Source organism: Hordeum vulgare, chromosome 6H (genome assembly GCF_904849725.1).
Source record: "Hordeum vulgare subsp. vulgare chromosome 6H, MorexV3_pseudomolecules_assembly, whole genome shotgun sequence".
Lineage (NCBI taxonomy): Eukaryota > Viridiplantae > Streptophyta > Magnoliopsida > Poales > Poaceae > Hordeum > Hordeum vulgare.
In genome coordinates this window covers 25,353,977-25,426,065 of record NC_058523.1, presented here as the reverse complement: position 1 = coordinate 25,426,065, position 72,089 = coordinate 25,353,977, and the positions used below count along the sequence as shown (strand labels likewise).

General features: G+C 43.4%; 2 protein-coding genes and 1 non-coding gene across 4 annotated transcripts; 1 reads left to right on the top strand and 2 right to left on the bottom strand.

Moving 5' to 3' along the window:
• Positions 1 to 32,566: 32,566 nt before the first annotated feature.
• LOC123403120 (subtilisin-chymotrypsin inhibitor-2A-like) lies at positions 32,567 to 33,074 on the bottom strand. Its single transcript, XM_045097084.1, has one exon. It carries the CDS (start codon positions 32,942 to 32,944, stop codon positions 32,741 to 32,743), a length of 204 nt encoding a protein of 67 aa, XP_044953019.1. The 5' UTR covers positions 32,945 to 33,074; the 3' UTR covers positions 32,567 to 32,740.
• Positions 33,075 to 59,502: 26,428 nt separating this feature from the next.
• Positions 59,503 to 59,584, top strand: TRNAS-GCU. The gene has a single exon. It is a non-coding gene; the product is annotated as a tRNA-Ser (tRNA).
• A 1,347-nt stretch (positions 59,585 to 60,931) lies between these two features.
• On the bottom strand, positions 60,932 to 64,722 carry LOC123402167 (rac-like GTP-binding protein 6). Of its 2 annotated transcripts, none has more exons than XM_045096044.1 (7): positions 64,295 to 64,722; positions 63,007 to 63,094; positions 62,781 to 62,890; positions 62,175 to 62,238; positions 61,730 to 61,794; positions 61,537 to 61,602; positions 60,932 to 61,445 (listed from the first exon to the last, which is right to left on the bottom strand). In XM_045096044.1, the coding sequence occupies exons 1-7, from the start codon at positions 64,391 to 64,393 to the stop codon at positions 61,344 to 61,346; spliced, it is 594 nt and encodes a 197-aa protein (XP_044951979.1). In that variant the 5' UTR covers positions 64,394 to 64,722; the 3' UTR covers positions 60,932 to 61,343. The 2 variants fall into 2 exon arrangements, with proteins under 2 accessions (XP_044951979.1, XP_044951980.1); XM_045096045.1 differs by lacking the exon at positions 64,295 to 64,722 and adding an exon at positions 63,318 to 64,026.
• Between the last annotated feature and the right edge of the window lie 7,367 nt (positions 64,723 to 72,089).

The window sequence follows — 72,089 nt, the reverse complement described above, 5'->3', positions numbered from 1 at the left end:
TACCCAAAGCATCACCGGAATCCCGATGCACAAGATATTTCGTCAAAGGTAAAACTAATCCAGCAAGGCCGCCCGACGTGTCGACGATCCTGATAGGAGTCGCGTACCTCGTTCTCAGGACACGGCGGATGAGCTAGACGTCGGGATCGCTAAACTTCCGGGTGACCAGAGGGGCGCCGGACATCGCTCAGGTGGGGCCAACACTCATGAGGAGCACTGGCCCGGGGGTTGATTAAATTTCCTCGGGTTAATTACTCCCTATGCAGTTCATTAGTTTTTAGGCAAATGTAGTACCAAAGTATGGCCCTGCCAGACCAGCTTTAATCTAAAATGAATTATCAAGGGGGTCCCCATAACAACCCCGATCGTGTTAGGAGCGCTCATTTATGGAACATAACACCGGTAGCCGGAAACTAAGGGGGCAAAGGTGGAACAAAACACCAGGCTAGAAAGGCCGAGCCTTCCACCTTTTACCAAGTATATAGGTGCATTAAATTAGATAGCATTAAATAGGGTGATATGACAAGGAACCCATGTTATCACATGGAAGCATTTGCACCTGCAACTAGCAACGCTAACAACAGGGTTAAGCAAGCAGTAACATGGCCAAACAGTGGTTTGCTAGGTTGAACAGGTTGAAGTTAATCATGGCATTGTTGAGAGGATGATTTTTTTAACATGTGGTAGGCCACGAGACATAAACGGTAGCAACAGTAAATCTAGCATGGTAATGATAGTAATGGTATCTGGGGAAATGATCATCTTGCCTGAGATCCCGCTTGGAAGAAGAACAACTCCGTGAAGCAGATGAACCGACGTAGTCGAACGGGTCCTCACATCCGACACGCTTGCGGACTCTAGCGAGACGGGGAAAACCGGAAACAATAATCAACACACGATATTCACCACACGATGCATGACACAAATGATGCATGAGAAGCTGAAAACATGCAAGGCACGGCATGACAATTCACGCAATCAAACACTACACATTAAGTGAAGTTCAATAAGCAAAGAGTTGCATATTGACGATACTCCACGTCTATTTATTTAGTGCTATCCCGATTAGGTACACGGCAATATTAAATGTGATTAAGCATGGCAAGAGGTGAAGCGTAATTAAACTACTTATCTAGGCATTTTAAGTGAGGTCGGAAATGACATATAGCACCTCCGAAATGACCCCACGTATTAATTTACAATTCTGTCCAGATCTGCACTAATGCATTTAATTGGTTGTTAAACAGCAAAACAAATAGGTTCACGTAATTCTACGCGTCATGGCAAGCAATCTACACATAAGGAACATCTCCAACGGAGCTACGGATGAAAAGATACGGACACCGCAAGATATGATGGCATGAATGCAAAATGTGTGCAACTGCGGCTACGAGCACTTCATCACATGCAACCAGCAAGAGAAAATGAAACTTCACGAGATTCTAAGCAAGTTTCATGTAGGACACGATCAAATCGGAGGTACGGTTCAAGATCTACGAGCAAACCAAGAAATCACTACAATCTGCCAAAAAACAGCCACCTAGCATATTCTACGCCCCACAACTACGGCTACACAACTCCATAAGCTCAAGCAAGGCATGGCACGGAAGAGCGCAAGAAGCACTACTACGATCAACTAACAACAACTAGCATGGCAACAAGGAGCACCAGGAGAAGAAGGCACAAAATGGCATCTCACACACTATTTCAGACTTAGTGAAAATAACACCTCATGAAAGTGCAGTTTTCAGCCTGAAGGCATATTGACAGCAGCAAAAACCTAAGCTACAGGTCTCCAAATGGCATGAAACTTAACAACATGCTAGAGAAACATAAGGGATACAACTAACTCCATTGGACCAACCCCAAAAGAGCTACAGATCACAAGATGCAAGCAAGACAAGACAGGAACAAAATAATAACAGATTTCAGACTTAGAAATATTTCAGCTCCTCTAAAACAGCACTATTTCTAGCAACTTGAGAGCAGTCGAACAACACCTAAACATGCATTTGTATTGCAACCAAAAATACCAGGGGCTAGACTAAACACCCAAGATCAAGTCTCTAATTGACAACTCCATCAAACAACGCACGGAATAAATCCGACGAATTAAACAAAAGGGCGCCACGGCAAAATATCTCGCGAACTAACTTCCTCAAAAGCTAAAACTAATTGCACAGAAAAATCCATGGGATTTTTCTACCCCGGAAACATATAAAATATGTGGGGTTTGCAACACAAAATAAAGCCACACGTTAATGCGGGAAAATAACCTATATACGGGAAAATAAACTAGAGGCAATTCCCTACAAGTAAAAATACAATTGACCGCTCTAAAATGCGTGGACTAAAGGTCCCTAAAACATGGGCATTTATCTAAGGCATTCGGGCTGTCCGAACACGCACGAAAAATAAATACCGGACGTTCCCCTATTGGGACAGCACGCTAAACAAAGTATTTGGCACGTTAAACTACGTCAAATAAATATGCAAGTTGTAAAATCGCGTTCTACTCGCAAAACTACCCCAAAACGATATAAAGATCACCTCGATCCGACTAACGGATTAAAAGATACGGCGTTTAAAATATACGAAAATTTACTGCAATTCATTTATTCCAAAAAAAAAACATAATGAACCTACTGGGCCGAACAGGTGGGCGCAAGATAGAAAAAGGGTGCACGGGGCGAGGGGCAGAAGTCGGCTCACTTTGGGCCTCCAATTGGGCCGGCCTGGAGCTGCTGGCTTGGGGAAGTCGACTGGGCTGGGGGGCGCCCAAGCCGGCCTGGGGCGAGAGGCCCAGGCGCGCTGGAAGGGGCGGTCGCCCACGTGGGCCGCGGGGAGCGAGGCGGGCCTCTGGCGAGGCCCAGCTGGGGCACTCGTCGTGCTCCTCGAGCGCTGCTGGCTCCCGAGCGCCACAGGGGACGCTGGCGGCAGCGAGACCCAACGGGGCCGGCGACCCCCAGCGAGGCGAGGGGCGTCGCGGATGGCCGTATCTGGCCGGATCCGGGGCGGCGGCGGGGCTACAGCCGGCCGGCGGCGAGAGGCGGCGGCGCTGGGGCGAAGAAACCCATGGCGCCCGGTCCCTTGGCGGCGAGAGACAAGGGGCAGGGGGGGCTCAGGCTGCCGACGGCACCACAAGGAGGAGCGGGGCGGCGGCCGGCTCGGGTCCTGCGGCGAACTCAGACGGGGAGGCGACCGGGGACGGCGGCGCGCAGGCGAGGTCGCGAGGGGGCGCGGCCATGAGAGCAGGGAGCTCGGGGGAGCTTGCGGGGGCGGCGGATCTGGGCCGGGACGGGCCGCGCGCGGGCCTGGCGGGCCGGCGGCTGGAGGAGGGAGACAGGGAGCAGGTGGGGGCGGCTAGGGTTTCGGGACGGCGCGGATTCCGAGGTGGAGAGGGGTTGGTTCCCTAAAATTAAGGAGGAGGCCTATTTATAACAAATGGGGGGGCTAGGTTTAGCGGTTTTCCGCCCCGGATTCAACGGCGCGGACGGATTCGGCTAATTCCGAACGCGTGAACGGGTACGTGGCCGTGTAGAGGGGATATCCGGAGACGAGAGGGAGGACAGGCGGCGCGGCACGAATTTTTAAACACCGACAGACGTCCGACCGTAGACCGAATACGGTGCCGCTACGGTCGACCGTTCGGGTACCAGAAGGTCTCCGATCGCGACGAAATTCGACAGGCGGCCTCACTATAACTAATCACGACCGCACGTCAAATCTCAACCCGATCAGAGAAAGTTTTAAACGCGCTTTAAAAACAGGGTTTCGACGGTGCCGCGGGCGTGTGCATGTGCGGTCGGGCTCAGAACGGACGACGACGCGAACCGGCAACTAACAACGGATGCAAGTTTTGAAAACGGGCGGCAACAGAGACGCCGATGCAATGCAGATGATGCGCATGATGCAATGATGATGCGGCAACTGAAAATACCCACACGACGAAAACAGAAAGAAAAGGGGAACCTTCTGGAACGTCGGCATCGGGCTGTCACAATCTGCTTGGGACCTTCCTTTTGGAAGGAACATGAGAAAGTGACTTTGGAAGAAAATGAGATTCTTCAAAAAACTTTACTGAAGAAGAGATTAACAAGGCCATCTTCAGTTCTTATGCCCATGGGGCCCCAGGCCGTGATGGTCTTTCTTTTATGTTTTACCAACCTTTTTGGGATTTGATTAAAACTGACTTGATGCCCTTGGTCAAAGACTTTGAGGAGGGGAAACTTGATATATATAAGCTAAACTTTGCCATTATTGTCCTCATCCCTAAAGAAGTTGATGCCAAGGATATGAAAAAATTCAGGCCTATTAGTCTTGGCAACTGTGCAGTTAATATCATTACTAAAGCTATGACTTCTAGATTATCCCCCATTGGGGATAGACTAATTTCCCCTAACCAAACTGCCTTTATCAAAGGGAGATATATCCTGGAGAGTGTGGTGTTGGCTCATGAGATTATACATGAAGTCAAACGATCCAAAACTCAGGGGCTTGTGCTCAAATTAGACTATGAAAAAGCTTATGATAGAGTTAGTTGGGATTTCTTATTTGAAATGTTAGAATCAAGGGGTTTTGGTTCTAAATGGATCTCATGGATCAAGAATGTGCTGGTTAAGAGTACTTTTAGTGTGCATATTAATGATGTAACTGGCCCATACTTTGTGGGGGGGAAGGGCTTAAGCAAGGAGACCCTCTCTCTCCCATCCTTTTTAATCTAGTGGCTGATGTTTTTACTAAAATGCTGGCTAAAGCAGCTGATCAGAGTCTAATTTCTGGGCTTCTGCCTCATGTGATTAAGGGGGTATTACTACCTTACAATATGCTGATGATACTCTCCTTTTCCTTGAAAATTCTTGTGAAAAGGCAAAAAAATTTAACTGGATCTTGTCTTGCTTTGAGAACCTTTCTGGTATGAAAATCAATTTCCATAAGAGTGATCTGCTTACTATTAACATTGGGGAGGAAGAAACAAAGCTCTTTGCCCAGATTTTTAGTTGCAAAGTAGGATCTTTCCCTATTAAATGCCTGGGAGTGCTTGTGCACTATAACAAATTATCTAGGGAGGATTTCCAACCTATTATTGATAGGATCATTAGATGCATCTCTGGATGGTTAGGCAAGCATCTCACCTACAAAGGGAAATTAATTCTTGTGTGTGCTTGCATTATCAGCATACCTGCCTACTTAATGGTTGTGATTAAATTTCCAAAGTGGGCCATTGAGGCCATTAACACTCAGATGGCTCATTTTGGGGGGGGGATGTGGGAGACCAACACAAGTACCATCTTGCTAGCTGGGGTTTGATTACTAGGAAGAAAGCTTTTGGGGGCTTGGGGTGCCTAACCTTAAGGAGTTCAATATGGCTCTACTGGCTTCTTGGGGGAAAAGATTTTTTGACAGTCAAAACAAGGACTGGAAAGATATCATTTCCTTCAAATATAATACTGAATCTCCTAATATCTTGTGGTCCAAACCTGAAAATGGTTCTTCCTTTTGGAAGGGTGTAACTTGGGCACTTAATGCCTCCAAGACATTTTATAGATGGAAGATTGGTAATGGTAGAAAAGTTAAATTCTGGACTGATATTTGGGTTGGGGAATGTTCCCTGATGGTTCAATTTTGGGACTTATTTCACATTTGCAACCAGCCTGACCGTACCATTTCTCAGGTATGGGATGGGAGTGAGCTTAAAATGTCTTTTAGAAGATGTGTTGACAGTAGATGGTTGGATAGGTGGAATCTGTTGATTGAGACTATTAAAAATCCCCCTTTCTAATTCACGTGATACCCCCATTTGGATGTTGGAACCAAAAGGGGTGTATTCTGTTAAATCCTTTTATAGTGGAGTTGATCACAGTGTTGGGGACAAACTTTGGAAAGTTCTGTGCCCCCAAAATATCCATGTTTTCCTTTGGCTTTGTATGAACAACAAAGTTCTTACCAGGGACAACTTAGCTAAAAGGAGAAATGTGGAAGACACATCTTGCTTGTTCTGTTCTGACTTGGAATCAGTTCAACATCTTTTCTTTGATTGTACTGTAGCTAGTTGTGTTTGGAAGTTATTTGAGGAGGTCTTTCACATTACAATTTCCTGCTTTAGTGATATTTATGCCTTGTGGCTGGTTTGCAAAAATAAACCTGTACATAACATGGTTGTCGCTGCCTCCTTATGGAGTATCTGGCGACTGAGAAATGAATTTTGCTTCCAGGGTCGAACGTGGAAAAGTTTGGACTGCGTGCTCATGAAGCTAAGGCACTTCCTGCGGCAATGGGCTGTTCTCTGCGACGTCACACGGGAGCTGGTGCTGCGTCAATTCATCTCTGAGCTGGACAAAAAAGAGGGGAATTGTTACGTATTGCATGGTAAAACTGTTGGAGAAGGCTATGTTTGGATATGTGTTTTTGTTTTAGCTGTAAAACTGTTGGGTTTTATGTTCTTTCGACCTTTGTTTGGGTCTGTTTTTACTTTTCTCGCTGGGTGTGTAAGATCTTACTGGCTATGTTGCTTCATTAATAAAAATGGAGCAGGGGGGAACCCCTTTCTTTCAAAAAAAGAAACACAAATAGTCCATGTTTGCTAGTTGTCAGTTGATTAAGGACATGTACAGTGATTGATAAGACAACTTTTTCCTATCTTAAGGCTTGCATGTGTAAATTAGAGATGATGTCTATGTTATCTTTTAGAATTATCGACAATAACAAGGGGTTCCTAAAAATGTGGTGAGACATATTGTGTTAAGAGATGATCTCTTAAGTAAAAGAAGACAAGCCTTTTTCTTATGAATTCTCTTTCCTTCACCTCAGCATCTATCATACATATCACTCCTAAGATAGCATCATTACACATGCTCTAAAATTATTGTTCGTGTCAGCAAATTTTGTGGAAGAATACAACCGCAATCTCCTCCGAGAGGGCTAGCCATGACCTCGTTAAAGACTAGGAGTCTGGGACGACCTGGATGACATCATCATCACCGACAAGGACGTAGCAAAAGATTCAAAAGATAGCTGTCAATGCAGGAGGGTGAGGGGGATTAGGAATGTCGATGGCGATGGCGATGACGGTTAGGGGAAGGACCCGGCTCATGCAGGTCAGCCTGATGGGGTGTTGGGGGTGAGGGGGTGTAGAAGGAGTTTTAGGCAACCAACTAATAACTGGTCCCAAAATAGTCGCATGGACACAATTACAATATAATAAAAGGGGATAGAAACCTAGAACATTTTTGCTTCGGTAGACCCCTCCTAAACACATTGGTGGCTTAGATCTCTCTATACCTCTTCATCATAAAGGATAGGATTGTTATTTCACCCGTGCCGATACGCGACCTGCGTACATATACGGGGCGCCCCTTTTTTCGCGACATCTTTTGTTTTGCACAACACCGTTAGCGTTTTTTCACTTTCTTTTTACAAAAAAAAGTGCAAGTAACGTGATTTGAACTCAATACCTCTTTGTATAAGGACTACAATAACAACCTTGGACATCCTAATGCTTGTCAATATTTATTTCTTGTTTTGTTTTCTTCTATTTTAGTTCGCGGCTGGGCCGACCCATTGTTGACCCGGTCCTTTTATGACTATCTTATTTTTGTTTTTTCTATTCGTTCTTTTGTACTTATTTTGTTTTTCAAAAATGCTCACGCTTATTACATTTTGTTCAAAAATTTAAAAAAATGTTTGCCTTTTAATTTATTGTTCATAAAGTATAAATATTTGCTTTTTAAAAGATTGTATAGACACTAGTGGGGACAGGGCCTATAGCCCCGGCCCGTAAGGGGCTTTAGTCCCGGTTCACCAACCGGGACTAAAGGCCTAACCTTTTCGTCCCGACCCTGTTACACGCCGGGACTAAAGGTGCTCCACGTGGGCGCCTCGTAGCGCCCCAGGGGCAGGCCCTTTAGTCCCGGTTCGTTATACGGACCGGGACTAAAGATTTTCAGATTTTGCTGGTTTTTGGGTTTTTTTTTGAATGAAATTATTTTTGGGTTTTAGGGTTTTAGGGTTTAGGTGTTCGGGAGATTAACGTGATGCCTCGTTTGATGTTCGGGAATTAGTTTTCATATAATTTGAATAGAAATAATTATGCATATATATATATATATATATATATATATATATATATATATATATATATATATATATATATATATATATATATATATAAGATTAACTTATCTTACAAGCGATCATATATATACAATTATATGGAGATCTGAATTATCGGGACTAGAGCCCGTCTATTCGATTACATGGACGAACATCAGTAATGGCCCTTAGCTACACTAAATCGTCCTTTGTCTTCTATAGCTTCCGTCCTCAGAAATCCCGCAAGCTCCTCTGCAACAGCAATCGCGCGTTGCTGTGGTAGGACCTTCGTCCTCATGGCCGTGTGCTATATAAGAAGAGGAGATGAATATGAATATCAATCATGATAACAAAGAATGACGGGTAAAAATAGAGGTGTGAATGTTCATTGCTTACGTCGAATCTGTGATCCTTGAACTCAGAGGTAAACGTGCGAATGGTCTCGCAAACATAGTATCCGCATAGATGCGTTCCCCGTGGCTGCTGGTCACACTTTACGAGAATAGAATATATATAATCAAAATAATAATCTAGCATCATAAATGTATTGAAAATAGAAGTATATCATACTACTACTTACCTGGGCCGCTCTAAAGGTCAGCTTCTCAGGAAAGTTACCGGGAGTCACGCACTTGAACCGCTTCCAAACCCTGCCCGACAAGGATAATGATTTGCTAAGTTTTTCATTAATTGATATATCAGAAAATCATCAAAAGAGACCGATAGAGTGCAAGAATGATTAAAATTACCCTTGGAGCATGTCCTGCAGGCTTTGGAACTGTTCCAAGGGTCTCGATAATGGGTCGAAGGCATCAACTCTTCCCTTATCAATTTGAATGTCCAACAGAATCCAATGAAAGCTGCACATGTATATATATATATGTGTGTGTGTGTGTGTGTGTGTGTGTCAGTAACTTATCAATTACACTTATAAGTGAATGGACACAACAGAGTAAAGACCCTCACCTGAAGTTGTATGGAAACAGTATGTGGTCATAGAAATTTTGATCTGTTAGAAACCTTAGAAGGTTTTCCTCCGTCTCCTTGGGTTTGTTAGTTAACGTCGCTATATGTATTTTATCTGGGTCAATAAACCCAATATTTAGGATGCTCTTACTTTTACACTCCAGACTCTTCATTCTGCATAATAGAGTACAAGTTATATATAGACAATGAATTGAAATAACTAAACAAGTTATATATAGACAACGAATTAAAAAACTTACAGACAATAGCAACTCATAAGCAATTTGTCGAGGGCGTCGCCATTGTACATCTGGAAGAGTTCATCAAAGTCGATATGGATTTCTTCGGAGCGGCCGTAGTACTCCCGTGGGACACTCAACACGATCATCGTTCTCCCATTCTTTGATTCACTTAAGTACCATTTATGCAAGTAACGCATATTTGTTGGGAGATCATCTTTGCTGACCAAAGGCTCTCCCATGACAAACTGTGGCTTAGGGGCTACCACAGCCTTGGGTATCCTGTCGTCTTGGGAAGCGAGCAAATCTTCAACCGAGATACCACATTCATCCGCCAACTCCTTTGCTCTTTCAAAAGCTTGCCCCTACACCGGAGGGGGAACATTCTCGGTTAACACCTTGAGGGGTGGGATCGACTGTCCGACGGCCACCTTCATGGATATGTTCTTGAATTTCTGATGGAGTTCACATGATGTTGACTCCTTGATTCCATCCATGGGGTAGCCGGGACCGCCCTCTATCATTCTTCGTTCATCATCGGGCGGGGCCTCAGATTCAGCCACGCTGCTTTTCCGCTTAGATGGGGCGCCGGTAATATCAAGTGCAGGATCTTCCTGGCGCGGTACTCCTCTAAGCTCATCAATCTGCTTCTGTTGCTCGTTAATCCTGGCAAGCAACTGGTTGAACTTGTCATTCTCCTCATCCTGCTGCTGCTTCTTTGCTCTCTCTCGGCTTCTGTAAGTGTCTTGGTCTCTGGCAAACCCAAGCCACCACGGGTAAGAAGGACCGAAGCCTCGCGTTCGTCCTCCATGTTCGTCATTGCCGAGGACCAGTGTGAGCAAATCTTTATCTCTATCTGCAGTGAACTTTCTTTGTCCCTCCTTAATTTCTTTCACTATCCTTTTCCAATTCTCCCTGGGTATCCTAAGCTCGTCATTGCAGATGAGGTCCCCTGTTGTTTCGTCGTACGACCCACCATGCCCAAGGAACCAATTTCTTGCTCTCAATTCCCACTCATCACGGAGTGGTTCAGGTACGATGCCTTTATCTATCAGATCTTGATCTTTCTTATCCCACTTTGGGATGGCAGTCTCATAGCCCCCTGGCCCCAGCTTGTGGTGATATTTCTTCTTGTCGGCATTTATCTTGTTCTTTTCTGATAATGCCTGGGCATCTTCTGACTCCTTGTACTCTTGAAATGCCTTCCAGTGATTCGCCTGCTTGGCTAGATACCCGTCGAATACTGGCACTTTCTGTGTCTTCAGATAGTTTTTCCATAGCTTCTTCTTCCAGCTACGGAACAGTTCAGCCATCTTCTTCAGAGTCCACTGCTTGACTTTGGCCCTCAGTTTGTCTGCGGCGTCTTCATTCTCACATTCTGGCAGGTTGAAATGTGATATGAGATCATTCCAAAGATTATCTTTGTACCTTTCGGCGACATAGTCACTATCGGCTGCCCCTTTGCGCTTGTTCCACTCCCGAACGCTGATCGGGACGTGATCCCTAACGAGAACTCCGCATGGCTTCTTGAATGTGTCAGCAGCATTCTTAGGAAGCTTGGGTTCGCCCGTAGGAAATATCACCTCAAATGTGTAATGCGTCCGTGCATCCAAGTTTCTAGTCGGGCCTCGTTTCGTAGTTTTGCTCGATGTGGAGGCCTAAGAGGGAGAAACATTCGTCAAATGAATGTATATGTATACAATATAGAGCTATCTCCAATATTTTTCACATATTACAAGTGATTGTCGAACTTCATATGTATACCTCGCCGGACTTCTCCTCTTCACCGGCTTCTCCATCAGTGGAGCTATCACCTTCTCCGTCATTGGACCTATCTCCTGCCCCATCGGCTTCATCTTCGTGTCGCTCGACCTCCATTCCAACGTCCTGGTTTAGATATGACGACGGAGATTCAGCTGGTTCAACGTCGGGGCCGTCTTTGATTATATCTTCGAGAAGTTCTTCCTCTTCGAGGTTCCTGATATGTGGATCCATAGTTCTGCAAAAAACGGATTCTCTTAACCTTTGTACCAAAAAAGAATTATTCTATCAGGAACTCCGTTCCAAAACAACTTAAGTCCCGGGTCGTGGCTCCACCCGGGACTCCTAAATTTCTGCATAGTATTCAAAGTAGGAGTACTTTTCCAATTTGAGCATTCAATAAGCAAAACCAAATCGTAAAATAAAGCAGTATTCAAATTAGCATGCATTCAATTATAAGCTAATACATCATCACTTTTGTCCGTACATCGTTGAATATTATCACTAATACTCCTCGAATACTATCATACATATAGCATCACTAATACATCTAGAACCGTAGCGCCCGACGGGTATCGGCGCGGGAGGTGGACACCCAAAGAGAAGGAACCATCACAGGATCATAGCTCCAGTGAGATCCCCGAAGAACCTGCCAGGTATGCTCGAACCTGCCCTCCAACGCAACCATGTAGCGACGGACGTGCTCATCCTCCTCGCTGACACGGTGACGTACCACCTCCGCGGTGTCCGGAAGCCTCGGCACCCTCACTGGCCCACGCGACCGCCACCAAACAAGGATCGGGTCAACGACGGGCTGGCTCCTCACCAACCTACGCCCCCCGGAAGGTAGCACCTCCCAATACCAGCCGGGCGGAGCCCAGTCCCGGACAGGGCCCCTCTGATCAAGCAGGTGTCCTCCGCCGAGTCGACGACGAGGATGCGGGATAGGCATCGTAAAATGAACTAAAAAATAAACTAGTTCTATTAATTTTCTTGCTGAAAATAAACTATTAACACTTAAGCATATACAATAGCAAAATTAAACTATCAACACTTAAGCATATATAATAGCAAAAGTAAGCAATAATCTAAGAAACACTATTAACACTTAAGCATATACACTATACAATAGCAAAATTCCTCCTCTTCTTATTTTCATTTTTCTTCTCCTCTTCTTCTTTTCTTCTCTTCTCCTCCTCTTCTTTTCTTCTTTTCTTATACACTATACACTATATACACTATAGCAAAATTTCTCCTCTCCTTATACACTATACACTATATACACTATACACTTAAGCATATACACTATACAATATACATTTTTTCTTCTTTTCTTCTCCTCCTCTTCTTATTTTCATTTTTCCTAATCTTATTTCTTATTTTTGTTCATATTTCTTCTTCTTGTAACCCTAACCTAATTCTAAATATTACTAACCCTAATAATCTAGCACAAACCTAATAACAATAGGAATTAAATGACAAAAAAATCTTTTTCTTTTTCTTCTTTTCTTCTCCTTTTTCTTCTTTTCTTCTCCTTTTTCTTCCTTTCTTCTCCTTTTTCTTCTTCTCTTCTCCTTTTTCTTCTTTTCTTCTATACTGGCCGGAGTGTTGGGGAGGAGTGGGGCGGGGGGCTTACCGGTCGGAGGTGTCGACGGCGCGCGGCGAGGAGGATGGCGCGGAGGACGGCGCGACGGCGAGGAGCACGGTGCGACGTCGAGGAGGACGGCATGACGGCGAGGAGGACGGCGCGGCGGCGAGGAGGACGGCCGACGGCGAGGAGGACGGCAGGCGGCGGCGGGCAGCCTGACGGCGTCGGTTAGTTCGTCGCTGTGCCGCGCCGAGCAGGAGAACGAGAGGAAGAAGAAGAGAAATGGACGAATTGGGTTGGAAATTTTCGAAGTCCCACTTATATAGGTGGATCTATAATCCCGGTGCGTGGCTTGGGCCGGGACTAAAGACCCCCTTTAGTCCCGGGTGGAGCCACGACCCGGGACTAAAGGCCTCCTTTCGGGCAGACCAAGAGGCGGGAAGCAGGGGGTCTTTAGTCTCGGTGCGTGGCTCCAGCCGGGACTAAAGTGTGTCTTTAGTCCTGGGCGTGGCTCCACCCGGGACTAAAGCCCCTCCTCGGCTGCACGATAAGTTTAGTCCCACCTCGCCCACCGAGGGGGACTAACACTTGTTTATAAGCCCCGTCGTAGCTTGTCCATCGAGCTCCTCTCTAAAGCAGGCTTACGGGCCTAAACTTACTGAAAATTGAAACTATATTCGAAATTGTGGAGAAAATTCAATCTGAATTCAAAGTGAATTCAGGTTGAATTTTGTCCATGATTTCTCATATAGTTTCAATTTTTTCCTATGATAATGAAATTTGAGAATTATTTTTGCATATTTGAGAATTTGACAAAACTATGATAATGAAAAGTGTTTCAAATTGAATAAATAATGCAAAACTATTTTCTATTTTCATAATTAATAATTTTGACTATCCAAACTATTATCTATTTTGTTATTTTCAATTAAAAACTATGTTTATTAAAAATTCTTTTTGCATATTTGAGAATTTGACAAAACTATGATAATGAAAAGTGTTTGAAGTTGAATAAATAATGCAAAACTATTTTCTATTTTCATAATTAATAATTTTGACTATCCAAACTATTATCTATTTTGTTATTTTCAATTAAAAACTATGTTTATTAAAAATTCTTTTTGCATATTTGAGAATTTGACAAAACTATGATAATGAAAAGTGTTTCAAATTGAACAAATAATGCAAAACTATTTTTATTTTCATAATTAATAATTTTGACTATCCAAACTATTATCTATTTTGTTATTTTCAATTAAAAACTATGTTTATTAAAAATTCTTTTTGCATATTTGACAATTTGACAAAACTATGATAATGAAAAGTGTTTCAAATTGAATAAATAATGCAAAACTATTTTTTATTTTCATAATTAATAATTTTGACTATCCAAACTATTATCTCTCGAAGTAGCAAGGTTTCGAACGAGAACTCATCTCTTACAAAGGGATTTCATTTTTTTTGAACTTATTTGAACTCCATACTTTTTGTGTGTTAAAAATGCACCATTCAAAGGCACATCATAAAATTTCAACAATTTCTAACTTCATTTGGTATATTTCGTGCATTTACTTTTTTTTTGAGCTAGTTGACCCTGAAATTGAAAAGCACTACGAATGAACTCTGAAAATGTTGAAAGTTGGCATGCTATCATCATTTCACCCACATAGCATGTGTTAAAAAGTTGAGAGGGCTACGACAAAAACTGGATGTAGTTCGTGTACAAAACTGACAATCTCTCTCGAAGTAGCAGGGTTTCGAACGAGAACTCATCTCTTACAAAGGGATTTCATTTTTTTGAACTTATTTGAACTCCATACTTTTTGTGTGTTCAAAATGCACCATTCAAAGGCACATCACAAAATTTCAACAATTTCTGACTTCATTTGGTATTCTTCGTGCATTTACTTTTTTTTTGAGCTAGTTGACCCTGAAATTGAAAAGCACTACAAATGAACTCTGAAAATGTTGAAAGTTGGCATGATATCATCATTTCACCCACATAGCATGTGTCAAAAAGTTGAGAGGGCTACGACAAAAACTGGATGCAGTTCGTCTACAAAACTGACAATCTCTCTCGAAGTAGGAGGGTTTCGAACGAGAACTCATCTCTTACAAAGGGATTTCATTTTTTTGAACTTATTTGAACTCCATACTTTTTGTGTGTTCAAAATGCACCATTCAAAGGCACATCACAAAATTTCAACAATTTCTGACTTCATTTGGTATATTTCGTGCATTTACTTATTTTTTTTGAGCTAGTTGACCCTGAAATTGAAAAGCACTACAAATAAACTCTGAAAATGTTGAAAGTTGGCATGATATCATCATTTCACCCACATAGCATGTGTTAAAAAGTTGAGAGGGCTACGACAAAAACTGGATGCAGTTCGTGTACAAAACTGACAATCTCTCTCGAAGTAGCAGGGCTTCGAACGAGAACTCATCTCTTACAAAGGGATTTCATTTTTTTGAACTTATCTGAACTCCATACTTTTTGTGTGTTCAAAATGCACCATTCAAAGGCACATCACAAAACTTCAACAATTTTTGACTTCATTTGGTATATTTCGTGCATTTACTTATTTTTTTTGAGCTAGTTGACCCTGAAATTGAAAAGCACTACAAATAAACTCTGAAAATGTTGAAAGTTGGCATGCTATCATCATTTCACCCACATAGCATGTGTTAAAAAGTTGAGAGGGCTACGACAAAAACTGGATGCAGTTCGTGTACAAAACTGACAATCTCTCTCGAAGTAGCAGGGCTTCGAACGAGAACTCATCTCTTACAAAGGGATTTCATTTTTTTGAACTTATCTGAACTCCATACTTTTTGTGTGTTCAAAATGCACCATTCAAAGGCACATCACAAAAATTCAACAATTTCTGACTTCATTTGGTATTCTTCGTGCATTTACTTTTTTTTGAGCTAATTGACCCTGAAATTGAAAAGCACTACAAATGAACTCTGAAAATGTTGAAAGTTGGCATGCTATCATAATTTCACCCACATAGCATGTGTTAAAAAGTTGAGAGGGCTACGACAAAAACTGGATGCAGTTCGTGTACAAAACTGACAATCTCTCTTGAAGTAGCAGGGTTTCGAACGAGAACTCATCTCTTACAAAGGGATTTCATTTTTTTGAACTTATTTGAACTCCATACTTTTTGTGTGTTCAAAATGCACCATTCAAAGGCACATCACAAAATTTCAACAATTCCTGACTTCATTTGGTATTCTTCATGCATTTACTTATTTTTTTTAGCTAGTTAACCCTGAAATTGAAAATCACTACAAATGAACTCTGAAAATGTTGAAAGTTGGCATGCTATCATCATTTCACCCACATAGCATGTTTCTAAAAGTTGAGAGGGCTACGACAAGAACTGGATGCAGTTCGTGTACAAAACTGACAAAAGGGATTTCATTTTTTGAACTTATTTGAACTGAAGCCTTTTTGTATATATATGTGGTCGAAATGCATGATACCATGAAGTTAGAAATGGCTAAACCATTCAAAAGTAGCAAATGAAGTTAGAAAGGGCTAAACCATTCAAATTTGGAAACTATAATGGCACAAACAGAAACTAGACATATATAAATTGGTCCAAGAAGTACATGATACTAGTCCAAACAGTACATAATAATAGCTACCATGGATATATATGTAAGTGTTCGACGTTAAGAACACTACTCGTCTGAATCATCTAAATCAGAATGTCCACGTTCCTCGAGGTGATGCTGGCCATAGTTGACGACTCGAATCTTGCGGTACAACTCGTATGAAACGTATGCATCTTTTGCTGCATACTCAATGTTGATATCATCAAGTGGGCCCTTCTCCCAAAGTCTGTGCTGAGACTTTGGGAAACTGGTCTTCATATCACCATATGACTCGTCGATCAAGGCAACTGCCATATGAGCCATCGAAGTCCTGTCATGTCGAAGCCTGAATATCGTTTGGAGATCAACGAGGCAACCAACTGGTATCTCAATACCGAAGCTGTGCCTCATCTTCAGCTTGTCGTTCCTTATGTCAACGGAAGCAAAAGAGATGCCGCTGCGAAGGAACTCCATGAGTTCTGGACAATGCTTGTCACTCCTGCAATAGAAACAAATTAAAATGGAACAAATGTTACATACTGCTGCAATAAGGAAAAATGTTTCACTACAACTAAAGAGAAACTTATCTTTAGGATTCAAATAGAACATATGCAATGGAACCTAGAGAGATCACTATAGCTATCCAATGGAACCTAGAGAGATCACTAGCTATATGCAATTTTCATGACTATGACATATCATATTGCTATCCAATGGAACCTAGAGAGATCACTAGCTATATTCAATTTTCATAACCTTGGATCAAAGAACACCACATAAAATTGTATCACTACAACTATGATTTCAATGGAACATATTGAACCAATCAGATTTTTCAGATTATGGAACACTATTCCAATCAGATTGTGTTTCCTTCAACTAATCAAAATTGTTTCACTACAACTATTTGAAGCGAACCAACTATGATTCCAATGGAACATATTAAACACTAGTTGATTCTAATACGATTTTTCAGATTATGGAACACTATTCCAATGAGATTGTGCTCCCCTTCAACTAATCAAAATTGTTTCACTACAACTATTTGAAGGGAACCAACTATGATTCCAATGGAACATATTAAACACTAGTTGATTCTAATACGATTTTTCAGATTATGGAACACTATTCCAATTAGATTGTGCTCCCCTTCAACTAATCAAAATTGTTTCACTACAACTATTTGAAGGGAACCAACTATGATTGAAACAAATAAACTTACAATGTCATTATCTTGGATCAAAGAAAGCCTCAAAACTTACCTCGCCCATTGGAAGATCAAGAAATGGCGTGCGAAGCATAGTTGGATGACGGCAACACCGCGGTGATCGGCCGTGTACTCCAGATCAAGCCCCAAGAACTTCTCATGATCCGCTGCGTGGTCAAGCCATTTTTCCTTCAACTATTGAAGAAAAAACGGCACCTCGTTGCTCAGGTTCGTGTACACGACATCGAGCATCGTCGTGCCATGTGCGAGCACCTTACGAAAGCTAGTTGGCATGGTGGAAGAAGAGAAGGGAAGAAGAGAGGAGAAGAACAGAGGAGAAGAACAGAGAGGGCGACGCGAGAGAGAAGAAGAACAGAGAAATGGCGACTGTACGCTTCGGTTCGTGCTTTTCATCGCCCGAAACGACGCGGGATGCAAACCGTTTGGGCCTTTAGTCCCGAATTGAGCCACCAACCGGAACTAAAGAGGTATACCAAACGGTTGCCACCACTACGGCAGGCCATGTGTTAGGCCTTTAGTCCCGGGTTGAGTCACCAACCGGGACTAAAGAGGTATACCAACGGTCGCCACCACTACGGCAGGCCACATGTTAGTCCTTTAGTCCCGGGTTGAGCCACCAACCGGGACTAAAGAGGGATACGAACGGTTGCCGCCACCACTGCCCGCCGCGTAGCCCTTTAGTCCTGGTTTGGGACATGAACCGGGACTAAAGGCTCCTTACGGGCCGGGACTAAAGCCTCGAGGGAGGCATTGAGAATTGGGGCGACGTGGCCGGGCCTTTAGTCCCGGCCCAGAGGCAGGCCGGGACTAAAGGGTCCAGGCCAAAGGCCCGTTTTCCACTAGTGAGATAAGTCAAAAATAGTTTGTGTCTTTCAAAATTGCTCAGAATGTCTTACACATACATATTTTAAATAGTGCGAATTGTTTTAGGATTTTTTCACCGGAAAAGGGTAAAAAATGCATAAAATGTTATAACTCAAATACATTTATCATAGATGCTTGGCATAGTGAAACTAGTGTGTGCAAAAAAATTGGGTCCATTTTATTGATGTGAAGAAAAACTGCATCCAGACTTGTCCTACCAGCCTACTCGAACCATCACTTTTTCCACGCGCTCTAATGATCATAACAAGGAGCCACGCCAATTATTATTATTTTCCAACATTTCGTGCATTTTTTTATGATTTTTCATGTGAAAACACGCAAAAACAGTTGTCGGACATGACACAACGTGCGTTTGGTCACCGGTTTAGTTCAAATTTTGCATGCGACACTTAGATGGGCATTCACACGTGGCTGTAAAAGTTGGGCAGATTTCAAACATGCATGCATGTACATCATGTGCAACCCACGGGTGTCGGTACGGGCGAAAGGGGTGTTATAATGCGATGATGTTTCTCATCTTCATCAAACGGACCCCTAATGATCATCACAAGGAGGCATGCCAAAGTTTTTTATTTTCCGACATTCTATGCATTTTCTATGATTTTTTTGTATGATTTTCCATGCGAAAACACGCAAAAAAAAGTTCCGGACGTAATACAACGTGCGTTTGATTACCGATTTTGTTCAATTTTTGCATGGGACACTTGGATGGGCAATCACACGTGGCAGCAAAAGTTGTGTAGATTTCATGCATGTATGCATGTACATCATGTACAAACCACGGGTGCCGGTACGGGCGGAAGGGGTGTTATAATGTGATGATGATTCTCCTCTTCATCAAATAGACCCAACTTTTTTTCGTGCGCTCTAATGATCATCACAAGGAGGCACACCAAAGTTTTTTATTTTTGACATTCCGTGCATTTTCTACGATTTTCCATGCAAAAACACGTAAAACCTGTTGCCGGACATAACGCAACGTGCGTTTGGTCACCGGTTTCGTTCAAATTTCGCGTGCGATACTTGGATGGGCATTCACCCGTGACTGCAAAAGTTGGATAGATTTCATGAATGTATGCATGTACATCATGTGCAAATCATGTGTGTTGATACGGGCGGAAGGGGTGTTATAAGGCGATGATATTTCTCCTCTTCATCAAATGGACCTAACTTTTTAGGGCTTTTCACCAAACGCATTTATGTCACGTACGGCTAGTGTTTTGATTTTCATAGAGGAAATCTTAGAAAATGCATAAAATGTTGGAACTCAATGAAATTTATCATGGATGCTTGGCATCGTGATGGTAGTGTGTTGAAAATTTTGGATCTATTATATTGATGTGTGCACTTTCTGAAGAAATATAGAAAGAACAGAAAAAGGAAAACGAAAAACAACAAGATCTGAAAAGAAACAAAAAAGAATAATAAACCGCTCACTTATTGATTTACGGAGATCATTACTTTAGTAATCTAAATATTTTATATTAATTTACGGAGAAAGTAATTCTTAAGAATCACGGTGTGGCTGTGGACGAATCACAATGTGACTGTGGGTTCCTATGAGTCAGCTGCGGTTGTGGATTCTGGAGAATCGGAAGTAGATTATTTGTTTACTCTGCTGTTAGATAGCTGTTGGAACTGTGTGTGTTGTGAATGTCTATAACACCCCTTGAATGATGAGTTTGATGTTTATATGCTGATGAAGCACACGTTAGCTGTTTTTGTCTGCTTTAATCTAATAGGGCACAAATGTACGCTAATTAAGTGATTGTCGCAATTGGTTTGAGCTGCACCCCTACTGTAATGTAATGTCTCCCTGTCTTCTGAAAGAAACTAGGGAAAATCTAAGTAGCGTAGGATGCACAGCCGCCCTCCCGTGCGGCGGCTCGGACGAGATTCCTTTCAGAGACAATGCGCGCATGCGTGGATAAGTTGTTGTTGCATTTTTCTACAGTACGCAGTGAGGTGCTTTTCTCACTGTAGCTGGCAGTCTACAGCTGGTACAATGCTTTTTTTTTCATCTAGCATTTGCTATGCAAAGTGTTGTAGTACTATGTATCTTTAAAACCAAAACTGCTGGATAGAATTGGTGGTGTCAGGAGGGAGCAGTGACGTAGAGAGGCATTGCCGTGCTACTCTACTAGTAGTACTCATTTGTTTTAAAATACATTTTTTTATTTTCAATCTGCTACAGTACACAAAATAACCGGTTGCTGGGTAGAATTTAAATGGCAAGGGCTACAAAATAATGTGACAATTAAATTTTACAACAAGTGACAAGCTTATATGAAACAACTTAGTAGAATTAAATTGACAAATACAACAAAACACCATAACAACTACGTTTTAGAACAATCGACAAGCTTTTCATGAGACAACATGATAACTAGGTAGAATTAAGACTCGTATGTACAACAAAACACCACGACAATTAATTTTTATAATAACTGACAAGCATTGTGAGACAATATGACAACCAGGTAGAATAAAAATGACAAGCACGACAAAATATTTGGGGCAACTGGATTATATAACCACTGACAAGTTTTATGAGACAACATGACAACTAGGTAGAATAAAAATGACAAGCACGACAAAATATTTGGGGCAACTGGATTATATAACCACTCACAAGTTTTATGAGACAACATGACAACTAGGCAGAATTAAAAATGACAAGCACATCAAAACATTATGGCAACTAGAATTATAAGCACCAACAAACTTAGTACAGGAACAACATAAAAAAAAAATGGCAATTAAGCTTTTTTTGTCAGACAAGTACGTGGTTGATAATATGGCAAGTAAATTGAAAAAATATGGCAAGTACGAACCGAAAAAAAATGTCGAAACATATCAACATGAGATCTAGTTTCGAAGATCTCGCTACGACAAAGTTAATGATGAAAACAGATCATCAATTGAATTAACGGTTTTGGAGATAAAACTTTTTGAATTTCAAACATTAAAAAAAACTTTGATGATGTCATTCCAAGCATGCATGATGATGAGAGAAAGAATCTGTGGCAGCATATCAGTACTTAACTAGTACTAGTGGAAAATATTACTCAGAGCACGTACATACATGCAGTCTGTACTTTTTTTACCATGCATGTGCAGGCCTATAACAGCCGCTGCATCGGAACACCATGATGCGGCGCCGCTGCCTAGTCAGCCCCAAGAAACTAACAGGTATGTTCTTGTGTACCCTAGCTGATGTGTCCCCGCCTTAGTGTGACGACCGAGAATAGTTTCTGTGTGCGCACAAGAACTGAAACTTGTCTGGCCACAGTCAGTGAACTTTATTGCAATGGAAGATACACCATATAATGATGAATATATAGGTGCGTACGCGTACAATACCTAATAATTTTGGCTAGCACACCCGGCAGCATGAACCATGCAAGAGGATGCATGCATGCCGGGCACATACACTAGCACTGATGGAGCGTGACCGGCGGGCCTAGCCGATGCTGGGAACTCTGGCGACGTCGCCGCGAGTGTTGACGAAGACGCGGACGCGCTTGTCATTGAAGTTGCCGATGACGTTGTTGCCGACGGGCACCACGAACACGCGCACGTCCGGGCGGTCACTGAGGATCTTCTGCTTCGCCACCTCGGACGTCGCCCCCAGCAGCTCCGGCCACGACGACTTGGCGTCACCCATCTCAGCAGAAGAATCGAAGACCTGGAAATCGATGCAAGTGTAAATGAGAGATTGCATGGAGATCGAAGAACACATACGTGGAGGACATGATGAGTTTGCTGCAAGCTAGTGCTCACCTGTATGTATCTGAAGCTGAAGCCTGTGGAGTGGTTTGCTTGCTGGGCAGTGCTTCGGGTTTCTGGACTGGGAGGAGGGGATGGTCTGCATTTATAGCACGTAGAGGTGCATGGGAACCTGCATGGATCGAGCATCTTTGACAGTGCGAAGCTTCAACATTTGAGGCATTAATTTTCCAACTTTGATTGTGGGAGGGAGAGGGACACTTTCTTGCTCCGGGGTCCGGCCGTGTGGTTGTGGAGGGACACAGCCGTCTTGGACTGAGTCCAATTATTTGTACATTTGTACATGTTGTACACGATGTTGTACACGATGTACGTCTTGGACTCATCTCTATACGCATTCTCACGTACATTTGTACATGTTGTACACGATGTACGACCAATTATTTTAGCAGAATACAACCAAAATCACTTACACACACTTATTTCTATAAACGCATGCATGCACACCTTATCCATATAAACACCTTCGATAGATTAAGCCGGCACGTCATCTTAAGATTGATGAAGTCGTCATAAACGTCTTTATAGTCGACGGGAATATCTCCTTTCACCGAACGCACATCGTCAAAAGACTTGAAATAAATTAAAAAATATATAAACACCAATGTCAAATTTTGAATTTAAACTTTAATGAACAAGGGATATCACACTCCTCTTAACCGTCCACGGCTTGGTCGTTGTTCTTTGTACGCCTGCGGATACTTGTACGCACGTAGCACCCAAGGATTTGCTGCACCTGCTACTGTGCAATAGGTGTGGCTTGGTCACACGTTTGGTAGCCTTGATACCCTGCCTGCATCGTTTTTGTTTCTTTGTATCGGTGGCTTACCTTGGATAGGCTCAGTGCACATGGTTTTGGTAGCGTGCATTGCACCAGTAAGCAGTTCATATATACAGTGGCGAAGGCAGGAAAAAAAATTAGATGTGGCGGAGCTTACGAAAGGAAAAACTATGTATAATACAAAATCTTACTAGATACTCCACTATATACGGACATGTTACTTTGTGTTAGCAATCACTTGGATGAGGATAACTGGTCATCAATTTATCATCTATACTAACCAGCAACCAGTCCCGGCATACAAGCAGCTATCTATTGATCTACAGTAGTGTGTTCGCCCAAATCTGAAAATTGTATTAGTATATATAATGTATTATCTTAATAAATGCGGCAAGTTAGGTGTGGCGGAGGCCAAAGCTAGCCAGATAGCTGGCTCCGCCGCTGCATATATATTGTTTGATAGTTTCCATTTGTATTTTAGGAGTGAACAGACGTAAACAACTGATGTTTAACTGTGCGCATTGTACTGTTATGCTCACCCCTTCAAGTCTGGTGAATTACCACCCAAATGCAGCACACTTCACATCTACACAACACATATCAAGTAGGAACACATTTAACACTACTTCTGTTTAAATTGTGTTCAATATAGTGTACAAGATAGGTTATAGTTGGACTCTGAATTGTATTGTGTTTAGATATGATACGGAGTCATGTCCTAATGAAACACTTGTATTCTAGGCGTCCTAAAAAATCAGAGGGTAGACACATGATATAACATATGCCCTGGGGCGGACCTATGTTATAGAGAGCGGGGGCCTAGGACCCCACTCGATTCTGGGTCCTCCTCGTACTAGGTCCGATGCGAGCTACAAGGCCCCCAGTCGGGATTTAGTAGTGCCCCCACTCTGATTAGAAAGCCCACTAAGCAAAGCTAATCACATAAAAAATTAAGCCTGCCCCTTCAATTCTTGGATTAATAGTGAGAAAAACGAAGAGGCGATGCCCTCGGCCGCCGCTTGGTTGGAGTTGGACCATCGGTGGATTGCATCTCGGACGTTCGGTTGCCTGTCGCCGGCCGCCGGCAGCAGCGTCACCGTTGGGCGTTAGCAGTAGGCAACAGCGGCCAGCGTCGAAGCCCCTGCGTGTAGTCAGCCCCTTTGTGTAGCGCAGGCAGCAACAACCAACTAATCTCTGTCTCTGAATCTCTGATCAGGTATGTACGCTAGGACTGATGTACGCTGCATCGGCTCATCTCTCAAATCTCAACTGCTAGTCTGCTACTCGGTCCTGCATCTCCTTAATCCTTATCCCCAACTAGTAATTAGTAAACTTCCCTAGGTACAAACACTGTTGACTACACTCTGATCCTTAATTTTACAGTCAGTTCGTATTAATTTTCACTTGATTCCTTGGTTTGTCTCATATCAAATCAGATGAAAAAACCTGCAATCAGTTTGTACTAATAGTCTATCAAAACTTTAACAATTAATACTTTCATTATTTGACAGGGAAGAAGGAAGATAATGGAGAAGTATTTGATAAAGAAATCAGTGAATGTCAATCCCACCACCAGCAACAGTTCGGGTCGTAGTAGAAATGCATCAAGACCTGCAGCAAAACATAATTCTGGTGTGCCTGAACTAGTTGATTTGAATAAACTCCCCCGGGATCCAGCTAAAAGAAAGCGAATGGCAGATTATCACCCCAACCAATGTGACGAGATAAGAAGGAAGTATTTGATTTGGGGTCCTAATCAGCCCCGCCAATTGGAATTTCCATACAGGGAGATCGGGAATAAGAAAAAGAAGAGGAGATTCAATCCGGATTGGTATATGATGATTGTGTTTATTGGCTAGAGTACAGCGAGAAGCAGCACAAACCTATTGCTTATGCTGCTATTTGTTTAGGGACAACATTAAAGACAGCCACCATGGGCACGATGCATTTGTAGTAGAAGGATTCAACTGTTGGAACAAGACAGAGAGATTTGTGACTCACGTCGGTGATCGTAACAGCTTTCACAACAGGGCACTCAAGGATTGCGAAGATCTATTAAAGCAAGATCAGTCAATCCCTGCAGCCTTGCATAGACAAAGCCAAATTAAAAAGAATGAGCATCTCATCTGGTTAAATGCTGCAATTGATGTTTGTCGATATTTGTTGCATCAGGGACAACCTTTTCGTGGCCATGATGAATCTAAAGATTCTAAAAATAAAGGAAATTACCGTGAGTTGATGGACTACACTATTAAGCAAAATGATGTTGTTGCTAAGGCATTCAAGAATGCTCCATATAATAATCATAGTTTTAAATAGCCCGTTATAGCTCCGCTATAGCCTTTTCAGCAGTGTGCCGCTAGATGGTATCATGTACAAATATGCCGCTGCTATAGCCCGCTATAGCTCCGCTATAGCTGATTTAGAGGCTCGCCGCTATTTGCCGTAGCCCGCTATTTAAAACATTGATAATAATCAGATGTTGTCTCCCAAAATTCAGAGAGATATTACCGAGTGCTTTGCAGAAGAAGTACTAGGCCATGTGATGAAAGAAATTGGCAATGGTGTGTTCAGCTTATTAGTTGATGAGTGTAGAGATGTTTCCAACAAAGAACAAATGGCGGTTGTTCTCCGATATCTTGATAAGTGTGGACTGGTCCAAGAGAAGTTTGTTGGTGTTGTTCATGTGGAGGAGACAACAGCTTCTTATCTCAAGTCTTGCATAGATTTACTATTTTCACAACTTGGGCTGAATCTTGAACAAGTTAGAGGCCAAGGTTACGATGGAGCAAGTAATATGTCCGGTGAGTTTAATGGTTTGCAAGCAAAATTATGAACGAGAACAAATCTGCATATTACGTACATTGTTTTGCTCATAAACTCAACTTGGTTGTTGTGGCTATTGCTAAAAAGATATTCGAGGTCGGAGATTCCTTTGATATGGTTTCAGTTTTGTTGAATGTTGTGGGCGCTTCTTGGTCTCTTTGGTGAAGTATGGAGGGGAGAGGTTGCCCTAGCCGCCCAGTCTTAAAGGAGGAAACCAAGATGCCTTGTTCGGCTATGTTAAGAGCATCTACAGCCGGATCAAGGTTGAAACAAGAATTTATTATGTATCAAACGCAATATGATGATATGATGTCGTGCAAACAACCATGGCAGTGGCGAGCAGCTGAGAATGACCGCCACAGCAACGTGCACATCCTGTGGCGGGCAACACGAGGTGTTGTGGCGGTCAAGACCTACAGCCCGCCACTGCTCCTATCCTAGTAGTGGCGGGCGGGCACACGCCACTGATAGCGTTCTAGAAGTGGCAGGAGGTCAGTGTCGGGCGGTCCTCGGAGCATTGCCCGCCACTGCTGGGCTTTTCCCGCCCGCCACTGCTAGGCATTCCTGCAGTAGTGATCTAATGTGCCTTTTTTATCCATCAACTTTTCCCCAATAGGCATTTTTATATTTTCTCTGACCCATTGATATTTAATTAATTTTAAAAGACTCTTAATCAATATTGGATCTTTTTTTATTAGTTTAACATCTTCAGAAACATTTTCCATCTATATATAAATTTCTGGTATTACCCGATAAACCCTCAAACTGAAATTTGCGAAACTATTTCTTGGATGTTTTATCATAACTCTTATTCCACTAACACTCAACAAGTTGTTATTCCCTTAAGCTTGTGACCATGTAGGTTCGGTAAATCATAGGCATGAAGAAAGCACCTTTCGTTCAATGACCAATAGTGGAACCGCACACATCCATATTGATCCCTATGAATACACGAATGATATTCGAGTGAATCTTTGGTTATCATGTGTCATTCCCTTTGCTTTGTGATAATTTATAAAACCCGAGGTGATATATATCGGTATCCTCTTGAGTCATTCTCATGCTCACTAAACCGATCTCCTCGTTACCTATTTTGTTCTTCTTTCTCGTTGACATGTTCCGGCATACCATGTGTCACACCGAGAGGTCCCTAAGAATATCTCCCCATCATCGAAGGAGCAAATCCTACTCTTGAGCTATCTAGCCCTTTAATTTGTTAAACTTTCTGGTATACCTATAAGTTGTTGTTATGATCACTGTGTTACAGATGACATTTGAACAACCCGAAAGTCCATCGTACGGTATCAAGTGACTACGATATTCTCATGGTCTAAAGAATTAAAGCATATATCAACTCTTTGTGTTATATCAATTGACTTTTGACGATAGTATCTCAAAGTATAACAATCAAGTTGGGTCAATTTAACATAATTGTTTTTCTAATGTCATACTCTCAAAGTTGTTTTGGCACTAATTCTACACTTAATAGTATCCAAAGATCTAGAAAATATGGTCACAAACAACACTTGAGATAGTCCTAGAGGCGATACTAGGAATCGGATTTTACCGTTTATCATTTCGCACGTGTTTATGAGTTTTCCACTAAATCACATATTCCATAATCATATCAGTTATAGAAAGGAATATAAACCCTTAATTACAATCATGAAAATAAATAATATAATATTATTGCATCTAGGGCATATTTTCGACGATAAAAAGGTTGTTGGCTATTGGGGAGGCAAGAGGGTTTCGAGGTATGCTCAGTTCAATTGATTGTATGCATTGTGAATGAAAGAACTGCTCCAAAGGTTTGTGCATGGCGTACCAAGGTCAGACCAAAGAGGTGGCCAATATACTAGACGTAGTGGCATGACATGACTTGTGGACTTGGCATGCTTTCATTAGAATGTCTATGACGGTGTCCTGTACTAGGCGTACTCACCACGTCGTCTCCCAACCAATGGGTCGGGTCGAGGACCCTCATGGCGGTTCACTAATGGGCCACTTTGGGTAGCCCATGATCTACACGAGGAATATTCCACAAGACTCGGTGATCAAGACAAGGACTCCTCCCCATCGACGTAGCTGATTAGGACTCTTGTTATCCTAGGCCTCTGGTACATTATATAAGTCGAGGCCAGGCTAGTCAATACATGATTATGATATTCATACACAACTTCATAACCCCTAGTGTTTATCCCACAAATCCATGATCTCGAGGTAGGTCAACTCTGTAATCTTACAATATCAATACAACAAGAGCAGGGCATATGGTTTTGCGTCCATCAAGAAGGCTCAAACCTAGGTAAAAGCCTCGTGTTCTTCGTCTCCTGTTACCATCTGTCCGTACTCATAGTTCGGACCCCCTACCCGAGGTATGCCGGTTTTGACACCGACATTGGAACTTTCATTGGGACCTTGATGTTGGATCGCCAATGATTGATGGCTCGTTTACAGACTGGAAGCTATTTTTTCTGGACAACAAATTCATCTTTGTCTCCCCATCTCTTCGAGGGACTCTTTGATGATCACTTCAGTGGAATTGTGTGGAATTGAATCTACAACAACCATGTAAAATTTGTAGTATTCCGATGGAGGACTCTCCAGCAATCTGAGATGTAAATTTGTTGAAAACAGAGCTATTGCTAATAATTAGTACTACTGTCTTTCTATGAACTAGCGTACATCGCTCTAGTTAATTAATTTGTGTATGAGGAACTTCATTATTTGTGTTTACTATAGGTTTGCCATTTGCTAACTATGCCTCTTTGTGTTTCTCAAGTACATTATGTTGTATATTATCGTTGAATTCATCAACTTACAATGCAGGTACATATATCAGAGATGGCGAAGGAATGCTGCGTTGTATTCATTGGGAAGATTCCAGGAGTTCAGAGTAGTGGCCAGATGCTCAGACCCAGGTGGACTGGTACCTGGGCGCTAGCCACAGAGGGTTTGACAGCAGAGCCGAAGCGGAAAAGAGTTACTTGAGGTGGATGCTACGACAAGAGAGTGAGCGAAACTGGTGCCTCAAGAAGTACTACATAGTCGCGCTCTTGCTCATGCTGATCACTCTTCTCGTCTACATCATGGTTTAGATAGAGATGATGAAACTTGTGGATGTGCCATGACCATACAGTTGCATTTATTCGAGATATGACTTATGTATCGCTATTTTCGAGATGTGATGATATTTGTGTTGGATAATGATGATGATGGTATATATGACGAGACTACTTTATGTGTGTGATATGATGAGAATAATGTATGTTTATTATGATATGATGAAACTATTGTATAGAGCATGCACAAATACATAGAGGGGACACAAATACGTAGGTGGGGATTAAATTCTTGAAAGCAGAAATATTAGCAGTAGCGCTAGTAGGAATATTAGCAGTAGCGCTTGTTATATTCCAGCGCTATTGCTACCGTACTTACCAGTAGCGTTGGTTTTCCAGCGCTACTGCTAAAACTTAGCTGTAACACCTTAGCAGTAGCGCTGGTGGCAGCGCTACTGGTATGGATAAATGAAACGTTCCTACTAGGCTTTCTCCTAGTTGTGGGGTGCGGAATTCCTATATACATCACCCGTGGATATTTCAGCTCTATCCGACCATCCAAACTCTAGGAAACGTCCGATGAGTACAAAAAAAATGATCCATTTTTTGCGCGAAAACGAATCTAACGCGAGTTCGTCTTTTTCATGAACGGGTTGTCGGATGTTCTTTTTTGAGGAAATTTACTCATCACCTCGGTGAGCCGACCAAGAGTTTGGTATTGCGAGGGCCAAATAATCATCAAGAGAACCTCGTCGTCCCACGAGTCGAACAGGTCGGGCGCGTCATTGCGTCACTCGACATGCTTTGTCACTTCGACTAGACCATGGGCTTATCTTCGTCACATCCATCGTGGTGTGTCGCCACTTCATCAAACCAAACTCTTCACTCGGGCACCTCGAGACCTACTTGGGGGTTGGGACCTTGACCACTGCAAGCTCGGCCAACGTCATAAACACCAAGCACATTAACAAGCTAAGTCAGTTTCATGCTCAACTTTTTCAAATTTTAATTTTTGTGTGGTACAATCAAGCATTATATTTGTGTTAAACAAAAAGTTGTTTGTCAAAACAACAGTTTGTTCAAAATGATGTTTGTTAAATAATAACTTCCTTTACCCAAGTTCACTGGGGCTTTTAAATTTACATGAGCCGTTTTAAAATAAATGTTTTTTTCTTCTTAGTTGTTGCAACGTCTTTTTCAAGTACTCCTTTTTCTAACGCTGGTGTGTGGTCAATTACCGGATAGCCTGGTTTTTCTATAAAGCCGCTCGAGTTTAGTTCGCTAAACAGGCGTGAGAAACACTCCGCCTTGGAGATAGGAGGTTGAAGCCGAATGCTGGCCCGCATGAAGTCTAGAGATCACATGTATCATGTTAAAGCAACGACCCAAGCACATATTAATTTTAAGATCAATTTACGGATTGGCACTAAGAAACTTGATTTAGTTCGGACATGAAGTTTTTGCTATTTTTTTGGGTTTTCCAAACTTATGGCACCTTGAACCTATTTTCATGTTTTTCTGTCAGGAGGAAGGACATACTCTTGTTCAAGGTGTTCTACGTGGTGGATCTGCTCAGCAAATCTTTTTCGACCCGTATTTCGGCATCTTCCCTGCTGACCTGCACCTCGGAGTTGTCAAAACACACTCAATGATGAACTAGTTCCCGAGGAGGTACTATCCAAGGGTCGCTCATATTGCCCAGCCCAAGTCTCGGGGGCTGCCGCAGTGATGATTCAATGCAGACAATTTAAAAGAGTGTGAAACAATTTTCGAGGATATTACGATCCTCAGGTTGGTCGAACGCACCCAGCCTAAGTCTCAAGGACTATGCACACCGTGTTTCCGTTCCTAAGTATCCTACCACGCTAGGAGTTCATCCTCAAGCTGATTTCGTGAATAGACCTGAGTCTCAGGGGCTACTGGGATCAACGGTTTTGTTTTATCCTTCAGGTGCATCCCAGGTTTTAGACCATCACGCGCGTTGAGGGCTACTGGCTATATATCTCGATAGTAATTAAATTGCACCTATCGAAATCAGTCTGGCACAAAGCTCGGATGTGAGTGGTTAACTCCATAGAGGGCCTTTCCGACATTAAGATCGATTGAACTCCTTCAACTTTTAAGACCCAGGTATTCTATGACACCTCGAACGCCGACCATCATCGGAGCTCGGCAGTAAAAAAGACACCTCGGATGCAGTATGCATTGAAACTCATGTGCAAGAGGACACCGCCGCACATGGAACACTTCGAACCCGAGGTGTGGCGTAAAAATAACAAGGTATTGATAAAGGCCAGGAAATTAAAGGTGCTCCTCAATCCTCAAGATCGAAGATGGGAGGATTTGTTGAACCAACTTTCAAGGCCGACGATCGAAGATGTAGAACAGTTTGGAAAAACCGAGAAGGGTCGCCAACTTGAAGACCGGTTGAGGGGGCTACTCACGGTGTCCTGGACTAGGGGGTACCCACCATGTCGTCTCCTGACTAGTGGGTCTGGCTGAGGACCGCCATGGTGGTTCACTAATGGGTCACTTCGGTCAACCCATGATCTATACAAGGAAGATTCCACAAGACTTGGTGATCAAGACAAGGACTCCTCCCCACCGACGTAGCCAACTACGACTTTTGTTATCCTAGGCCTCTGATACATTATATAAGCTGAGGCCAGGCTAGTCAATAGATGGTTATGATATCCATATCCGTACACAATTTCAGAACCCCTAGGGTTAGCCCACAAATCCACGATTTCGAGGTAGATCAACTCTATAATCTTACAATGCCAATACAACAAGATAGGATTTTACCTCCATCAAGAGAGCCCGAACCTGGGAAAAAGCCTTGTGTTTTTCGTCTCATTTTACCAACTGTCCGATCTCACAGCTCACCCACCCTCCTACCTAAGATATGCCGGTTGGGACACGCACAACTTGTTTCTCACAACGACATCAATGTGCTTTAGCGATCTCATGTATTCAAGAGACCATGTAATGGAAACTTCCATTGTGCAATATATCGTCATGACTACTACAACATGGGGTACTACGTTTCCAATGCTATCTCCTTAGTGGGCGGTGTTTGTGAATATCGTATCCGATCCTCAAGGCAACAAACAAAGCCAGTTTGCATCAATGCAAGAAGCAGCTAGAAAGGATGTGAAGAGGGTATTTGAAGTGCTCTAAGCTCGTTGCGGAATTGTTTGTGAAGCTGCAATTATGTGGAAATTAAAAACTTTGTAGCGGCTGACGACATGTTGTGTCATTTTGCACAGTATTATTGTCATGGGTGAGGGTGATGGGGCAGACTAAACCATGATCTTGACAAGCCTGAAGAACATGTCGAGATCCCGGAACAACAAGTGCAGATCAGCTTATCAATCTTCTGCACATGCGTCAGAACCTTCAAGATCATCGTGTGCAGACACAGCTACTCAATGATATTGTGTAGCATATGTGATCCCACAATAAAATCCAAAGAGATAATGTTTAAATTCTGCTCTTAAATAAAATGTATTGTTAAAACTATGTACTTTTGTTTCCAACAAGTACGTTCTGGTGTATTCTTTTGGGTGTACGTTTTTGTGTATCTTTTTGATTTGCTTGTATTGCTTACCACATACGTTTTTGTGTATCTCTTTTTGATTTGCTTGGATTGCCTACACATATATATATGTCACCTGATACGTTGCTGTGTATGACCGAGAATAGTTTCCGTGGGCGCACACAAAATAAAACAAGTCCGGCCACAATCAGTGAGCTTTATTGCAATGGAGGTACAACACAATGATGAATACATAGGTGCGTACGCGGACAATACATAATAATCTTGGCTGCTAACACACCCGGCCGCACGAACCATGGCGATGCATGCATGCCGGGAACCCTAGCACTATGCATAATGGAGCGCGTTCGGCCGGCCTAGCCGATGCTTGGGACCTGGGCGACGTCGCCGCGGGTGTTGACGAAGACGCGGACGCGCTTGTCGTCGAAGTCGGTGGTGACCATGGAGCCGACGGGAGCCACGAGCACGCGCACGTCCGGGCGGTCGCTGAGGATCTTCCGCTTGGCCACCTCGGACGGCGCCCCAACCACCTCCGGCCACGACGACTTGGCGTCACCCATCTCCCCGAGGCCTGAAACTGGAAATCTGCAGCAGAAGAAGCAGGAAAGCTGTGGTGTGGTTTTCTTGCTGGTAGTGCTTGTGGTTTCTGGACTGGGAGGAAGAAAGGGTCTGTATATATAGCACGCACGTAGAGATCATCTAAGAGATGTATGTATGTATGGCATCTTTGACAGTGCGAAGCTTCCACATTTGAGGCTTAAAAAACAAGCATCTAAGGCTTTAATTTTTCCATCTTTGCCGTGAGAGGGACACTTTGCTTGCTCCGGGTTCTTCTATCTTGTTTGTCATGTGGTTGTGGAGGGACACAGCCGTCTTGGACTTGGACCAGGTCTTTCTATGCGCGTTCTGACAGGACATGCATAATGCACGGCCGGCTTGCTGATTGTATTGTAGTTCGGCAAGCACCGATAATAATCAACGATTTGTACGCCTGCCGATACTTGTCCGCATCCGTATCAGTAGCCATTAGCCAAGGATTTGCTAGCTGCATGCACCTGCTACTGTGGAATTGCTGGGTGGTGCGCAAGCTGGGCTGCAGCCTGCAGGTATCATCGGCCGATGCTGCGGCGTAGTACATGTGTTTTGGAATCTTGGGGGTGGCTAGAAGGCATCGTTTTGGAGCCGGATTTGTTTGTTGATACGGCCGGGTGGCTGCTTGATGTGAGGATGTTGGGAGGTGGCCCTGGATCCATTTGTGCGGCATCTTGTTTGGCAACGATGGCAGTAACGAGTCTCTACAAGGTTTTGGTAATGGTAAATGTTTCCAGCCGGTGTGCCGGTCGAATCGTTTGGCCGGTCACGTTCGGCCCGCGCGCTGTGGCTTGCCAGTGCATGCAACAACATTTGTTGTTCACCGACGCGTAGTACTGCCCTTTGGTAATTGCTCTCTACATGTTTTCAAACTGAGACACTTCCATTTACGTATGAGTGTCACGTGATAACAATTTGCTGCACTATTTATTGCACAGAACAATCTACTGTATTGTTTGTTTGAACTGTTTAAAAAATCTTGAATTTGAAAAGTTCACTAAAAAATCAAGCAAACTGTTACGAATCATTGAAAAACTCAAACAAATTTGAAAAATAGTTCATCAATTTTTTAAAAAAATCATCAAAATTCGAATAAAGTTCATCTTTTTTTTAAAAGTCTACAAGTTTGAAAAATACTCATCACATCAAATAAATGTTCATAAATTTTGAAAAAAAATGAAACTTCAGTAAATTTCAAAAACGTTTATCAAATTTGAAAAAAGGTTAACTGAATTTGAAAAAAGATCAACCAATTTCAAAAAATCATCAAATTTAGAAAACAAATCATCGATTCGAAAAAAGTTTACAAATTTGAAATAAAAATCATTGAACCACAAAGAATAAAAAACAAAAATACAGAATAAAATAGGACAAAGGAAAAAAAAAAAAGAAGAGACAAGAAAAGACGGAAAGAGATATTGGTTATCGGATTGGGCAACGTGGCCTGGTTGTTACCGCTGCGTAGAGCAATGCGGAGGTTGCTGTTTCGATCCCCGGGGGGGGGGGGGGGGGGTACCTATTTGCATTTTGAAACACAGATAGGAGAAAATGGGAGATGGGCTGGCTGGTCCAGCCTGGTGTTGATGTGTGCGCCAGTCTGCGAATCTATCCTAATGGGTGCCTGAAGCGCCATGTTTCCTCCTCTCAAAATCATCTCACCTTTTCTTATTTTTTTTATTTTATCTTCGCTCCAATAAATCATTTGACATTTTTCAAATAAAATGCAATATTTAATATAACAAAGAAACTTTTTTGCATTTTGAAAAGCGGAAAGGAAAAAAAGGGGAGATGGGCTGGACCATAGTGGAGGTGATGTGTGCGCAATACGGCGGGCATGCAATTTTGTGTGGTCGACAAACATGCAAATGCGTGCGACTGACATTTGTATAAGCAGTGGCATTATTTTTTCGAAGAATAAGTTACACATGGATGATGGACGTGCAATTGCGATTTTTTATTCACAAATCGTGCAATTTGACTTGATGTAGCTTGTTATATGAGTCATAAGCCTGCACTTGGTTTCCATATGGGTATGCCTTCTTGGATTTTTGTTGCATATTTAGCTCTTGTTTTCTTGATTTCTACATTTGAGGAAAAACACTGCTATTTAGAAGAAGGAAAACCTAGGAAAAAAAAATAAGGACACGCACGCAACTGCCCCTTCTATCGAACGAAAGACCGCTGGGTTGGGGTCGTATTGTAAACATACAATTGACAGTTGGGGCAAACATGTGCAGTAGATAGAACTCTCCCGTAATGAAAATCAAAATGTACACAAAATGCCAGTCCTTCACAAGTTACACGCGGAGAGAGGCGCATGTAAAAATGGAGCTGATTTTTTATTCAGGGCTAAAATATATATAATAATATAGCTACACACAGATCGATGTACATGTACCTTATAGTTTGCCTTAAAAGATGACGAAATGAATATATTTTTGTTAAAATTAGTTATGCCATAAAAACATAGATATACACAATTCAAGGAAGGAGAAAGTCCTGCAAGAGGGCTAGAGAGAAAAGGAAAAGACACGTTATAAAATGAATAAAATGCTTCCACAAATCCCCCTAAAGGAATGTAAGAAATGCCAAACGGACACCCTTTAGCAAACACATGCCCAACCGCAACCTATTTTTGCACAATCCCGTTGCTGGTGAATTCTATTTGACGCGGCAGGCGTCGGATATATGAGTCATAAGAGTGTCGGGCTTCGCACATGGAGGCGAGGGGTGCGATTTTAAATGAACTGGCCCATTTAGCGGGTTGCAATCATCCCGATTTTAGAAACTTGTTAGAGGTTTCAGTAGATTTTTTTAACCAGGTTTTTTTCGGTTTCTTTTTTCCTTTATTTTTTTGTTTCTGTTTTCTTTCTTTGTTTCAGTTTCAGAAATCTTTTGGATTTTGAAAAAATGCCTTGGATTTTCAATAAATGTTTGGGATTTTCAAAAATCGTTCTTCGAATTTTAAAAATTCTTTAGATTTTTTCAAGAAATTTTCTGAATTTCTAAACTATAGTCTGGATTTTTTAAAAATGTTCACGATTTTCAAAAATTGTTCTTCAATAAGAAAAATGGTTTTCCTTTTTACGGAATGTTCTGAAATCTGAAAATATGTTCTGGATTTGCAAAAAAGTTTGAATTTTCCAAAAATATTCCTAAAATTCGAAATTTATGTCTGCTCTAAAATAATGGTCGGGATTTTGAATTTTTTTCGATATTTTCAATGATTTTGCTTTTATGGAAATGTTAGTTATTATGAATAAATGTTCAGAATATCAAAATTTTGTCAAACTTTTGAACTAAGTTCGCGTTCGAAATATTCTTAATTTTCAAAAAACGTTCTTGTGTTAAAAAATGTTAAGTTTCAAAAATTTGTAGGTTTTCAAAGTTGGTGCATAAATTCAGAAAATGTTTTGGAATATCAAAAATTATTCTGAATTATCGAAAATTGTTCAAGGATATAAGAAATTGTTCCTGTCTTTATAAAAACTTTCAAGGATATCAAAAATTGTTCCCTTTTACTATAATATGTTCACCAATTCGAAAAATATTCGCATTTTCAAATTATGTTCACGCCTAGGGCGCTAGGTGACGGCCAGCCCGAGCTCCGTCTCGTGCGCGACCGTTCTTTTTTTTATTTTATTTTGTTTAAAAAAGGTTAGTCATTTCAAAAGAAGTTCAGAACTTAAAAAATGTTCACAATTTTGTCCTTTCTCCAAGTATCAAAATATGTTCTAAAAATGAAAAGGTGCCCCCGCATTTAAAACATGTTCCGAGTTTCAAAATATGTGAATTTCTAAAATATCCCTACATATAAAAATGTGCCAAGTTTACAAACAATGTTCACAAAATCACAACTACTTTCATAAATGTGTCAAATGTTCTGAATTCAAAAAACTTTCTACGATTCAGAAACTGTTTGCAAATAGGAAAAATAGTCATGAATTGAAACTATAGTTCACCAATTGCCAAAAGAATAGCCAATGGAAATAATGTTGAAGAAATCAGAATATATTCCCTAATTCCATTAAATGTACGTTGATTCAGTAAAATTATTCTCAGCAAGAGAATCATTCGCAAAATTCAAAATTGTTCCGGATATTCTAGATTTCGAAAAATGTTAGTAAATTTAAAAATTCATCATGAATTTCATACAGTATTGGAAAATTCAAAATGGCTGTGATTTTAAATAACATTATGAATTTTTTAAATATTTGTAAAATTGTCTTGTGAAATAAATTATTGAAATTGAAAAGCGTTTACTATGAATTTTAAAAAACTGTTGATGCATTTGAATATTGGTTGGGATTTTCAAAAAATATTTACAAATACTTAAATATATCTCTTGGAAACGGGAATGGGAAAGAAAGAAAAAAAAACAGAATTAGAGAAATGGGTCGGGCCATTACTGCAGGGCGGGATTGTATGTTTGTTTGATATTTCTTACTTGGCGCCACAAGCGTTAGTTAACATGCAATCTTGTTAACGATCTCATGCGGCGTTCGTGTATAGGCCGTCCATCCAGGCGCCGTTTGACTTTTCATTTGAAAATTGTATGAACTTGTTATAATATTGATGACAATTTTTTGAATTTCAGATAATATCTTTTAAGATTTATGAACTTTTTTGAATTGTGATGAATATCTTTTTGAAAATGGATGAACTTTTTGAATATTTATAGAAAATCAGCTTGATTAACTTTTTCTAAAACATACATGAGTTTGTTTTTATTTTTATATATTGTTACAAATTCATTGGACTTTTTAAAAAAATTGATAAAAGATAAAAGATACATGAATGTTCTGTAATTTGATAAAAGATAAAAATTAAAAGAAATTTAAAATAATATGAAAAAGGTAAAACGAAAACAAGATGAGGAAATGATGAACAAAAACCTACATGGACCATACAATTTAGATACCGGTAATGTGGACGGGGTGTATGCCGGTTTGCAGAATGCACCCTAACCGGCACTTAAGGCGGCAAATAGGAGATGGGATCACCGAGCTGCAAGGGGAATAGGATCCTCGCTGCTGTATCTGAGCATTGATTTCCAATGTAGGCATTCGGTTCTTTCATGCCCCAAAAAAAAAAAATCTTTGGTTAAAGGGGTTAGTTTGTAGCCAAGACAGTCGCCCACATGAATCGATTGGTTTCCTTTTTTTTATGATTTTCTAATATTTTCTTTTCTTTTTTCTATCTCATTATTTGTGGACCCCTCAAAAACACTCACCAATGATAATCGTACATTCAAAAAACAAGAACATATAATTTACTTATTTTTAAAATTTCGTGAACATTTCTAAAGATTTATGAGTATAATTTAGAATTCACAAAAAATATAAATCCATGATTATTATTTTTATAATCAAGAATTTTATTTGAATATAGGAAAAAAAAATATTTCGCGTAAAATGATTTTAATTTTGGGGAGGAAAAATTAGCTGATCGGTTTTCTCGGAACCGGACGGGTGGTGCCGGTTTTCTTGTGAGCCCGATGCGTTTTAATCCCTATCATGTGGTATGACATCTAAATGAACTTTGAGGCAGGCTTCTTTTTGGGTGACATTTCACGTCCTTCCTCTTGAGAGGTGACACTTAGGCCAGCATTCAAGAGTGCAATTTTTTTGTACTGACTGATTAGTGGCTACCACTACGATATTTACTGATGTTTGAAATGTATGCGTATAGCGTTAAATAACGACGTCCCACACCCGTGTTCACAGATGGCCCTCCCGTCCGTAAACAGGTGCAGAAGTAAATTTACAGATTATCCTTAGAGCAACTTCAATAGGGCGGACCATTTCATCCGCCGACGTCCGTTTGGGTCCGCGTGATCAAATGTGATGGCCCAACGCGTGGACCCATTTTTAAAATGCGTCCGTGCCGACCCATTGTCGGTCCAAATTTGAAATTGAAATGCGTCGGCGCGGGAGGGAAGCGGAAGCACACACGTCCTCTTGGTGTATGCCCCATCCACAGCCGTCGGTCGTCCAATTACCAAGGTTTAACTTAATTAATGACGGACATCCTCCACGGGCCCACGCATCAGCAACCGCGATCGGCTTTTTATAATCCGGGCATGCGGTGGGGTTCAGCCTCATCTGATTCCATACCCCGACCCCATCTAACCACCTCTCTCCTCCCTCGTCGGCGATCAAACTGTAGCTGGCAGTCATAAACGGCTTCGCCCAAAACAAGGACAAACCCCCTGTTGCCTATCCTCGCGCGCTGCTTTATGCAAATTTTCAGAATTTCTCACATGTCAACTTAGCCGAAAGGCAACGCATTTATGGAGAAACAGTGCAATTATACAATAAGATGGAAAATAAAAATCAATTTGTGATTGCTTATGCATGATAAAATACTTTTATGAATACGTTGTCAATGATAAAGTGTTGAAATTAGTAGTGGGCCTTAGGCCCATAAAAGAATTTTAGAAAATCTTCAAGGGCTTATGTAGGTGGTGGCATGACAAGGTGGTGGTGGGAAGTTTAGTCACACCCCGCTAGTGGAGAAGAAATTGGACCCCTTTATAAGGGTCTCTCATGCACATGCTATTGTAGAGTGAGAAGAGAAGATGCCCTTGCGCACTCCTCCTCCGCCGCTCGCCTCGCCATGCCACGTCACGACGCGGGTTGCGGGAATGAGCCGAGCTTCGTCCCGTTTACCGCGTACACGGTCGACAGGAGAGCAGGCCTCCGAAACCCCGCCTCTCCGATTCCTGTATGGGACAGGGGCGATTAGCTTTTTGAGGAGCGATCACGCGACTGCTGCTACGTCCCGTTTACCGCCATTGAAGCTGAGAAGAAGAGGGCAGAGGATGCTGCTGCTACGGTCGCGTCCAACGCCAACGCTGCTGCTACGGCCAACTGGTCTATTGGAGGGTATAACTCGTTTATCCCACTAATGTTCGTTTTGATCCTAGCAGTACGACTTGCATGCATAGATAATGAGGCTATATGCGTAGTATGTGCTAGGTTAGTTCATGATCAGTATATCATTATTTTAGTCCATGCCATGTTAGTTATTATCTCGTGGATTAATATGCTCGGAAAATTGCCTACTTACTCAACATAAAGAAGATATATGCACTAATTATTTCAACATCACGCATAATCCATTGTTCACTCACAATTGCTAGGGTGGCAACTCCCTTTGAAACCATTCAAAGGCACATGTTTCTGAACATCACAAGAACAAACCGAGCAAGGAAGACCGGTCACCTGTGCTTCCATCGGTACCTAGAAGAGGGGGAGTGGATAGCGCCGGTGCCGGTGCGGGTGCGACGGCTCTGCTGCTTCTGCTTCTCGTGTCCGCCTATCACCGGCGCCTTACCATGGCCATGGCGGCGACCGGTGGTATTCTCACCCCCGTCGCCCTCCGTCTCCGTCATCGTCTCTCCAAAGCAGGCAGCGGCATCCACCGGCAGCTCAACTAAATCGGCTTCTTCTCCGTCGTCATCCACCCGTCGACCGAAGAAAGAACACCACGATGAACCGCGGCTACGAGTAGGAAGAAGGACAAGCCTATGCTCCCTCTGTCGCGTGGCCCACACGAACATCTCCTTCCAGCTTGCCGCCGGCAAGTCGTCATCGGAATCGATGTCGCGGAGGAGCGACCACCACAACGTGTTCCCCGGTAGCGCCTTGTACCTGGGCAGCCAGAGCTGGCGGTCCCGGTCGCCCACGAAGCGCCTCAGCTCGGTGCAGGTGCTCTCCACGCTCACCAGGTCCTTCCCGTCGGCGAGCCTCTCCAGGACCGCCGTCAGGGCGTCGCCTGGGAGGGACATGAGGCTGGGGGCTCGCGCGCCGTGCTCACGGCATAGATCCGAGAAGATGCGCCGGCAGAACCCGTCGCTGACCGACCTCCAGAGCGTGGCCGTCCGGGAGCCGTAGCTCCCCAGCAGCTTGCGCCCCGTGTCGTCAAGGCCGCCGGACAGGAGCGGCGCGACAGAGAGCGCGTCCAGGCACACCCAGTACGTCTGGATCGGGAGAGAGCAGACCTGCAGCTGCAGGTAGAAGATGACGTGCCGCCCGTTGGTGCACACCCTCAGCGCGGCGCCGTCCATGTCGTGGCGGCGCAGCAGCGGCGGCGCGGCGTACTCCAGGCACAGGGTCGAGGCCATCGCGCCCACCTCTGCCGGAAGCCGGCAGGTAGACGACAGATCCCCGGTGTGGCGGCGGGCGACGATGAAGCCCGACTCGAGGAAGGCGGCGTGGACCACGATCACTAGACGGCCCAGGAGGCGCTCGGCGTCCCACTGGCTGCCGTCGACTACTCCGTGGAGGGGAGACGCCTTCGACGACATGGCTAGCGACGAGCACGAGGTGAGGTCAGGTGGCCGATCGATCCCCCTGATTGTTCAAGGAGGCGTCGTGTGGGGAGTTCTCAATGGGAAGAGCTAAGCTGGTGCTGGTTTGGCGACGCCCATTGCAATGAGACACAACAAGTCCCCATCTGACATCTTGGAAATTTCACCACAGGTTTCTTCCGAACTCTTTTTTTAACATAGTAAAAGCATCTTCAACAGCAGCACAAAAATATTGAGTCTAATAAAAATTATAACGCGGTGACCGTAGCATTTTAAAGCGTAGGAATCGAAGTATCTTCAACAGACGCGCGTGGGGCGCCTAATCCAGCCAAATCCAGCGACCCCATCGACAGCAGCACAGAGTTTGCTGCGCGCGCAAGCCGGCGCAACAAATATGTTGTGCGCGATAGCGCTTTTCAACGTGCGCCTAAAAGTTTTTAGCACGCACACTGTTTTGCAACGTCTGTTGGAGTTGTCCGGCGTCAAAAAAAAAATCTTTCAACGCGTGGAGCACTTTTTAAACGCCTGTTAAAGATGCTCTAATACACAGACGTTTATAAACACATACTCCCTCCGTTCCAAAATATAAGACATTTTAAAGATTTCACTAAAAGACTACATACGAAGCAAAATAAGTGAATCTATAATTTAAAATATGTCTATGTACATCCGTATGTAGTTAATAGTATAATTTCTAAAAGGTCTTATATTTAGGAATGGAGGGAGTACATTTTAAAAACACGACCTGCAGAACACACACATTTATAAACACACCCACACACTCACCCATATAAACACTTTGCAAATCGTTTTAAAATCGACGAAGTCATTACAAATACCTTTTTGAAGGGGTTTATTTTTTCACAGATAGCTCAGCCCTCCCTCACAGATGTCCAAACAGAGACTTGTCGTCGAGTCGACTGTTACGCCTGATCCCCTCACGGCCCATCTGTTAGAGGTTGTAAAGTTATAGATGGACCCACGGCCCATTCGCCACAATGGTTGTGTGGTCATAAGTGGCACCAGCGTTGGAGCTACTATTATTGAAGTTAGGAATTAAAGCAAGCTCTTTGGACAAAAAATGCCCGATCTGGCAAACCAGTCCATCCAATTGAGTGTTGTTGACATAATTACAAGAGCGAACTCTAAAGAACTAAATTTAGCGGCATAGAATGAACATTACTTAAAAAATTGCAAACAATGTTTCAAATTTCGAACACTTTATGGAAATTAGGAATAATTCTAACAAACGTGAACCATTTCTGAAATTTCTCATCATCTTTTCAAACTATGAAAAAAAAATCCCGGTCATTTTTTGAAAGCGTGATTTGAAAAAATATTCTCAAAGATGTTTTCAAAACATGAACATTTTTAAATTGGTGAACAAAATTTGAAAACTGGGAAAAATTAGAGTAGGAACAAAATAATGTAAATTGAGAACAACTGAATAATACTATTTTTTTTGAAAATACGAACACTTTTTTAGAGGTGAATTTTTTTGAGATGGAATCTGTATCTCAATTTTCTATTTTTTTGAATTGGTGAAACAAAATTGAAACTGGAAAAAACTTTTGAATTTCGGACAAAAATTTTGACACTAAGAACAATTTGTAGATCCTTTTTGTTTGTCGAAAATATTCATATTTTATGTATAGGTGAACAAGAAAAGGAAAAATGAAACATTTTTCTAAAATTCGACCATATTTTGGAAAAGGTGAACAATTTATCAAACTTCAATTTTCTTGAAAAATTGCAAACAATTTTTAAGGTGCTGAACACATTTTGGAAACCCAATTTTTTTTTATATTTTGGACAATTTGTTGACGCAGAGTGCGTCAAATAATGTTTCCCCCAGTGAATATCTATCAGTGGCTGGCTTATTAGGTGTCCCTAAGGCCCATCTGTCAATGGTCGGTTGATTGACCAAAAAAAGTGGATTATAATGCTGTGCAAGGGACTCGAACTCGAGCCTAGTCGTTGAAGCCGCATCGGACGGACCATCTGAGCTAGTATGTGTGCATGTGTTATACAGCAGAGCTGTGTCATTTTGTCTAGGTGAACGCGGAGGATGGACCCAAGATTCGGTGACCTTGAAAATGGTGGAGCGTTGTCGGTGTCAAACAAAGCAGCGAAAGTTTGCCCGAAGATTGTCTCTACGTGCTCATGCGTGTCGAGTGGTGAATGGCACATTCATAGGTTGACATGCATATCACACTGTTATCTCTATCACCTTTGTTCTATAAATAATTTCTCCTGAATTATTTGTCCAATGATCTCAAGATTATAGTCCCTTTGCGCAATTATTCTGTCCAAGAGTAGTAGTCCATGCCAAAACTCAACAAAAATAGTCCAACATAGCAGGGCAGTAGCAAGTACTTGCAAAACAATCAAAACTAGTGCAACATGTCCAATGTTCTCTCTATGTGTAGTACTCAATGCCAACCCCACTAAAAGTACTCTAACATAGAAGGATTTCAGTTTTTATCATTTCTCAACAAGTTAGATCACATAAAAGGGTTCTATGAAAAAGGAATTCAATTTGTAAGACTTCTTTTATTTTCTTTAAGAAATTCAAACTGGGTCAAACTTGCAAGGACGTCTATTCACAGCAGTTAGTTCGGAATTTCACCTTTGTTTGTGGCTAGTGCATACACTCCTAATATGCAAACTTGAAATGACTTTTGCCAATTTTACAACCAAAGTAAAGAACACTAGTAATTCAAATTTGAATTATTATACGTAAATCTCAAGAAATTCATTAACTCGCTGAAATAATAGTAAAAACACTCTAAAATCCATCAAATGGTAGTTGGTATCCAATGTGGTCTATTTTGGATGATAATTGCGAAGGTCCAAATTTTAATCATACTTGTGGTAGTTCTTTCACAAGAAGTCACTTTGGCACTTGTTAAATGAAAAGAAATTATTTTAGAACAAAATATTTGGAACCTCCTTTGGAAATACTGTTTCAATGGTAATAGCCCTCCATTGGCATCCATTGTGGTCTATTTTCGGTGAAATTTTAAAAAGGTTTGAAGTTTTGGCAGAATTTGAAAGTTTTTGGATTTAAATATATTCAAACTAACTATCTAGAAAAATATTTTTGGCAACTCATAGAAGCACCACAAATTTTCCACAACCCCTAAACATTGATGAGAGAGTCGTACGCACCAGGTGGGATGTGCAGCTCTGCCTTGTTGAATAAAATTCAAACAAATCGAATTCATTCAAATAACATGCAAACAACTCAAATTTCATTTAAACTTTAAGACTATTACAAACATTCAAATTAAATTTGATTCAACTCTTACACATAGTTGTTTACATTACTAACCCTAACTACTAGTCCTAATCTACTCGTCCGCGTCGTCACCGACAGACTCGCTGTCGATGTTGAGGGAGTCAATGCTCACGAGGTCGATGGCGGCGGAGGTCACCGAAGTGGCAAGGGTGGCTGGAGATCCGGCATGTCAGTCGGGTCATCGGGGTGGTGCTACGACCCCTTCAATGATTCGTGCATCGTCGGGATGAGCCCTGGCGAGTCTGTAGGGTTGTTGGCCTTCTTGTCCATCGAATGTGTGTCATGGAGCCCATTCTCGATTGGTGCGGACGCCGCCTTGGGGAGCGCTGTCACGCCCATGATGCGACCCTATCCGCAATTTGGCACGAGGGCCTCGTCAGGGATAGAAGCGCATCTCGTCGTGTCGCAAGAATGGATATCGTTACAAGTATATATAGACTTGGCTTACACTCGCCACAAGCTACAACACAGTCACATCAGTACATTATATAATCATCAAGAGTAAGAGCAGGGTCCGACTACGGGCGAAAACAAACGAGAAAAGAAGAACGACGTCCATCCTTGCTATCCCAGGCTGTCGGCCTGAAACCCATCCTAGATCGATGAAGAAGAAGAAGAAAAACCAACTCCAAATGAACAATCAACGCGCTCGCGTCAAGTAATCTTTACATGTACCTGCAACTGGTGTTGTAGTATAATCTGTGAACCACAGGGGACTCAGCAATCTCATTTCCAAAGGTATCAAGACTAGCAAAGCTTAATGGGTGAGGCATGGTTAAGTGGTGAGGTTGCAGCAGCGGCTAAGCGTATATATATGGTGGCTAACTTACGAGTACAAGAAATAAAGAGAGGAAGATCTACGCATAACGGACGTGATCTACGGTTGATAAAATGAATGATCCTGACCACCTACCTACGTCAGACAAAACCCCACCGTGTCCTCGATCAAAGAAGGAACTCACAAAAGAGACAGACACGGTTACGCACACAGTTGGCATATTTTAATTAAGTTAACTTCAAATTATCTAGAACTAGTGTTAAACAAAGTTTCCACGTTGCCACATAACCGCGGGCACGGCTTTCCGAAAAGATTTAACCCTACAGGGGTGCTCCAACTAATCCATCACAAATTACCACAAGCCACATAGAAATCCTCAATCACGAAGCTCGCGATCTCGTCGGATTCCCTAGTGGAAAACCTCAACTCCGAGATTACCCAAAGCATCACCGGAATCCCGATGCACAAGATATTCCATCAAAGGTAAAACTAATCCAGCAAGGCCGCCCGACGTGTCGACGATCTCGATAGGAGTCGCGTATCTCGTTCTCAGGACACGACGGATGAGCTAGACGTCAGGATCGCTAAACCTCCGGGTGACCAGAGGGGCGCCGGACATCGCTCAGGTGGGACCAACACTCATGAGGAGCACTGGCCCGGGGGTTGATTAAATTTCCTCGGATTAATTACTCCCTATGCAGTTCATTAGTTGTTAGGCACATGTAGTACCAAAGTTGGGCCTTGCCAGGCCAGCTTTAATCTAAAACGAATTATCAAGGGGGTCCCCATAACAACCCCGATCGTGTTAGGAGCGCTCATTTATGGAACATAACACCGGTAGCCGAAAACTAAGGGGGCAAAGGTGGAACAAAACATCAGGCTAGAAAGGCCGAGCCTTCCACCTTTTACCAAGTATATAGGTGCATTAAATTAAATAACAATTGATATGGTGATAAAACAAGGAACCCATGTTAACACATGGAAGCAACTGCACCTGCAACTAGCAACGCTAACAACATGGTTAAGCAAGCGGTAACATAGCCAATCAATGGTTTGCTAGGTCGAACAGGTTGAAGGTAATCATGGCATTGTTGAAAGGCTCATATATAACATGTGGTAGGCAACGAGACGTAAATGGTAGAAACGGTAAAACTAGCATGGCAATGATAGTAATGGTATCTGGGGAAATGGTCATCTTGCTTGAGACCCCGCTTGGAAGAAGAACAACTCCGAGAAGTAGTCGAACCGATGAAGTCGAGCGGGTCCTCACATTCCGACACGCTTGCGGAACTCTATCGAGACGGAGCAAACCAGAAACAAACATCAACACAAATATTCTACACACGAAGCACAACATGATGCACAACCTACTATGATGCATGATCAGTTCAATGATGCAAGGGATGGCATGGCAATTCACCTCACACAAACACTACACATTAAGTGAAGCTCGACATGCAACGAGTTACATATCGACGAGACTCCACGTTTAATTATTTAATTCACTCCCGTTAAGTTACATGGCAATATTAAATGTGGTTAACATGCCAAGGGGTGAAGCGGTGATCCTACATGTCATACTAGTCGGTTAACACGCAGAGCATAGATCGGAGCTACGGCACAAGAGACATGCAACACAAGATATCATGCCATGTATGCGTCATGCATGCAAGCTACAACAACACGGACAAGAATAGAAAGAAGCAAGTGTCGCCACGGCGAGCGAGAGGGAACCATGGCGGCAAGACGGAAACGATGCCACGACAACGTTCCTATCCCGATAACTCATCGAGATATCGTGCCAACGTATAGGAAGCGTGTGCGGGAACGTTAAATTAAGATGGGGTGATCCCGGTTACCGGGTTCCCATGTGTCGGGCACAACATAAGAGGGACAACGTGCAACGGGCAAACATATATAGGCGCATACATACAATACATCTCATACACCATAAGCATCCGGTACACGATAACGTCCCATCGGTATACCTTCGAAGCGTGCGATTCGGAGGGGTTCGGTTCGGCGCGGTGTGAACATACGTCATCGTGGTCGTCGTGGAAGTCGTGGTACACGGTCTCGTCGATGGTAGTCGTTCGCTTGGCGTCGGAAGACGGGTCTTCGACGTCGGTAGTCGAACACGTTCCGGGGGTTGTCGAGGACGGCGTGATGCTCGGCGAATTTGTCGATGACCCACGACGGCGGGGATGGTGCACGCGGCGATGGCACGCGATACAACAACTTCAACTAGCAAAGCGGCAACTAGCACTAGCAACAACAACCTAGCCTAGCAACTACACCTAGCTGCATCTAGCAAAGCCAGCGAGGCAACTAGCAACAACATCAAGCTAGCATCCGGCTAGCAGCAACAGCTAGCATCACCAGCAGCTAGCAACTATCAGCAGCAAGAGCATCGGCCACATCAAGCAACTTAGCAGGCCACGGCAACAAACAAGCTAGCAGCCTAGCAACATCAGCACCTACAGCATCCTAGCAACGGCTACAGGCAGCAGGAGCAAGAGCAAGCAGCAATGCATCGGCAGCAAGAGGGGCAGCAAGGCACAGCAAGCAGCTACAGCACAGCAAGGCAGCAACAGCGGCAAGCAAGCACAACCAGTAACATGCAGCAAAACACAAGCAAGAGCTACAGCGGCAACAACATGCCTCGGCCAGCAGCTACAACACAACTCAAACAGCAACGGCAAGCAGGCAACCACAAGAGCAGCTCGGCAATAGCGACGGCAGGAGGAGGAGGCCGGGGGCCATGGCAGGGCGAGCTCCGGCGGAGAGCGCAGGCGACGGGCTGGAGAACGCCACGGCGGGCGGCGCGGGCTGGGCACCGGAGGGGAGAGGGACGAGGTCGAGGAGGTTCGGGCAAGGGCGAGGCCATGGCGAGCAGGGAGGCCACGGCGGCTGCTGAGGCCGGACGACGGCGAGGCTCGCGCGGGAGACGGCGGCTGCGGCGAGCACGGCAAGGGGAACGACGAAGGCGAGCGCGACGGGGCGGCCTGGAGGCGAGGCCGAGGGCGTCTCCCCTCGGGAACTTGGCGACGGACGGCGCAGGACGAGGACGGAGGAGGGCCATGGCGAGCACGTCGGGCAGGGAGAGGAGACGCGAGGCCAGGGCGGCTCAGGCTCCGACGGGCGAGGGGGCGAGCAACGGCAAGGCGGGGTACCGCGGCGAGGCGGCGGGGAACAGCAGTGCGGCGGCCGCGGGATAGAACAGCCGGCTGTGGCTCGCGAGCAGGGAGGCGGCGCAGCGCGGGGGATGCGGGAGGCTAGGGCAGCTGGAGGTCGAGAGGGGGAGGAATCGGGCAGAGGAGGGAGATCGAGGCTTGGGAAGAAGGGGAGGACGAGAGGAGGATGAGAACGGCGCGAGGGGGAACCAGAGGGAACGAGGAGGGGGCTCGGGTAGAGGGCGCAGCGCTAGGGTTGCGGGACTTGGGCCGGCCAGCTGGGCCTTGCCGGCTGGGCTCCCTCTTCCTCTGTTTTTTTTACTTTAAACTCAGAAAAACTTAAACAAAGAAAAACTTTTAACAAAAATTAAAAAAAATGCTTTTGGCTACTTTGAAAATTATACCCCAACTATAAGAATAGCTTGGGCATCTTTTTTTTAAAGAAATAAAATGAAACCTTTTCAAAGAATAAAATAAAACCCTTTCTTTATAAATAAAACGGGACTCTAATTTTGAAATAAAACAAAAGAAGAAATAAAAGAAAAACCCAAGGGGTTCCTCCACATTTAATAAAAAGATTTTTAAAAGAAGACAAACCTTTTTTAAATAGGGGTTAAAACGGAAACTTTTACGCAACCACAAAACAAATAAAAGAGGAGAGAGGGGGAGTTCCTATTACACGCAAAGACACCGGCAGGACTTGAAGCACACACACTCAAAACACCACACGCAACAGACTATATAAGATGCCATGCATGATGCGACCATGCAAACTAAATGACGATGCAACAAACGGAATATAATCACACGACGGAAACGGAAATGAAGGGGAATCTTCTGAGGCATCGGTCTCGGGTTGTCACAAGCGCGACCCAGAACCCCTGTTCACATGCATGCGGTGTGCAGCTATCATATCTTGGAAGTTGCGCCCATCCCAAAAGTGATATCGCATATTGGTGTTATTGGGCGACCGTGTGTAGCGGCCATTGAACTGCTTAATCCTAGCGGCGTTATGTTGGGCGAGAATTTGTGGCCAATGAGGGTCGTTTGTCGTGTAGCCTAGATCCGCCCTCGCCTCTGACGTCAACCATGTTAAAACCCACTGAAGACTCACGCCATGGCAACCGAGCCGAGGGTGGGTAGGGGTCGTCGAACTGCTTGATCCAGTCGGCGTTATCCTGAACAAGGATCTGCGGCCAATGAGAATTTTCCGTCGTGTAGCCTAGAACAGCCTCGCCTCCAACGCCAACCCTACCAAAACATTTTGGTAGCACTTTTAAATTTAATGTTGCAACATGGACCCCACTTGTCAATGGGGAACTATCCATAAAAGTCAACAAACTCAAATGTAAGGACGCCACGGAATAAAAGTAAGTATTATTCACATCGGCAACGAAGTAATGATATATCTACGAACCTTTTAGGGCTGCTTTGATTCAAAGGATTTTCATATGAATTTTGGAAGATTAGAATTCTTAGAAACTTTTCTTATTATGGTTTTGATTTATAAGATTGAATCATATAGGAAGTTTTCTTAAGGATTTATATGTACTACTTCCATAGAATGCAATCAAACAACCCAAAATCCTATAGGATTGAGATGAGCATTCCAATCCTATGTTTTCCTTATTCCCTCATTTTTTGAATCCCGTGAATCAAAGTCTCTAGTCACTTTCATGCAAAAAATAAGTCCCTTAGGCCCCTTTCAATGTGTAGGACTCTAGGAGCTTAGATGGGGGTGCTAAGTGTGTTAAGGAGTTTAGCAACTAAAATTCATAATGCATAGGTGCTTAGTTTGTTGTTGTTAAGCTTCCTTCACTCAATTGGTTCCCAAGTAAACTCCTCCATGCATCGGGTAAACTTTTTTTTTTTGCATAGATCCGCACACTTGGCATTGGTTCTTCTTGGGGTCATCAAAGTCCTCTCTGTCTCCTCTTAACTACCTTGCCACATGAGATTTTTTGTCTATGTGACATGCTCAACACATGTACACCTTGAAACACTGGGAAGGGCTTTAGTCACCGAGAAGATTTACACGCTGATGTGGTGTTATCTAGTTGGGTTAGTGTGGGGCCCATAGAGAAATTCAAGGGGAGAGGTTAGTGGGATCGGTGGAGGATTAGCTCATAAGGATGGTCATAGTGGGTAGTAAGTTATAAGACTAGTAACATGCATACGTTAGTAGTCTATGTTAGTACCTTCATAGTGGGTAGTGTCATATGGGTGATAACATAGGTGTCCTCATTTATTATTTTGTAGAGTCATTTTGCATTGAAAAGCGCTATGTGACGGCAACATAATATGGTACTCTATTTTCCTTTGGAAATTGCTTTTGGAGCTCGGCCTTCATGGAGGCCTTTAAATTTGAAATTCAAATTTCATAAATTTCATATTTTTATATTTCAAAAAAATCTGAAAAAATACAAAAATAAGTGAGGGTGTAACACACATGTGTGTAAATTTTCAGAAGAAAATACGTTGAAATAAGGGCTGTACAAAAAAGATAAATCTGAAGCTTTTTAACACATGATACTATTCATTGTTCCAGGCCATGAATTTGACTTTTTTGTGCAAATCGTATTTTAGGGTATTTCATCCTAAAACTTTACACATATACACATAATATCCTTCTTTACTTGCGTATTTTTTCAGAATTTTTTCAGACCGAAAAGTTTGATATTTCATTTTTTTTTTCGGCCTCCATGAAACAACCTCTAAACGTCTATTTTCATTTGCCTCTCTCTTCATTAACTATTTGCCACGTCATTCTTTTTGCTTATGTGATATCTATGTTATTATTTATGTTACCCCACTATGATCAGTCTAACCCTGTTGTGTGTAACCTCTTTATCCCAAGGTTTAGATTATTGGTGCAGAAATTGTCAGGCAGGGCCCACTTCAATTCTTTGATGGAGTAGGCTACAGTTTTATGACAGATTTTCAGAATATCATATGTCAACCTAGCCGAGAGTCAACTAATCTATGATGTAACGGTGCAACTGTATAATAGGATGGAAAATATAGAGATAAAATATGCTAAAGGGAATGGATTGTGTTTGTGCATGATAATTAATTAATTAAGTTCAGGTGGGCGATCGCCTGTTGCCTTTTCAAGTAGACTTGATGCCATAGTAGTCCATATTTATTCTTACCCATATATTCGAAGAGAAAAAAAGTACTCCAACAACTCTAACGCTTCCGTTCTGCACAAATGACACTGCACGACTGTTCTCATACCGTGGATGAGCAACACTCATCTTATTGTAATGGCAACATACATAGTAGCACATGTTCTTCAAACCGGCAAAAGTTTGGTGAAGTGCAAATGGGAAGATTGTGTCTTCTTAGCTCCCGTGATCGATGAGCAGACAGTTCAGTGTGCCATGTTTCTGAACATCACAAGAACTGACAGCGAAAGTGAACAAACCGAGCAAGGAATTCCCACTACAGGAAAAAAAAAACTTATAAGCCGAGTGCCCGAAACACTCGGCTTACGACGGATTACAATCGGTTTACATATAAGCCGGGTGTTTTTCCCGAATTATAACACACGCCTTATTAAGGATCGGCTTATCCGGTGTAAGCCGAGACCAAAGGACGGTGAGCAGCCGTCACCTGTGCTTCCATCGGTACCTAGCAGACGGGGAGTGGACAGCGCCGGTGCCCGTGAGGGCGCGACGGCCCTGCTGCTTCTCGCGGCCGCCTGTCGCCGGCGCCTTACCATGGCCATGGCGGCGACCGGTGCTACTCTTGCCCCCGTCGTCCTCCGACATCACCTCTCCAAAGCAGGCGGCGGCATCCACCGGCAGCTCAAGTGAACCGGATCCGAAAAGCCAAAACCGCGGTGAGAATGAGATGAGGATACGACTAGGACGAAGAAACCAATATTCGTTCTCTCGCGTGGCACGCACAAACATCTTCTTCCAGCTCGCGCTCGTCCCCGGCTGGCCTTCCTGACAGTCGGTGTCGCCGTGGAGCAAGAGCAACCACCACAGCCTGTCCCCCCGTAGCGCCTTGTACCTGGGCATCCAGAGCTGGCGGTCCCGGTCGCGGTCCGCCACGAAGCGCCTCAGCTCGGTGCAGGTGCTCTCCACCCTCAGGAGGTCCTTCCCGTCGGCGAGCCTCTCCAGGATCGCCGCCATGGCGTCGCCTGGGAGGGACATGAGGGTGGGGGCTCGTCCCGGCACCACGCCGTGCTCACGGCATAGATCCGAGAAGATGCGCCGGCTGAACCCGTCGCCGACCTTCCTCCAGAGCGCGGCCGTCGGGGAGCCGTCGTTCCGGAGCAGCCTGCGCGTCGTGCCGTTCAGATCGCCCGACAGGAGCGGCGCGATGGAGAGCGCGTCCAGGCACGCCCAGTACGTGTTGATCCGGGCAGAGCAGACCTGCAGCTGCAGGTAGAAGATGACGTGCCGCCCGTCGGTGCACACCCTCAGCGCGGCGGCGCCCATGTTGTGCCTGGGCAGCAGCTGCAGCGCGGTGTACTCCAGTGACAGGGTCGAGGCCGTCGCGCCCACCTCTGTTGAAAGCCGGCAGGTAGACGACAGATCCCGATCCTGGCGGTCGCGGCGAGGCACGATGAAGCCCGCGTCGAGAAAGGCGGCGTGGACAACGATCACTAGACGGCCCAGGATGCGCTCGGCTTTCCACCGGCGGGCGTCCACTACCCCGTGCAGGGGAGAGGCCTTCGACGACATGGCTCGCCACGAGCCCGAGCTGAGGGGAATGGATCCCTTGATTATAGTAATTGTTTTAAAGAGGAGTGTGGCGAGTTTTCAACCTATTTGACGAAGCCCACATCCTCATCCCATTCTTGAAAATTTCACCACGGGGTTCCTGATGACAAGTACTTGCTCTGTGTTAAAATAAGTATCTTAAGTTTAGTATAAATTTGTATTAAAGCTAGTACAAAGTTGAGACAGTTATTTTAAAACAGAGAAAGTATATTTTTTGGAGCTTTCTTTTTATGTACGGCAACTGCTTTCTCCTAGGTTTGTCTTGTGTTGTATATGGTGGCCTTTGTGGGTTTGTAAAAATGGATCATCCTTTGTCATACCGCAAGGTGTAAGGCTAAGCACGAGGGGGCAACGGCGGCTGCAAAGTCAAACCCAAGGTGCAAAGTATACTACTATGCCCTGTTTGGTTGCGCAGAATTCGCCGCGGAATTGAATTGGCAATGGAATACCAAATCAACGATTTGAATGGAATTCCAGTTTTGCTGTTTGGATGCGCATGGTATTCGTCCGTAGAATCAAGGCTGGAATGGAATTCCAAATCCTCTTTGGATGTACATCATGTGGAATTGTAATTTTTTGGAATTTGAACAATATAACATCGATGATATGCAGGGAGGGGCCGGCCAGGGGTAGGTGCGGCAGCGGGTCGGCGCAGCATCCATGGCCGCCGTCGGTCACCATCCCGTAGTAAATCCCCGATCTGGGGTTCGGCCTATGCGGGGAGGGGCCGGCCAGGGGTAGGTGCGGCGGCGGGTCGGCGCAGCATCCATGGCCGCCGTCGGTCACCATCCCGTAGTCAATCCCCGATCTGGGGTTCGGCCTATGCGGGGAGGGGCCGTCCAGGGGTAGGTGCGGCGGCGGGTCGGCGCAGCATCCATGGCCGCCGTCGGTCACCATCCCGTAGTCAATCCCCGATCTGGGGTTCGGCCTATGCGGGGAGGGGCCGGCCAGGGGTAGGTGCGGCGGCGGGTCAGCGCAGCATCCATGGCCGCCGTCGATCACCATCCCACCGTCAATCCCCGATCTGGGGTTCGGCCTATGCGGGGAGGGGCCGTCCAGGGGTAGGGCGAGATGGGAGAGGGAGGCGGCGAGGAGAAGGTGGGCGGGGAAGAGGAGGAAGGGCTGGAGATGGAGGCTGACCTGCTCGGGCCGCCGGCGACTCCCGCCTCGTGCGTGGTCGCTGGAGTAGGTTGTCTCTCGATGCAGCAAGTCAGGGGAGGAAAACGCGAGACGAGCAGATTCCGTGAGATTTCCCACCTCCACAGCTCGGAAATGTTTCGCACACGGGGCTGGTCCGCTCGGAATTGGGCCTGGGTTTCCAGATGCAAATTCCTAATACAACCAAACAAAAGAATTAGGGGCCCAATTCTAGATTCTTTAATTTCATGCCCAATTCTATGCAACCAAACAGGGCACTAGAGTACTTTCGTTCGGATTTATTAGTCCCCTAGTACTTTTTTATTTTTATTTAGTCTGCATATTAACTTTAATTAAAGTTAAATTTAATAAAGTTTGACCAAGTTTGTAGAAAATAGTATGAAAATTTATAATAACAAATTTACATGATGTGAAAGTATATGCAATGATGAATCCAGTGATATTGATTTGGTGGTGTATATGTTAATATATTTTTCTACTAACTTGTTTAAAGTATTTAAGATTTGACTTTATATAAATATAATGTGCAGAGTAAACAAAAAACGAATGAAGTATTTTGAGACAAAGTTTGATTATAAATTTATTTCTTTTTACTAAAGCTACTTCAATTAATTTGGATCAGAGGGAGTAACAAACATAATTTATATGTGACAAAATAACATCACTCGAAGCTGCTTTCAAATACAAATCTACCAATATAATTTCTATGAATATAACTTATATTTTTGTAATAAATTTAAGATTAAAGTTTAGCATAAAATGCAAAGGGAACTAATAACTCAGAACGAAGGTACTGAGCAGCATAATACATATTTTATCAGCTATATTATGCCAATAAAACAACACAATACAGACGCTCATACATACGCACTTAGACTCACCTCCTAGAGACTGAGCTAACACATCATCTTGAAATTAACGAAGTAGTTACAGACACCTTCGTAGTCGTCGGAAACATTTCCTCTCGCTAAACGCGTGTCGCTGAAAGGCCTGGAATAAATCCAAAAAAATACGAGCACCAGTATCAAGTCAAGCTAGGACTTGAACCCCGCTCGGCTAGGGATTCCACTATCCTCCTAAACATTCAACCATAAATTGGTTTGCGTTCGCTATGTTATTCCATCGATGATGCTAACGCCACCAAATGTTTATTCTAAACACAATGGCCTAAATAAGAAAATATATAACCATATTGTCCATGGGGTGTACAATCAGTAAGGAGAGTTACATAGGAGAACTTGTTTTTCAAACAAAATGTAAAACATGAAAATCTTTGACTAATAAAAATCTCATTTCCACTGCAAAAAATAGTCTGCATGATTACAATCACCTCTATATGTAGTCAAGGAACATGATTACAATCGTTAGCCAAAAGGCATAGCATAGCACTTGGGGAAGCATGCAGCCACAAATTGGTTTGGTGCTTCACACTCGAAATGAAAACTAGATGATCCGAAGCCTATTATGTGTCTAGGCATAGTACAAGCTTCCTCTCTCCTAACTTCTCCTTCACCTCTTCAACCAGATGGCCTAGGTATAATTATTTGCTTCTTTCTCCTACGAGACCTTTACCATCGATGCGTAGTCTGATAATCAGGGGTTGGATAGTACTCCCTTCCTTTCGGAAATGCTTGTCACAAGAATGGATGTCTTAGATGTATTTTAGTTTTAGATACATCCATTTTTATTCATTTATGCGACAAGTAATTCCGAACGAATGGAGTATGATCCAGGTCCCTTTGTAGTCCCCTCTCGCATTATCGTGAGTTTAGCTTCAAAAGCATCTGTACATCTTGGGATATCCCAACATCCCGACGGATCATAGTACTCTCCTATGTATGGTATCAAGACAATGAAAAGACATACGTGTGCAAATATGTGTGTTGCTTCCACCGATGCCTTTGCTATAGAAACAAGCATTGATGCTTAAGAGAAAACGATTTATTCTTACAAGAAACTTTCTAAGAACCTTGTATTATACATGGTCTAAGAGAACCAATTAATCTCCTTGCTCAAAGTGGAACAAGGAAAGCAAGGTTGTTGTAGGAGCATAATTTTACCCCAGTAGTTTTAGTGATTGTTGACAATGTATTTGCCGACTAATCGTGTGCACTAAGCCTTTCAGATAATTCATCATTCGGCGCAAGACGATTCAAGCCCCTCGGTTGTTAGAGTAAAGACGGTTTCTGTCCTGCGTTTCTTTCTCGGTGCAATTGAGTCGTAGAAGAGCCGTACTATCAAGAGGGGGTCCACATTGGAAAATTTTGGGTAGAATCATCATGTACACGATCTTATGCACCCCGTGCTTTTTCCCTTGCTTCAATGGTGTTATTAACTCGTACGCATTGGATCGGTAATATTGCTGGATAATATTCATCATAAATCAGTCATAACATAGGGCGACATAGAACTAGCTCCCGTTCATCGATATAATATAGGCACGTATTCCGTAAATAGTCATATGTACTTATGGAAAAGAACTTGCATGACATCTTTTGTCCTACCCTCCCGTGGCAGCGAGGTCCATGAAGAAACTAAGGGGTATTAAGGCTTCCTTTTAATAAAGAACCGGAACAAAGCATTAACACATAGTGAATACATGAACTCCTCATACTACGGTAATCACCGGAAAGAATCCCAATTATTGTTACTTTGGGGTATGCGGATCCTAACACGTAATAGGTGCATATAACTTGCAAGATCGGATCAAGAACATGGATATAATGGTGAAATCATAAATGGTTCAGATCTGAAATCATGGCACTTGGGCCCTGGTGACAAGCATTAAGCATAGCAAAGTCAAAGAAACATCAATCTCCGAACATAGTGGATACTAGGGATCAAGCCCTAACAAAACTAACTCGATTACATGATGAATCTCATCCAGCTCTTCACCGACCAACAAACCTACTAAGGGATTACTCACTCCCGGTGGAGAGCATCATGAAATTGGCGATGAAGGAGGGTTGGTGATGATGAAGACCAAAGATCCCCCTCTCCGGAGCCCCAAACGGACTCCAGATCTGGCCTCCCGATGAAGAGCAGGAGGTGGTGGTCGCTTCGTATCGTGAAACGCAATGAAACTTCCTCCCTGAGTTTTTTCTCCGAAAATAGGATTTTATAGCGCTGGAATTAGGACCAGTGGAGCCCCGTGGCCCCACTAGACACTAGGCCACGCCAGGGGGGCTGGCGCGCCCTGATGCCTAGTGGGAACCTAGGGCATCCCCTCTGGTGGGTCTTGGTTCTAGTATTTTTTTTGTATTTCATAAAAACCTCCAAAAAGTTTCATTCCATTGCAAGAACTTTTATTTCTGCACAAAAACAATACCATGGTAGTTCTGCTGAAAACAGTGTCAGTCCGAGTTACTTTCATTCAAATCATGTAAATTACAGTCCAAAACAAGAGCAAAAGCGTTAGAAAAAATAGATACAATGGAGACGTATCACACACATATCTCACATTAACTTCTTGCTAGTTGTTTCTCGTCTCTAAAATATAGGAGGAGTGTTGATCCTTGTGTGTGCTTTCTGCATTCCAAAAGCATACGTAAATAGGGCACACATCAAGGGGAGCCCCGTCTATATTCTGTTTATGATATTTGTGTATGCAAATCCTACGTCGTCATCAATCCACCAAAAAGGGGGAGACTGTAATAGCATATTTTTACCCCAGTAGTTTTCGTGATTGATGACAATGTATTTGCAGACTAATCGTGTGCGCTAGGCCTTTCAGAGAATTCATCATTCAGCACAAGACGATTCAAGCCCCTCGATGGTTAGAGTAAAGACAGTTTCTGTCGTGCGTTTCTTTCTCGGTGGAGTTGAGTCGTAGGAGAACCGTACTAAGATAGACGCCCTAAACCGGAAGCGAGGGAGTAGTGTAGTACCAACTTCATATTGACTTCATGGTTGTTGTGTGGTGTCAAGTGAGTATTAGGGAGTAGTTTAGTACCAACTTCATATTGACTTCATGGTCGTTGTTTTGCAGTCCTCCAACTTCAAAAAACTCCACAAATCTATCTTATCTTTGTGGCTTCTCAACTCCATGTAATGATTTTATTTTGTTCTGCAGCTAAATCAGCTTCTACATTGCCATCTTTGTTGGCAGTGGTTGTTGGGTTGTCTAGCACCATACTGGGTCGGCGGGAACCATCCTAGACCGGCTTCCGAGGGGAGATGTTGTACCGGTTTGTAGTGATACCTGGCTGTCGAGGGGATAAATCGTTTTCTTTTGCGTGGATGGATGAATCGTTATGTTTGGCGATGGTACTTCTTGCAGCTATTCCATTCGGCTCGGCTCCGCACAAAGAGTCTGTGAAGCATGGAGGGGGGGGGTTATAACAGCCCTGTAGTTGTGAGAATTTCAGGGAGGGTAATTCCTTTGTTTGGTTACGGTAATTCACCAAGGATTAGCAGACAAGTTATGATGAAGTCTCAAGATATTTACATCAGTTATGTTCCAATTATGATGAAATCTCAAGATATTTACATCAGTTATGTTCCAATTATGATGAAATCTCAAGATATTTACATCAGTTATGTTCCAATTATGATGAAATCTCAAGATATTAACATCAGTTATGTTCCAATTCTCACATCATCCCTTGTTAATAAAATGATGGGAATTTGGACTCCAAACTAGCGCCTCAAACCCAGGACAGGGACGTTTGGTATTTGAATGTATATACACTCTATGTGTAAAAAATAGTAACTACATAAAAAAGTTAAAAACTTCTAAAAATATTTTTTGAAATGAACTTGACCTTTCATTGTATTTGTGTAACGAAAAATGCACAAAGGGAAAACATCGTGGACTTCTTTAGAAAAAAAATCTCGACCAAAATAGTGTGAATAGTGACCTATAATAGCGATAAATTTTGTTCTTTCTTGAATTCAGTGCTGGTGTTTTATTCATGAAAATTTATTTACTAGTGCAAAAGAAAGTCTAGTTTATTCTAACAAACTTCTAAACAGACAGAAAGCACGTCCGGAAAAAAAAAATGGAAGAAAAAGATGAGCCCCCCACACCCTTTTGATGTACCGTGCAGTCAGAGAAGAGACACAAGCGACGCTTTGGCCGAGTGGTTAAGGCGTGTGCCTGCTAAGTACATGGGGTTTCCCCGCGAGAGTTCGAATCTCTCAGGCGTCGTTTCCTTTTTTTTACTTTTTTTTTCTTCTTCCTTATTTTCTGTTCCTTTTACTTTACTTATTTACCAATCTTCTTCCCTATTTTCTGTCCCCGTGCGAGAAATATTAGTGATTGGTGTATGTATTTATCCTCGACAGCATAATACAATATGTGATATCGGTTTCTCTTTTTCATTACTGTCGCCATGAGGAAAATATCATCCAAAGGATAGCCTCTGAATGGCTGACACTTTTTTTTTCTCTATTTTTTTTCTTTCCTCGGACAACAGCATCTCAAGAAACGAGAATGCTACACCTCTGAATGGCTGACACTTTTTTTTTCTTTATGCGTGATTTCATCTGTCTCATGTCCAATCAGCGTATAGTCGTTGGGGTCGTAGTGTCGGCTGCCGGCTTGCAGCTAGCATCTCAGCTGCCCCCGACCCCTCCTTTGCAGCAGAGGTGCGGTGAGCGCTTATCCGCAACATCGCCACGAAGCAGCGATGCGTTAACGCAATCGAAACACATGGTGCATCCGAGGTTGCACAACGCCGCCGCGATACCACCTTTGCCGTGGGATGCATACGAAAGGTCACGCAAGCGGAGACGGCGCCATGGCACCTGTGTGCCATCGGTACAATCGAGCGGCGTCACCTAGCAAACTGTCGATGCAATCGAAAGGCAATGCGCGTCCGAGACCGCACAACGCCGCAACACCTTGCAGCGTGGAAATTCAGTCGGTTGATATAGAAGGCCTTTTAACAAAATTAAATTGTAACCCTAGTCCATGCTCCTACTTGATCTGGAGGTAAATAATAAAGCAGAAAAAACAACTCGATCAAAGATCCAGCTGACACGAGTAATTGTTCTAAAGCAATAATTCCATCTGAATTGTGGCGTCGGATAAATTCAGCTGCCTGGACATCTTCTGAGTTGATTCAGACAGGTAGCGTTGCAATGCTTCTGGCAAGTGGTAGCCAACCAACAAACACAACCATATCCACCCAAAAGATTTAGTAACCCATCGACACACAATAGCATGTGTATTCAATCTTCTAAATAATAACAGGAGGAATGCCCTGTCTGACTGGCAGATATTGTACCCAGCCAGATACATATGGACAAATATTCAGTTGCAGCAGATACCATATACCAATATCATACAAAACATACCCTGCTGCCAACATGCTCTCCACGATCTCCAATTATATGCCACAACCCACAAGTGCTAGCTGTGAGCATCAAAACAGGCAGGTCAAAGCACATCACATGCTCCATTTGCCGGCAATCATACGCCGGCGAAACAAAAACCGAATCACAATTCATAAGATATAGGATGCATCCAGATGCAGGCATACAGAGCATAACAAGAAAGGAAACATAATTTTCCATTGAAGTGAAAATAACAAGCAAAAATAAAATAAACTGAGTGCGATTACATCATGTCTCTACTTATGGAACCGAGATAACAACGAGATACTTTTTTTTTACGGGGTCTCAAACACGGGAAATACCGTCTACTAAGCAAGTTACCTAAATTGCCACGACTTGTCAGTCACACGAGATAATCACAAGGCAGGAAGAAGAGAAATCAAACAAATGGATCGCCCGATGCCTCGACAAAGAGACCTTGCTGCAGCTGCCGGTGGGTAACCTAGGGTGGGGTGGGGGTGAGGGGAGGGAGGACGACCATGAGAGTGCAGCTCCGCTGAAGCAAGACGTAACAATAATATAGCATGGCGGCAACTTCGCCCTTGTTCTTTGTCTACCGATTGATTAGATCACAAGATGGAGCAAGCCCCCCTCTGCGCCTTTTTCTTCTTCTTTGCCTTTGGTGGCTGCAGTACCACCTTTATTGCCGCATCAAATACACCCTTGACATTCTGCAAATCGACAAGGACCAGGAAAAAAAAACTCTGTCAGCATCTTACATGGCATTATGCACTAAGCAAACATGTAAGAAGATAGCTGTACTAGTTGGGTCTTCGAGCTGCATTCGATGTAGTAGGGTGCGCCTATTAACTTTTTTAGTTCCTCCCCCTACAGAATTTGGCATATAAAGTTAGTAACACAACATTGCCTCATTCAAGGGAAGGAGCAAGAGCAAGAAAATTAAGACAAAACGTCAGGGAAAAAAAGATCAAGCCGTGCTGTAATGCCTCCATACCTGAGCAGTAGTGATAGGAACAGCACCAGGATGGTCCACAAAGAACTGCTTGTCATCTCGAAGATCTGCCAGGGCAAAGTACAAGGTGAAAATGGAGTACAACTGACAGTCTGGACCATAAAAGGTCCAAGGGTAAAGAACACAGGCATCAAGAACTAAATAGCCAACAATTCATCTAGGCATATACCAATATTCTCAAGAACAGAAAGCAGTGGCGAAATACTATGAGGTTCACAGAAGCTTAGATTCAAGGGGTTTTCTTTTTCTCATTTATTTTCATCTGGATAGCATCCCCTGCTATCACTTGTAGTATGACTGCCATTGCACGTTACTGTGAATAACTCTACAAACACCTATGTGCCTAGAAACCCAACGTCACTTCTGTCGTAAACACAACAGGATGTCAGATTTCTGTAGAAAAAATGTGGGCATGTGACGTTCTTACCAAGCTTTGTTCCCACGAGGATAATAGGCACACCTGGTGCATAATGCTTCAGTTCAGGTATCCACTGAAACATAAACGGAATTCAGGTTCAGGAAATACATAGGTTGAGTCCTTATATCACAAGTGCCAACTGAAACTAACTTGATGATATACTCCCTCCGTCCGGAATTACTTGTCACACAATTGATAAAAAATGAATGTATCTAGAACTAAAATACATCTAGATACATCCATTCCTATTTCAAGTATTTCTGGACGGAGGGAGTACGTATTAACCATAAAAAATAATCAGACCAAATTAGCATAAGTCAAGATAATAACCAAGGAACAGAAATTAGGGAAAACTATGTCATCTTTGATGGATAGGAGACTACTGGAAAACCCATTCAACAGTGCATTAAAGCCTATTTCTACCATGGAACAATTTCTCACTGAAGAAAAAAAATCACTCATCAAACTTGACATACATGCCAGAAACATAATTTATCAGATAACTCATGAAGGTGCCCATAGAAATGATCTCAAATTGAACTTCTCCAGGGATTTTCTGGAACCAGCAATGCGTAGAGCAAATATATTTGCGGATAATAAGGATCAGACAGTTACCTTCTTTGAAACATTCTCATAGCTAGCCTTGCTGATAAGCGAGAAGGCCAGAAGGAAGACATCAGCTCCACGATAACTCAGCGGTCTCAGTCTGTTGTAGTCTTCCTGACCTGTTGCAGTCAAAAAACATAAGCTTTTTTTACAACTCTGGTACCACAAACAAACCAAGCAGACAGAACAAACGTGTAGCCATCAGCAAACCAAGACAGAAAGAAGAGCTAGTTACCTGCAGTATCCCATAGCCCAAGGTTGACAGTGTTGCCATCAACCACAACATTAGCACTGAAGTTGTCAAACACCGTGGGCACATAGTCCTGCCAAGAACAACAGTAGTAGTAAGAAAAACAACATGAGTGCAGCCAAATTCTTTCTTCCAGGTTCAAGAAACAGCCACATGGCTGGCCGAGTGAATTAACAACAAGTGCAGCCAAATTCTCTCTTCCAAGTTCTAGAAACAGCCACATGGCCGTCGGACGGACGACAGCGAGGTGAATTAAATTCTTGCACTCATGTAGCCATGCCTGAAGATAAGCATACCAAGATGGCACGAACACCAGACCCCATGTAGGTGGGTGGTCCAATTGGATATTCTACTGCTGCTGCTACCACCACTACGTGGTCACCATGACCCAGGGCTCCAAGCTAATCTACCCCCAAAGGCCGCCAAAGCAGAGTAACTCCATCATGGGTGGTGGCATTATCTTGTCTTGTCTCCAAGGTTCCTTTCTCTCCTCCTCCGAGAGAGAGAGAGAGAGAGGGAGAGTAAAAAGAAATCTTTCGTTTGAAAACGAAGCATGCGTGGAAAGGTAGGCGCTGCAATTGGTGTGGATTTGCGTGAAAGAAACAAAGAATGGCACCCACCAACCATACGGATGGTGTGAGTGGTCGAGGGTAGGGTACTACCGCTATCACCGGCTAAAAGGAAAGGCTGGAAAGCGATCTCCGGCTGTTTGAAACGGATCCGCAGCCCCCACATTGCCGGCTGGGGGGTGGAGCCAAATTGGTACGAAATCACGAGCCGGCGAAATCTCCCCGCTGCCATCCTTTTTCCCCCCCAGCAATGTTTGCCGTTCCTGCTACTGGATGGTAACGAAATCGACAGCGAAATTTCTCCCGTGCAGAATAAATGCTAATTTGGGGGCTGATTTGGGGGTATCGGCAGAAAAGATCCCCATTTCGCTGGGGATGGCCGGCAACCCTAGAGGAGAAAAGGTCGGAATTGGCGACCGCATTGCGCCCGAATTAGGAGCCGCCGGGGGGCGAATCGGGCGGTAAGACGCCGCCCAAATCTAGATCAAGAACCAGCCTCTGCTTCCCCCACCCCCTAATTAGGAACGCACGCACGCACGCACAATAAAGAATCAAGCAATCAATCCGCATAAAAGGCGCAAGCAACATCTGTCCGCCTCTACATACACAAGAAGAAGAAGAAGAAGAAGGAGAAGGAGAAGGAGAAGAAGAAGAAGCAGCAACCTGGCATTACCCAAGAAGAAGCAAGAAAAGGAGGGACGTACGGTGGGGAAGGTGTTGGAGGTGTAGGAGATGAGCATGCAGGTCTTGCCGACGGCGCCGTCCCCCACGGTGACGCACTTTATGAACCTGGACGCGCTCATCCTCCCTCTTTCCCTCGCTGCCGGTGAAGCTGCGGGCGAGACAGGGGAGGAGGAGGAAGAAGAAGGGGAGGTGGGGAGCTGGTTAAGATTTGGGGCCAGAGGAGCGAGGCCCAGGGCGGGGTGTGGAGGTTAAGATTGGGGGGGCGCGGCGCGGGGGCGGGGACAAATGGAGGGGAGCGCGGGGGAGGGGGAGGAGAGGGATGCGGGGGTGCGGCCGAGGAAGCGGTCTCCGCGCCGAATCGCTGGGTGCCTCCGCTTAGCCTGGTCGCTACGCTCGCCGAGGGAGAAGAAGAGAACCAACGGTGGGTGGGGTGGGTGGGGGTGGACACGGTGTGCGCGCGCATCATTTCCTTCTTTATTACCGCCCGCTCCTGCCCGGCCCCGGCACCGGCACCGGCAGCGGCAGCAGCAGCCATCATCACGCCCCGCCCCATAATTAATTTCCTGGCTAATCCCGCGTGCAAACTCGTTCATCCATTCATTCATCACAGTTTTCCACCGAGTACAAATGTTTCTTCTCAGCAAAAAATATTAAACTTCTGTTATAGACAGTGCAAACAGTTGAGTGTGTGTAATCCGATTCCAAATGTGGGGAGTGAGAATCTGATGTGTATCCTTGGCAGGGTCAGCTGTATCGTCATAAATGTAGAAATTGTGCTACGTTAGCCGCAGTAAGGCCAGCTTGATTGAACGTGTGGTCGAAAAGGTTGGAACGCTTATCACGAGGCGCACAGCAAGAATCCGTCGTATGTGCTTGGCGGGGCTAGCTGTATCGTCATAAATGTAGGAATTGTGCTACGCTGGTCGTAAGTAAGGCCAGCTTGATTGGCACAGAGCTCACGCGTGGTCAAAAATGTTGTAGCGCTTACTACGAGTCATAGTAAGAATCCGTTGTGTATCCTTGGTAGGGTTAGTTCTGTGGTTATAAATGCAGGGGTTCTGTTACGCTGGTTGTAAGTAAGGCCAACTTGATTGGATGTAATCTCATGTACGGTCAAAAAGGTTGTAATGCTTACTATAAGGCGGAGAGTAAAAATCCACCGTATTGTTGGTTGTATGGTCATAAATGTATGGGTTGTGCTATGTTGGTCATAAATAAGGCTCACTTGATTCGATAAAGATTTCATTTTTTTGTCAATAGGGTATAACTTGTGTTTGTCTACCTTTTTCTATCGATTGTTCTTACTTAAGGTCTTCTATGTTAGCTTGACTATGTGGTTCTTTGGTAAGGTGCATCAAGCTAGAGGACAATGCTGACATCATCATAAATGTAGGGGTTATGCTATGCTGGTGGCAAGTAAGGCTAGCTTGATTCGATGAAGATATCGCTTTTCATAGAAAAGGTGCAACGGTTGTTTCGAGCCAGCCAATAAGGATTCATCGTTTGCTTGGCAGGGCTAGTTGTGTCGCCATAAATGCATGAGATGTGCTACACTAGCGAAAGTAAGGCATGCTCGATTCGGAAAAGGTACCACGCTTTGGCGAAGGGATGTCACACGCGTTTATCTATCTGTTGCTTCTTTTAGATTGTCCCCACTCGACAGTCATTAAACCGCCTTTGGGATCTCTTTGGTGTTATGGTTTTTCAGCACTGTGCATCAAGGAGGGCGTTTCAAATTTGCAACGGTTGTGTGATGAGTTAAATTTTGCATTATTTTTACCTTTTATATTTCACCTTAGTTGTAAGATTTGCCCGATTTTACCACGACCGTGGACCTCTTTTGTTTGCTTTCGTCAAAATTTCACCCATAGAAGTACTTCGAGGTATAAGGAGGAAATAACAAGACTATAGTGTAAAATCATGTGAAATCTCATGGTAAAGGCTACTATAAAATGAAGAAGAAAATTGGACAAGAAATCAGTCGCCACAAGGGCTCCAGAGCAAACAATGACGTCTGGTACAACCACACACGCCCTTTACATCGGTCATACCAGCCACCGACCCAACCCATGGCCTAGTATTTCTACCTTGTGCGCGTAGATCTAGAATCAGACGCATATAGCCACCAGAAACCTCTCCAGAACTAAGAACCCTAGCATTGTTCTTTGGAAGGGAATCCAGTTCTCTTCATACTAAAGACTGAAGTATAAACCTTGCATCCATTCTCTAAGGATTAACAAGGTTTTGAATAGGCAATAGGAAAAACTGCAATGAGAGAAGGAAGCAGATTGACTTTCATGATTATAGGGCACCTACTAAACTAGATGCAACTCACAAGAATGATACAACTCTATCTAGTGAAGATTTAGGCTTTCTTGCCTTCCACAAGCTTGTTTGTTTCTTTGTGTCTCTCACTTACACACTTCTAGGTTTAGAAGCTATGAGAATGTTTAAAGGCTTATTCGAGCTAGTCTACACTAGTGAAAAAAAGCCTAGCTATGGCATGGCCAAACTAGCCTTGCTGGCGTGGACATCAGACGCCGCCAATATTACACCACAGTTAAAAAATAGTGATGGCGTTGGAGCCTATGCCAGCTGTATATTACATATTGTTGACATCCACGTAGCCCAACGCCAGCAATTTTTTGGATAATAAAAAAAGTACTTCAAAAACTAAGAGTGTAAACTTCACAAAAGGTACAGATCAATTAAACATACTCATAAACTTCATAAGAGTTTAAAACATACCCAACACTCTAGATGTCGCTCTCTATGTTCTTCAATACAAAGTTCATCGTATTTTCGCGGTGATCTATTTGATGTAATCACTTTGAGCGGTGCATTTGTTGGGATCCGATGAATTGTGGGTTCATGTTCAAATTATTTATGAAAAAGATTTGACTCTTCTCTCAGTTATATGATTCTTATTTGCATGATTATTATAGCTTCGTAAATCTCTCAATCTATTGATTTGGTTTGGTGTCGTTGTCAAAACCAACTCATCTCGAGTAGGGGGTCCGAATTGTGGATCTAGAGTCAATGGGTAACAAGAGACAAAGAAGACGATGTTTTGCCCCGGTTCGGGCCCTCTTGATGGAGGTAAAACCCTACGTCCTGCTCTTGTTGCTATTGATGGAGTAGTACAGAGTACAGAGTTGATCTACTTCGAGATGAGATGTTGTGGTCTAAACCCTAATCGTAATGAGCTTAATGTGTCCAACGAGCTATGGCCCTGGCTTATATAGATTCTAGGGGTGCTAGGGTTACACAAGGTTGGTTATAGTAGAGAAGGAGCATGCTGATTACTACATCGCCTTGGATTGTGTGCCAAGTCTTCGGAAGAGTCCACCTTGAGTCTGATGCTTCTACTAATAGTCGAACCGGCCCGGAGTCCGACCAGTGAGAATAGGCACACAACCCGAGGACCCCTTTGTCCAGACTCCCTCGGTAGCCCCTGAACTGGCCTCCAATGCCGAAACCTTCTACCTTTGGTGACTTTATAGGGACTCTGGCTTGCGAGGCGAGTTCCTTTCTTCCTTTAACCGATGATAGCTCGGTTGTCGATGACTTCCCTCCTTCGAATGCATATATAAATATATATATATATATATATATATATATATATACATAAATTTTAATTTTTAGGTCGACCGTTCGACAATGAGTAGCACCTCTCCTTATTCGAAAGGTCATGACAGGTCAAGGCCCGTAGCCGTTTATGAAAGAGCGGTTCGAGACCGTTTTATGGTTTCATGCTATTATCTTGTCAAACTTTGGATGTTTTGCATGCCTTTTATTAATTTTTGGGACTAACTTATTAACTCAGTGCCAAGTGCCAGCTCCTGTTTTTTCCATGTTTTTGACCCCTTTCAGAGGAGATTTTGAAACGGAGTCCAAACGGAAGAAAATCCCCGAAAATATTTTTTCTGGAATGGAAGAAGATCGGGGAGCTTGGGAGCCAAGGCAGGGGAGCCCCAGGGGCCCCACAAGCCCCTACCCCGCGGCCAGGGGGGAGGCCGCGCCATCCAGGCTTGTGGGCCCCATGAGCGTCCCCTGACCTAGGGGTTGTGCCTATATATTCCCTAAAAATCCCAAAAAAATCAGGAGATCATCGAAAGTACTTTTCCGCCGCCGCAAGCTTCTGCCTCCGCAAGATCCCATCTAGGGCATGTTCTGGTGCCCTGTCGGAGGGGGGATTCGGACACGGAGGGCTTCTTCATCAACACCATGACCTCTCCGATGATGCGTGAGTAGTTCACCATAGACCTACGGGTCCATAGCTAGTAACTAGATGGATTCTTCTCTCTCTTGGATCTTCAATACAAAGTTCTCCATGATCTTCATGGAGATCTATCCGATGTAATCTTCTTTTGCGGTGTGTTTGTCGAGATCCGATGAATTGTGGATTTATGATCAGACTATCTATGAATCTTATTTGAGTTTCTTCTGATCTCTCTTATGCATGATTTCATATCCTTGTAATTCTCTTCGAGTTGTGGGTTTTGTATGGCCAACTAGATCTATGATTCTTGCAATGGGAGAAGTGCTTGGTTTTGGGTTCATACTATGCGGTGACCTCAACCAGTGACAGAAGGGGTAGCGAGGCACGCATCGTGTTATTGCCATCAAGGGTAAAAAGATGGGGTTTTCATCATTGGTTTGAGATTATCCCTCTACATCATGTCATCTTGCTTAAAGCGTTACTCTGTTCATCATGAACTCAATACACTAGATGCATGCTGGATAGTGGTCGATGTGTAGAGTAATAGTAGTAGATGCAGAAAGTATCGGCCTACTTGTCTCGGACGTGATGCCTATATGTATGATCATTGCCTTAGATATTGTCATGACTTTGCGCGGTTCTATCAATTGCTCGACAGTAATTTGTTCACCCACCGTAATACTTGCTATTTTGAGAGAAGACTCTAGTGAACACTATGGCCCCCAGGGTCTACTCCACACCATATTTTCAGCCTTACACTTTTTACTTCGCTGCACTTTCCGCCTTCAGATCTCACTTTGCAAACAATCTTGAAGGGATTGACAACCCCTTTGAAGCGTTGGGTGCAAGCTTGTTTGTGTTTGCACAGGTACTGTGGACTTGACGAGACCCTCCTTCTAGATCGATACCTTGGTTCTCAAACTGAGGGAAATACTTACTGCTCCTGTGCTGCATCACCCTTTCCTCTTCAAGGGAAAAACCAACGCAAGCCCAGCCTCTGTCAACGTGTCAATTTCTGGCGCTGTTGTCTGTGAGATAGCAGAAGGATTTCTGGCGCCGTTGCCGGGGAGGAATATTAAGTCAAGAACTCATCCAAGTAGGTGTCGCAAACTCATCTCTTGCATTTACTTTGTTTGCCAGTTGCCTCTCGTTTTCCTCTCCCCCACTTCACCAATTTGCCTTTTATCGTTCGCCTTTTTCTTCGCTTGCTTTCGGTTTGCTTGTGTGCTATGTGCCTTCAAAATGCTTGCATCTTCGCTTGCTAAGAATCTAGTGACATGTATTCTCATCCACTTGCTAATCTTTTCAAGAGGTCCAACTATGTTGAACCCATTGCTAGTGAGTTTTGCTCACTAGATTATCTTTATGGAGTTTTGCTTGAGATGCGTGAATCTGAAAATTGTGAGGAAGAAATTTATGAAGTGATTCACGAGGGCTCCTTGGATGAAAAGCATGATTGCAATGGTTTCACTATAAATTCTATTAGTGACAGTCATGCCAAATATATGCAAAACCCTAAGCTTGGGGATGCTAGTTTTGCTATGTCCACTACTTGTTGCAATAATCATGATTGGGGTGATGATTTTTCTTACGATCTTGAAAATTTGTTCAAGCCTCGTGATGAATATGATATTTGCAATTTTATTGAAAGTGGGTTTGGAGACGTCATGACTTTAGTTGATAATAATCCCACTATTTTTGAAGAGCATCAACTTTGCATGCATGTGGATCATGAAAAGAATATCCTATGTGATAACTATATCGTTGAATTCGAATATGATCCCACATGTAATGATTATGAGAGAGGAAAATATTGTGGTAGAAACTTTCATACCACCAAATCACCTCTCGTTATGTTGAGATTGCTCTTGTCTCTTTCTTCTTCCTTGCATATGGCAGCTATTGGTTGTCTTGCCAATTTGTTCTCCTATAAAATGCCTATGCATAGGAAGTATGTTAGACTTAGATGTGATTTTCACATGCCTTATGATGCTCTCGTTGTGCTTCAATTCTTGTATTTTGTGTGAGCATCATTGATTTATCAATGCCTAGCTAAAAGGCTTTAAAGAAAAGCGCTTGTTGGGAGGCAACCCAATGAATCTATCTTTTTCTTTCTGTTTTGTTGCGTCCACTGATGACCCACAAGTATATGGGATCAATCGTAGTCCTTTCGATAAGTAAGAGTGTCGAACCCAACGAGGAGCAGAAGGATTTGACAAGTGGTTTTCAGCAAGGAAATATCTGCACGCACTGAAATTATCGGTAACAAGTGATTGTGTGGTGAGATGATCCATAGCAAGCAACAAGTAACAAAAGTAGCAACGGTGCAGCAAGTGGCCCAATCCCTTTTGTATCAAGGGACAAGCCTGGACAAAGTCTTATAGGAGGAAAAATGCTCCCAAGGACACACGGGAATTTCTGTCATGCTAGTTTTATCATGTTCATATGATTTGCGTTCGTTACTTTGATAGTTTGATATGTGGGTGGACCGACGCTTGGGTACTGCCCTTACTTGGACAAGCATCCCACTTATTATTAAACCCTCTCGCAAGCATCCGCAACTATGAAAGAAGAATAAAGACAAAGTCTAACCATAACATTAAACTAGTGGATCCAAATCAGCCCCTTATGAAGCAACGCATAAACTAGGGTTTAAGCTTCTGCCACTCTAGCAACCCATCATCTACTTACTACTTCCCAATGCCTTCCTCTAGGCCCAAATAATCGTGAAGTGTTATGTGGTCGACGTTCACATAACACCACTAGAGGAAAAAAAAACATACAACATATCAAAATACCGAACAAATATCAAATTCACATGACTATTATTAGCATGACTTATCCCATGTCCTCACGAACAAAAGTAACTACTCACAAAGAATAATCATACTCATGATCAGAGAGGTAATGAGTAGCATCAAGGATCTGAACATAAACTCTTCCACCAAATAATCCAACTAGCATCAACTACAAAGAGCAATCAACACTACTAACAACCTTACAAGTACCAATCGGAGTCGCGAGACGGAGATTGGTTACAAGTGATGAACTAGGTTTGGAGATGAGATGGTGCTGATGAAGATGTTGACGGTGACGAGTCCCCTATGATGAGAGGAGTGTTGGTGATGACGATGGCGACGATTTCCCCCTCCGGGAGGGAAGTTTCCCCGGCAGGAACGTCCTGCCGGAGCTCTAGATTGATTCTGCTCAAGTTCCGCCTCGTGGCGGCGGCGAAACCACGAAAAAGCTCCTCCTTGATTTTTTCCTGGACAAAACCCTCCATATAGCAAAAGAGGAGGGCAAGTGGGCCAGCAGGGTGCCCACAAGCCCCCATGGCGCGACCTGGGGGGTGGCCGTGCCGTACAGGCTTGTGGCCACCCCCTGGCGCCCCTCTGGCGCTTCTTCGGCCCAGTATTTTAGATAAATTGGGAAAAAAATCCCCGTTGATTTTCACGGCCTTTGGAGTTGCGCAGAATAGGTATCTCAACTTTGCTCCAATTTCAGGCCAGAATTCCAGTTGCCGGTATTCTCCCTCTTCATGTAAACCTTGCAAAATAAGAGAGAAAAGACATAAGAATAGTACCGTGAAGTGA

Bases quoted from the DNA above. Each gene is read 5' to 3' on its own strand.
- LOC123402167 (XM_045096044.1), bottom strand. From the start codon at position 64,393: ATGAGCGCGTCCAGGTTCATAAAGTGCGTCACCGTGGGGGACGGCGCC. The intron at 62,891-63,006 runs GTAACTAGCTCT...TGACTGCAACAG, and splicing joins TGGGCTATGGGATACTGCAG to GTCAGGAAGACTACAACAGA. The intron at 61,446-61,536 runs GTACAGCTATCT...GTCGATTTGCAG, and splicing joins GCAGCTCGAAGACCCAACTA to AATGTCAAGGGTGTATTTGA.
- LOC123403120 (XM_045097084.1), bottom strand. From the start codon at position 32,944: ATGGGTGACGCCAAGTCGTCGTGGCCGGAGGTGGTTGGGGCGCCGTCC.